The sequence below is a fragment of the Triticum aestivum genome, chromosome 3A, assembly GCF_018294505.1.
Source record: "Triticum aestivum cultivar Chinese Spring chromosome 3A, IWGSC CS RefSeq v2.1, whole genome shotgun sequence".
In the NCBI taxonomy this organism is placed as follows: Eukaryota; Viridiplantae; Streptophyta; class Magnoliopsida; order Poales; family Poaceae; genus Triticum; species Triticum aestivum.
The window spans coordinates 384,442,386-384,514,474 of NC_057800.1; the positions used below are offsets into that span (position 1 = coordinate 384,442,386).

Consider the following 72,089-nt stretch of genomic DNA (forward strand, 5'->3'; position numbering starts at 1 on the left):
CTGCCCCAAGTATTTGGCGGATAAGAAGGATGGCAAAGTGAACAAAGGTATATGTGATATACATGTTATTGATGTGTACCTTACTAATGCTCGCAGTAGCACCTGGGTATTTGATACTGGTTCTGTTGCTAACATTTGCAACTCGAAACAGGGGCTACGGATCAGGCGAAGATTGGCTAAGGACGAGGTGACGATGCGCGTGGGAAATGGTTCCAAAGTCGATGTGATCGCGGTCGGCACGCTACCTCTACATCTACCTTCGGGATTAGTATTAGACCTAAATAATTGTTATTTGGTGCCAGCGTTGAGCATGAACATTATATCTGGATCTTGTTTGATGCGAGACGGTTATTCATTTAAATCAGAGAATAATGGTTGTTCTATTTATATGAGTAATATCTTTTATGGTCATGCACCCTTGAAGAGTGGTCTATTTTTGATGAATCTCGATAGTAGTGATACACATATTCATAATGTTGAAATCAAAAGATGCAGAGTTGATAATGATAGTGCAACTTATTTGTGGCACTGCCGTTTAGGTCATATCGGTATAAAGCGCATGAAGAAACTCCATACTGATGGACTTTTGGAACCACTTGATTATGAATCACTTGGTACTTGCGAACCGTGCCTCATGGGTAAGATGACTAAAACGCCGTTCTCCGGTACTATGGAGAGAGCAACGGATTTGTTGGAAATCATACATACAGATGTATGTGGTCCAATGAATGTTGAGGCTCGTGGCGGATATCGTTATTTTCTCACCTTCACAGATAATTTAAGCAGATATGGGTATATCTACTTAATGAAACATAAGTCTGAAACATTTGAAAAGTTCAAAGAATTTCAGAGTGAAGTTGAAAATCATCGTAACAAGAAAATAAAGTTTCTACGATCTGATCGTGGAGGAGAATATTTGAGTTACGAGTTTGGTCTACATTTGAAACAATGCGGAATAGTTTCGCAACTCACGCCACCCGGAACACCACAGCGTAATGGTGTGTCCGAACGTCGTAATCGTACTTTACTTTATATGGTGCGATCTATGATGTCTCTTACAGATTTACCGCTATCATTTTGGGGTTATGCTTTAGAGACGGTTGCATTCACGTTAAATAGGACACCATCGAAATCCGTTGAGACGACGCCTTATGAACTATGGTTTGGCAAGAAACCAAGTTGTCGTTTCTGAAAGTTTGGAGCTGCGATGATTATGTGAAAAATCTTCAACCTGGTAAGCTCGAACCCAAATCGGAGAAATGTGTCTTCATAGGATACCCAAAGGAGACTGTTGGGTACACCTTCTATCACAGATCTGAAGGCAAGACTTTTGTTGCTAAATTCGGAGTTTTTATAGAGAAGGAGTTTCGCTCGAAAGAAGTGAGTGGGAGAAAAGTAGAACTTGATGAGGTAACTGTACCTACTCCCTTATTGGAAAGTAGTACATCACAGAAACCGGTTTCTGTGACACCTACACCAATTAGTGAGGAAGCCAATGATACTGATCATGAAACTTCAGATCAAGTTACTACCGAACCTCGTAGATCAACCAGAGTAAGATACACACCAGAGTGGTACGATAATCCTGTTCTGGAAGTCATGCTACTAGATCATGATGAACCTACGAACTATGAAGAAGCGATGGTGAGCCCAGATTCCGCAAAATGGCTAGAAGCCATGAAATCTGAGATGGGATCCATGTATGAGAACAAAGTGTGGACTTTGGTTGACTTTCCCGTTGATCGACAAGCAATTGAGAATAAATGGATCTTCAAGAAGAAGACTGACGCTGATGGTAATGTTACTGTCTATAAAGCTCGACTTGTTGCAAAAGGTTTTCGACAAGTTCAAGGGATTGACTACGATGAGACCTTCTCACCCGTAGCGATGCTTAAGTCTGTCCGAATCATGTTAGCAATTGCCGCATTTTATGATTATGAAATTTGGCAAATGGATGTCAAAACTGCATTCCTGAATGGATTTCTGGAAGAAGAGTTGTATATGATGCAACCAGAAGGTTTTGTCGATCCAAAGGGAGCTAACAAAGTGTGCAAGCTCCAGCGATCCATTTATGGACTGGTGCAAGCCTCTCGGAGTTGGAATAAACGCTTTGATAGTGTGATCAAAGCATTTGGTTTTGTACAGACTTTTGGAGAAGCCTGTATTTACAAGAAAGTGAGTGGGAGCTCTGTAGCATTTCTGATATTATATGTGGATGACATATTATTGATTGGAAATAATATAGAATTTCTAGATAGCATAAAGGGATACTTGAATAAGAGTTTTTCAATGAAAGACCTCGGTGAAGCTGCTTACATATTGGGCATTAAGATCTATAGAGATAGATCAAGACGCTTAATTGGACTTTCACAAAGCACATACCTTGACAAGGTTTTGAAGAAGTTCAAAATGGATCAAGCAAAGAAAGGGTTCTTGCCTGTGTTACAAGGTGTGAAGTTGAGTAAGACTCAATGTCCGACCACCGCAGAAGATAGAGAGAAAATGAAAGATGTTCCCTATGCTTCAGCCATAGGCTCTATCATGTATGCAATGCTGTGTACCAGACCTGATGTGTGCCTTGCTATAAGTCTAGCAGGGAGGTACCAAAGTAATCCAGGAGTGGATCACTGGACATCGGTCAAGAACATCCTGAAATACCTGAAAAGGACTAAGGATATGTTTCTCATATATGGAGGTGACAAAGAGCTCATCGTAAATGGTTACGTTGATGCAAGCTTTGACACTGATCCGGACGATTCTAAATCGCAAACCGGATACGTGTTTTTACTGAACGGTGGAGCTGTCAGTTGGTGCAGTTCTAAACAAAGCGTCGTGGCGGGATCTACATGTGAAGCAGAGTACATAGCTGCTTCGGAAGCAGCAAATGAAGGAGTCTGGATGAAGGAGTTCATATCCGATCTAGGTGTCATACCTAGTGCATCGGGTCCAATGAAAATCTTTTGTGACAATACTGGTGCAATTGCCTTGGCAAAGGAATCCAGATTTCACAAGAGAACCAAGCACATCAAGAGACGCTTCAATTCCATTCGGGATTTAGTCCAAGTGGGAGACATAGAAATTTGCAAGATACATACGGATCTGAATGTTGCAGACCCGCTGACTAAGCCTCTTCCACGAGCAAAACATGATCAGCACCAAGGCTCCATGGGTGTTAGAATCATTACTGTGTAATCTAGATTATTGACTCTAGTGCAAGTGGGAGACTGAAGGAAATATGCCCTAGAGGCAATAATAAAGTTATTATTTATTTCCTTATATCATGATAAATGTTTATTATTCATGCTAGAATTGTATTAACCGGAAACATAATACATGTGTGAATACATAGACAAACATAGTGTCACTAGTATGCCTCTACTTGACTAGCTCGTTGATCGAAGATGGTTAGTTTCCTAACCATAGACATGAGTTGTCATTTGATTAACGGGATCACATCATTAGGAGAATGATGTGATTGACTTGACCCATTTCGTTAGCTTAGCACTTGATCGTTTAGTTTGTTGCTATTGCTTTCTTCATGACTTATACATGTTCCTATGACTATGAGATTATGCAACTCCCGTTTACCGGAGGAACACTTTGTGTGCTACCAAACGTCACAACGTAACTGGGTGATTATAAAGGTGCTCTACAGGTGTCTCCGAAGGTACTTGTTGGGTTGGCGTATTTCGAGATTAGGATTTGTCACTCCGATTGTCGGAGAGGTATCTCTGGGCCCTCTCGGTAATGCACATCACATAAGCCTTGCAAGCATTGCAACTAATAAGTTAGTTGCGGGATGATGTATTACGGAACGAGTAAAGAGACTTGCCGGTAACGAGATTGAACTAGGTATTGAGATACCGACGATCAAATCTCGGGCAAGTAACATACCGATGACAAAGGGAACAACGTATGTTGTTATGCGGTCTGACCGATAAAAGATCTTCGTAGAATATGTAGGAGCCAATATGAGCATCCAGGTTCCGCTATTGGTTATTGACCGGAGACGTGTCTCGGTCATGTCTACATTGTTCTCGAACCCGTAGGGTCCGCACGCTTAACGTTACGATGACAGTTTCATTATGAGTTTATATATTTTGATGTACCGAAGGTTGTTCGGAGTCCCGGATATGATCACGGACATGACGAGGAGTCTCGAAATGGTCGAGACATAAAGATCGATATATTGGACGGCTATATTCGGACACCGGAAGTGTTTCGGGTGATTTCGGAGAAAACCGGAGTGCCGGAAGGGTTACCGGAACCCCCCGGGGAAGTATTGGGCCTTAGTGGGCCTTAGGGGAGAGAGAGGGCAGCAGCCCAGGCGGTGGCGCGCCCCCTCCCATGGGGAGTCCGAATTGGACTAGGGGAGGGGGCGCGGCCCCTCTTTCCCTCTCCCTCTCCCTCTCTTTCCTTCCCCCTTCCCTCTTCCTAGTTGGACTAAGAAAGGGGAGTCCTACTCCTACTAGGAGGAGGACTCCCCCCTCCTTGGCGCGCCTCAAGGGCCGGCCAGCCTCCCCCCTTGCTCCTTTATATACAGGGGCAGGGGGCACCTCTAGACACACAAGTTGATCTTCGTGATCGTTTTCTTAGCCGTGTGCGGTGCCCCCCTCCACCATAATCCTCGATAATATTGTAGCGGTGCTTAGGCGAAGCCCTGCGACGGTAGAACATCAAGATCGTCACCACGCCGTCATGCTGACGGAACTCTTCCCCGACACTTTGCTGGATCGGAGTCTGGGGATCATCATCGAGTTGAACGTGTGCTAGAACTCGGAGGTGTCGTAGTTTCGGTGCTTGATCGGTCGGGCCGTGAAGACGTACGACTACATCAACCGTGTTGTGCTAACGCTTCCGCTTCCGGTCTACGAGGGTACATAGACAACACTCTCCCCTCTCGTTGCTATGCATCACCATGATCTTGCATGTGCATAGGAAATTTTTTGAAATTACTACGTTCCCCAGTAGTATGTAATATTGAGAAGAAATGGAAGGGTACGAGTACCTCTTCGAAATTGTGGCACCGTCATTAAGCCACATTTCGAGGGGGAGAATTGAAAGACTTATTAAAAATGACGTACTCCTTCCATTAGACTTCTCTGATGCAGACAAATGCATTGACTGTATAAAAGGCAAATATGCAAAAACGATTAAGAAAGGAGCGGTAAGAGCCACGGGAGTCCTTGAACTCATACACACTGACATATGTGGACCCCTTAATGTTAAGTCTATGGATGGTTTTGATTCGTTCATTACCTTCACAGACAACTTTTCTCGATGCGGATATATTTGTCCTATATGTGATCGATCGGAAGCTTTGGACAAATTCAAAGTGTTCAAAGCCGAAGTTGAGAACCAACTAAACGCTAAAATAAAAGTTGTACGATCAGATCACGGGGGAGAGTATTATGGTAGGCATGCCCCTTATGGGCAAATTCCAGGACCTTTTGCTAAGTTTCTCTCTGAGAATGGAATTGTTGCCCAGTATTCAATGCCTGGTGAACCTCAACAAAATGGCGTGGCTGAACGCCGAAACCGCACACTTATGGACATGGTGCGAAGCATGCTCAGTCATGCAGGTTTACCAGTCAGCCTATGGATGGAGGCATTAAAGATGGCCGCACATGTGCTAAATCTTGCTCCTACTAAAGCAGCACCGAACACACCTTACGAGATGTGGACGGGAAAGAAACCGAGCTTGAATTACTTACGTGTATGGGGCTGTCCCGCTGAGGCTAGAATTTTCAATCCACAACTTAAGAAATTAGATCCAAAGACAGTTAGTTGTTTCTTCATTGGATACCCTCATAGGGGAAAAGGGATATCGTTTCTATTGTCCTGGTCACACCATCAAGTATGTGGAGACTCGACAAGCAGTATTTTTTGAGGATAATGAAGCCACCGAAATAAGGGAGATCAATCTTGAGGAGAAATGGGTGTGTGTTCCATCCCCGAATATCCAAGAGATTGTTTTTCCACTACAAAGTGTAGTGACGTCTCATGTTAATCCTCAATCTAGTACTTCAGGTCCTGAGGCTGATGGTGATCCTGAAACTAATGTCAATCTAGAAGGTGAAGAGGATCACCAGTCGGGTAATGAAGATGACCCTCAGAACAATGATGCTCCTCCACCACCTCCTCCTGTGGGCAGGCCACGCCGTGAGAGAAAGAAAGCCATATCAGATGATTATATCACATACTTGCTTGAGGATATGAATAATCTGGGAAAGGTGGAGGATCCAACCTCTTATAAGGAAGCCATTAAAAGCGAAAATTCGTCCAAGTGGTTGGTTGCCATGGAAGATGAGTTGAAGTCTATGGGCTCAAACGATGTTTGGGACTTAGTAGAAGTTCCCAATGGAGCTAAGAAAGTAGGCTGCAAGTGGGTCTACAAAACCAAGTATGATTCCAAAGGGAATGACGAACGGTTCAAGGCAAGGCTAGTGGCAAAAGGGTATACACAGAGATAAGGCATTGATTATAAGCAAACCTTCTCTCCTGTGTCAACCAAGGATTCTTTTAGAATCATAATGGCATTAGTATCTCATTACGACCTAGAACTACACCAAATGGATGTTAAAACGGCATTTATGAATGGAGACTTAAAAGAAAACGTTTACATGGCTCAGCCAGAAGGCTTTGTTGTGGAAGGAAAGGAACATTTAGCATGTTGTCTGAAGAAATCAATTTATGGCTTGAAGCAAGCTTCAAGAGAGTGGTACCTCAAGTTTGATAAAATTATCAAAACTTTTGGTTTCACCGAAAACGTTGTGGACAACTGCATATACGTTAAGTTTAAAGGCAGTAGGTTCACTTTTTTAGTCCTATGCGTTGATGACATATTGTTGGCATGTAGCAATAAGGATACGCTGCATGAGACCAAGAATTTTCTGTCATCCAGTTTTGATATGAAAGATCTTGGTGAAGCCTCGTATGTCCTCGGCATCGAGATTCACCGAGATAGGTCCAGAGGAACGTTAGGACTATCTCAAAAGGCATACTTTGAGAGAGTACTAAAAAAATTCAATATGCATAAGTGCTCACCCTCACCTGCTCCTATAGTTAAGGGCGATAAGTTTGGGACATTTCAATGTCCGAGGAACCAGTGTGAAACTGATCAGATGAAGTCGGTTCCTTATGCTTTAGCTGTCGGAAGTATCATGTATGCTCAAGTGTGTACACGCCCAGATTTATGTTTTATAACCGGGATGCTTGGCAGATAACAATCTAATCCAAGACCGGACCACTGGAAGGCCGCAAAGAAAATCTTGTGTTATATGCAAGGAACTAAGGATTTCATGCTTACATATAAAAGAACTGATAACCTAGAAATTATTGGTTATTCAGACTCTGATTTTGCCGGTGTGTGGATAGTAAGAGATCCATGTCGGGTTATATATTCACACTCGCGGGAGGAGCTATATCATGGAAAAGCTCCAACAAACGTTAACTGCTGGATCTACGATGCAAGCAGAATTTGTAGCATGTTATGAGGCCACCGGGCAGGCTGTATGGCTAAAGAATTTTATTCCCGGACTTAAAGTGGTTGACAGCATATCTAAACCAATTTTATTGTACTGCGATAATGAACCCGCAGTTTTCTATACGAGTAACAACAGGTCAAGTAGTGTTGCTAGACACATTGACATAAAGTATTGTGTTGTGAAAGATAGAATCCAGGATCAGACAATTGATGTTAAACATATAAGAACGAAGCATATGCTTGCAGATCCGCTAACGAAAGGCTTACCACCCAGTATTTTTCGTGAGCATGTTGCCGGCATGGGATTACTGGAAGCCTTATGATTCTGGAATAAGAGGACCATTACAATAAACCACTCCCCAATTACCAAAACTTTTTCCATTTCGAAATAGGCGGGTGTGCTATAAGTGTTGAGGTTCTAAGGTGTTTCGAGTTGTTGTAACACCTCACTTTGGTACATCATTCCTATGTAGAATGGGCAAATGAAGTTAAGCCTAACGATCAAGGGGGAGAATGTTGGTTTTGATCTGACGGCTTAACAGGCAGTTAGATCTATTAGTCTAACAGAAAAAAAATTAAGGGGATAACGATAAGTGAAGGGGTCCACGTACCAACATACGTGAGCCTTGATCAGAACTAACGCGTCCTGGTCGGGGGCGCCCAAAAACCAACTTAGGTTTTGGGTCCCCTGTCGCCAGCGCCATATAAAAGGATACGGGAGAGAGCTGGCCACCTGCAAGATCATAATTCACGTAAAGTTTACTCTCCTCCCGATATTCTCACCCCATCCGATCAGGGGAAGCGTTGCGGCGACGGGAAGACCCAAGCCAGCCGCCGCTACTGTCCCCGGCAAGTGCCGGTGGCGTCCTGAAGGAAATAGGACGTCAAGGAGAACCTTTGCTTTGACTACATCACGCCTGCATCGAGCAGGCGATCATGTCCACTCCCGTGACATGTAAAGGATCCCTAAACCCTTCTCTGTTCATATCAATCAGGTGTTCTAGTTGCAATCAATTCCTACTAATGACATCCTATAGATGCATAATTAATCCAACAGCGAGGAGTAGAAATGATTTATACAAGATCGCATGGTGTGACGGAGCCATGGGAGTTGGGAGGGCACACGGGGCGAACCACTCCCATCCGCCATCCGGGCCGGCAATCGACTCCGCCACTGGGGCACGCTGCCCTCGCCACATCCACGTGACCCCACGATGACGGACAGCAACCCAGCCCAGTGCTGCTACTACCTATCTTTGGATGGTTGCATGGAGCACAGTAATTACCAAAAGCTGTAGGGATGGCAGTTTTGCCCATGAGTATGGGTACCCGCGGGTACCCTACCCGAAAACAGTGGGTATGGTTAACACTTGGAGATATTTTGTACCCATGGGTAATGGGTACCTATACCCGCAAAATATATGGGTAGGGCATGGGTAAAAAACTGTGCCCATGGGTAACCCAATGGATACCCAGAAAAAAAATTAATAAATGAAAATAACTCCTATAACATGTGGGGTTAACATCCAACTCATATGGTCCTACCCTAAATCTCCTATTCCTTAAACAAGTCATAGCTCAAAGGCTCATAATCATCTACTCTCCACTCCTCCTACGTCCTATGTGACTCCTCAAGAAGATAAAATATTGACTCTTCACTGCCAGACTCTTGTCGAACTCTCGATCCAGCGATCCCCAATTCACACCACCGCATTCCACCGCATAGGTCTTCCACCAACCGTTGCGCATACTCCTCTGATGCCTCCAAGAGGCCACCCATCGAAGGAGGCCGCAACCGTACTATACTACTCTACCATGATCACTTTAATTTTGAACTCATTTCTCTGCCTCTTAAAAATTTGAATGCTACATATTGTACTCAATGGATACCCATTGGGTATAAGATACCCGATGGGTATGGGCATGGGTCTCAGTTTATATCCATGGGTACTGAAGTGGGTGGGTATAGAAAGTTTCTGCGGGTATGGGTTTGGGTAGAAAGAGGTTGTATCCACCCATATCCTACCCATTGTCATCCCTAAAAAGCTGCGCGTACTATGACATGGCTAAGCTGAAGCTGAAGATGGTAGTACGATGGAGCAGGTGTCGCTATTCTTCATCTGCATCACTGTTACATCGCTGTTACAGGTCATGCTCTAGTCTCCTCTGATTAACCCAATGAGTGCTTGCTCGTTTCCTGTTATCATGATCACTTATCTTTTTTCCTTTTCTTTTTTGGGGGATTATGATCACTTATCTATGCGCTGGCTGGTTCTACATCGATCACATTGTCAGGGTTACGAAGCAATGGTCCTCTCGCAGGCATCAGCCTCAAGTGACGGATGCTCAACGGTGAGGTGTCACAGCACACGTGGCAATGTATACATATGCAGCAGGGTATGCATGGCTTGCAAGCATCAACCTCCTCAGCGACCATCAAAACCCCAAATTCCTTTCCTCGTTTCCTGGATGTATAGTTACATACGGCTCACTTTTGTACAAGTCGGCGCACGCAAACCTAACCAATCACTCCAAACCCAAACACGAGGGGAAAGAAAACCAATTTTCATGTGCCCCAAAATCTCGAGTCAAAACTGTGGTATGTATGTATGTATCATGCGCTATGTACAACACCACAACAATAAAAAGGCGTGTTGATCATCAGTTCTATTTCTCCCAGTCAGGCTTCAAACGAGGAGTAATTGTCTCCTTGCTCAGTGGCGGCGGATCCATATCTGCTATGTCAACGTGCACCATCAACCTGACAATGTGATCCACGGAGAACGGTATGCTACACCAAGAAATAAACGGCGATTTCTGAAGGAATAAGGAGAACAAATTTTAGCATTCCAAACGGAGCTGCTGGAAAAAAAAGCGTGGGAGGGTGATGCTTGAAACTTGAAATCGTCGTCTAGGATCGACAGGGTAGGCCGAAATTTTCCAATAGCCTTTATATTATGCTCCTTCCTTCCTAAATATTTGTCTTTTTAAAGATTTTAACAAATAAGTACGTACGGAGCAAAATGAATGAATCTACACCCTAAAATATGTCTATATACATCTGTATATGGTAATCCATTTGAAATCTCTAAAAAGACAAATATTTAGAAACGAAGGGAGTAGAAAAATGTGTTTTAAATTAAAAATTAATAAATGTATATGAACATTTTTATGGTTGGCTCACCCTGACCTGTTGAGCTAAGACATACCGGGCAGAAATCTCAGTGATCTCTTTGAGAGACTTGATGTGTTTCTCTTCAAGTATTAAAAGTGTGACGGCCTATAGAATATGCTTCGGCTCAATCTTCTTTCAAGAAGTCTTTGAGCCTGTTTAGATGCTTGAGACTTCTTAAAACATGAATACTATGAATCCAAATTACAATGATTATTCAAGTCACCGAATAAAACTAATAATTCAATACAACAATTATTTTAAATACAACAATGATATTGATCACACATGAATTAAATGAAATGAATGTAAAAATTGGCCGGTGCCTTTGCCAATGGTGCCCAATGCCTTTGGCCATGCCTCTACCAATGGTGCTCAATGGTCAAACCTCGCCGTCTCTTGCGCTTTCGATTCTCCACCTTCTTCACAGCTAGGACCGCCACGACCATCTGCTGACGATGGCGCTCGAGCTGTGACGCCCGGATGATTAGCTACAGTAAATTCCATGTTAATGATGCCACGTCACCTCGGTTATTGTTGTTAATCTCGCGTTAGTTTGAAACCGATTTAAATTCAAGTTTGAATTGAAGTCAAACGATAAAAGTTCGCAAACATACCAAACTAAAATGTTCCAAGTGTGGCACATATTCCATAATTAAATATGGTGGTGAACCAACTTTTTTGTATAATGTTTTAGTGCCCTATTATAATTAAAACAGTGAATAAAAACAATTATTAAATGCTTTAATTACTAAGCAAACACTAAACTATTAAATTAAAGTGCCAAATTAAGTGTGGCAGAAGCCTAATTATAAATAATAATTTAGGGGTAGCATTATATTTTAAAAATCTAAAAATTAAAATGAAACTAAAAGAAAATAGTAAAGGTTAAAACAAACAAACAAAAACAAACAAAAAGACCCCCCTTGGCCAACCGACCCAACAGGCCGGCCCAGACAGCCACCCGGCCAGCCCACTACCCCCAGGCCTATATCCCCGCCCCCCCTGAAACCCTAACTTCCCCCACCCTCACGATCCCACTCCCCCTCTGCTCCCCCCGAATCTGGATCGGGGATGGGGCACCCGACGCCGATGCCCCGGCTCGTCCCCGCCGTCTCGCCGTTCACCGGGCCACCCACCGGACCCCCCTGTCCTCCTGTCCTCTCTGTCTTCCACTCATCACCGAGCTGCACCCGCTCATCGTCGTCGTGTGCCACCACCGCCGCCTGGAGGCCCCGCCGCCGCCGACCATCGTCGCCGCTCGGATCACCCGCCGCCTCACCGTCCTCCTCCTCGTCTCCTCCTCGCTGGACCACCCCGCGCACGCTGCCCGAACCCTACGGCCCTAGTGAGCGCCTCCCCCCTCTCCTCCTCCTTCCCCTGTCCCCGTGTGCGACGCGCCCACGTGTCTGTCGTCGCGACCGTCCAGCCGCCTGATCCATGCTGCTGTCACCGCAGACCGCCGCCCCATGTGCTTCCCGAAGCCGCGCCCGTCGCGGACCTCTGGCCGCGAACGGCTACGCCCAGCCACGCCTCCACGCGCGCCCTGACTGCCCTGTGCGCGCCTTGGCCGCGCGCCTCGCCCGCCTGTGCTTCCCCGGCTCTACACGCACCCGCAGTCGTCAGCGTGCACGCCACCGAACCTCCTCGTCGCTCGCCGCTTCCCTCGCGGTGCCGTTCGGGTCCGTCCCGCTCGGCCTCCGCCTTCCTGCCGCCGGCCCCGCCTCAGGCTGCCGTGCCCGCTGCCGCCCAGGCTCGGCCTTCGCTCGGGCGCCCGCATGCCCCAGCCACCGAGCGGGCTGGTGCCCGCACCCGTTTGCCAACGCCCGTTTGGCCCCTTTGGGCCATTGACAACGGGGCCCCACCCCCAGAATGGTTTTATAAAAAAAAGGGTTTAAAAAATAATAAATAAATAAAATTAATAATTAATTAAAGAATTAACTAACTAATTAATCCTGATTAGATTAACCTAATCAATTAACTAAACCCTAATTAACCTAACAGAGTATGACAGGTGGGTCCCACTGGACCCACACGTCAGGTTGACCAGGTCAACTGCTGATGTCATGCTGACGTCAGCAAACACTTCTGGATAATGTTGATTTAATTAATTAAATAAATCCTAAAAATGATTTAAATCTTTTAAAATTAATATAAAATAAACCGTAGCTCAGATGGAAAAACTTTGTACATGAAAGTTGCTCAGAACGGCGAGACGAATCTGGATACGCAGCTTTCCCCCTCTGGTTCATCTGTCCGAAAACAAGAATACTTTTCCGGATGTTTTCCCCCTTCACCGGTACCACCTCGTACCGCGTTAGGGCACACCTAGCATCACGTTTTGTCATGTCATTCATCGTCATGCATTTATTTGCATTATATTTATTGTTTCTTCCCCCTTTACTCTCGTTAGACACTGAGACCGACACCGTTGCTACCCAGTACGACTACGGTGTTGACGACCCCTCTCTCTTACCAGAGCAACCAGGCAAGCCCCCCCCCTTTGATCACCAGATATCGCCTACTCTTCTCTATACTGCTTGCATTAGAGTAGTGTAGCATGTTACTGCTTTCCGTTATTCCTATCCTGATCCATAGCCTATCCTTGCTACTACTGTTGTTACCATTACCTGCTATCCTACTGCTTAGTATAGGATGCTAGTGTTCCATCAGTGGCCCTACACTCTTGTCCGTCTACCATGCTATACTACTGGGCCGTGATCACTTCGGAAGGTGATCATGGGCATATACTATATACTTTACACAGTTACATTACCTGTGGTACTGTTCAGAGTTGGGGGCTGAAGGGGCAGGTGGCTCCATCCAAGTAGTGGTGGGCCTGGGTTCCCGACGGCCCCCGACTGTTACTTGAGGCGGAGCGACAGGGCAGGTTTAGACCACCTAGGAGAGAGGTGGGCCTGGCCCTGGTCGGCGTTCGTGGATACATAACACGCTTAACGAGATCTTGGTATTTGATCTGAGTCTGGCCACTGGCTTATACGCACTAACCATCTACGCGGGGACAGTTATGGGCACTCGACGTCGTGGTATCAGCTGAAGCCTTCGTGACGTCAGCGACTGAGTGGCGCGCGCCGGATTGGACCGTAAGCCTGCTCTTGTATTAAGGGGGCTAGTTCTGCTTCCGGCCGCGTACGTAACGTGCAGGTGTGCAATGGGCGATGGGCCCAGACCCCTGCGCCATAGGATTTAGACCGGCGTGATGACCTCTCTGTTGTGCCTAGTTAGGGCTGCGACGTGTTGATCTTCCGAGGCCGGGCATGACCCAGGAAAGTGTGTCCGGCCAAATGGGATCGAGCGTGTTGGGATATGTGGTGCACCCCTGCAGGGAAGTTAATCTATTCGAATAGCCGTGATCTTCGGTAACAGGACGACTTGGGGTTGTACCTTGACCTTATGACAACTAGAACCGGATACTTAATAAAACACACCCTTCCAAGTGCCAGATACAACCGGTGATCGCTCTCTCACAGGGCAACGAGGGGAGGATCATCGGTTAGGATTATGCTATGTGATGATACTTAGAGGACTTCAGTCTACTCTCTTCTACATGCTGCAAGACGGAGGCTGCCAGAAGCGTAGGCTTCGAAAGGACTAGCTATCCCCCCCTTATCCCGGCTTTCTGCAGTTCAGTCCACGTATAATAGCCTTATTCCAATTGATACCAATGCATACATATATAGTATAGCTCATTGCTTGCGAGTACTTTGGATGAGTACTCACGGTTGCTTTCTCCCTCTTTTCCCCTTATCCCTTCTATCTGGTTGTCGCAACCAGATATTGGAGCCCAGGAGCCAGACGCCACCTTCGACGAAGACTCCTACTACACCGGAGGTGCGTACTACTACGTGCTTCCCGCTGACGACGACCAGGAGTAGTTTAGGAGGATCCCAGGCTGGAGGCATGCGCCTCTTTCGATCTGTATCCCAGTTTGTGCTAGCCTTCTTAAGGCAAACTTGTTTAACTTATGTCTGTACTCAGATATTGTTTGCTTCCGCTGACTCGTCTATGATCGAGCTCTTGTATTCGAGCCCTCGAGGCCTCTGGCTTGTAATATGATGATTCTATGACTTATTTTATTTGTAGAGTTGTGTTGTGATATCTTCTCGTGAGTCCCTGATCTTGATCGTACACGTTTGTGTGTATGATTAGTGTACGATTGAATCGGGGGCGTCACACGAGCATTGGTTCCACGTCCGAGTGGTCGGACATGGACGAATCCTCGAGCAAAAATTGCTCAAATCCATCTAGAAAACCGCATCAAAGCTCGCATCAATGAAATTTCTGCGGCCGAGCTACAAGGGGAAGGAAAGGGGCTCACCGGGGCGGCGGCGACCGGTGGCGGCTCGGCGAATCCAGTGCGGGGGCCGACCGGTGGCGACTCGGCAAATCCGGGGCGGGCACGGCTTGAGGCAGTCAATTCGGGGCGGCGGCGACTTCGCAGTGGCTCGGCTCGTCGGATCGGGGGCGGGCGACGCAATTCCGCTGGCAAGAATGGTCGGAATGGCAGGCGGCGGGCGGCCGCGGAAGGGGATGTGGGGAGCGTGCGCTGAAATGTCCCTCCCGCCAAACCGCTTTCGTGGGATACAGGGCACCGACGGGGTGAGGAGGGGGGCTGTGTTTTCACAGGTCGGAGGGGGGATTTTAACACGCTGCTCAAAAAAAATTACAGGTCGGACGCTTTTAAGATTTCTGTTCGGGTCACTTTTTTCACCAAAAACCATAAACTGGCGGTTATTTTGCGGGTCAAAGGTGATATAAGGGGTCTGTTAGGGATGCTCTTAGAGCATCTCCAGCCGTTGGCCCCCCGGGAAGCTTAAAAATCGCAGGGCGAGCCGGCGCTAAAATCGGGTCTGGGGGCGATTGGGTTCCAGCCGCCCCCCACAGGTCGCCCCCAGGCGCCGATATCGGCCCATTTTTGACGCAAATGTGTCCGCTTTTCGGCCCACTTTCGGCGAAAAATCGGCCCGATATCGAGGCAAATCGACCCATATTTGCCGTGGTTCGCGCAAATTCAGCAAAAGTATTTTTTATCACATAGTTCATCACAGAAAATCAATAGAAATTAAATAGAAGACAAATCACCGAACACCTGGCGGGCGCAGTGGGCGCAGAGCTGCCGGTATACCGCCCTACGCAGCCGAAGCGCCAGAAAACTCGCCCGGAAGGTGGTGGAGAGGTTGCCGCGACGAAACTTTCTCTTTTTTCCGGCAAGGAATGGCCTATCTAGCGGTGCTGGGCGGTGGGCGGCACCGGGATCGACGGGGTGGTGTCCGAGCGTGCGGGGGTGGGGGGGAATCTAGACGATCGCCTTGACTTTTCACCTGACAGTGTGGCCTAGGCGTGTTTTCCCCTTCCGCCGAAGCCCCCGAGCGCCCCTCCCCCCCCCCCTAGTGTGCTGGGTTCGGCCTGAGATCGTTGGGCCCAAAAACGAACCGAGCCGGCGGATTTCGATGTCTTGGGGGCACGACTGGGGTATTTTTTTTCAATGCCGGCACGAAAAAAGTCCCCAAAACGGGCCGAACCGGCGGATTTCGACGTCTTGGGGCACGACTGGGGTTTTTTTCTGACGTCGGCACGAAAAAAATCGCCTTGGGGGGCTGTTGGGGGCACGGCGGGAGATGCTCTTACTTTCCTGCTATGATGTGTGTTGTTCTGCCATTGGCATACTTCATGTCGGGTACCTCCTGGTGGTGGGGTTGTTTGCCGGTTCTATCCGGGCTCATTACTTTTCGGGTCCAATGTGCCGGCCACATTTGGTGTGTAGTTCGTCCATGTGTCTGGCGAGTTACTTTTTACCTGAATTCTTAATCGCGCAGCTGCGCCGGATGGACGTTGTGAGCGCACACGCGAGCTGTCCGATGTTTGCCCACCTGCTACGCGACAAAACTGCTAAGAAAACGGCCTCCTTCCTCCTCGCTATGTACCTGGCGTTGTCAGGTGGTGGATGTTCACTAAAGATTACCTGCATGCATGTGCTGATGTCATCCCACTTTATTTCGTCTCAATTTTTTTAAACTATAAGGCCTCTTTTGGTTCATAGGATAGGATTATCATAGGAATAGGAAATTTGTAGAAAATGAGATGGCATGTATCTCAAATCCTATGAGTAGGAATAGGAAACGAGATGTCATTTGGTTGACACCAAAGAAATTTTTTCATTGAGTCTAGGCTCATTTTTATTTTCCTATGAAGTGTGGAGGATAGGAACCAATCCTATGTAGGAATATGAATCTATTCTTATGAACCAAAGGGCTTTAAAGGAAAAAAAATCCTATAAGAATCCTATCCTCTAAAATTCCTATAAAATTCCTCCAAACCAAAGGAGGCCTAACTTTTGATCCGAGTGTCAAAATGAAAATTCGTTTTCACCATTAGGTTTCTCGCGACGAGATTTTCAAAACTAGATCCCATATGTATATGTTTCGATGAAAATTTTTTAAAGCAACTTTGTTCTAGTCGAGGCAATTTTAGCACTAAACAGAAGCAACTTCCTTGCATCATGTGTACTAGTGAATTTACCTATCAAGTATATCATAGACAACATAAAAATCATGTGGGGCAAATTTTCATCGTATGTAGGCAACTGAGCATCATTCGTAGGCAACTTTAAAATTACATGGAGGCAACCTTCAATACTAAAGAAGCAACTTGCGTTCAACATATATTATGCATATTTTGCATTCAACCTTCAGCATGTGTGTGTTGGCTAGCCAGTTCGCCGGTGTTGGCTAGTTGAGAAAGTGGGGATGGATGAGAAGTTGCATACGGGGTGATGAGAATTTCATGAAGGACGGATCAGACAATTGCCCACAAAATTACACAAGTTGTTCATAATTTTGGCATGAGTTGCCAGCAAAAACAATTTGAATCTCTGAATATAATAATGAAAAACACACATGAGTTGCTTGTTGAATATACTGGAGTTGCACAAAAACATTCTAAAAGTTGCTAACTTTTTTGTGTGATACTCGAGTGCATAACGATCTTAAAGTTATTGTTCTTGTTTGCCTCCAATAGCCCACCAATGGTGAACTTAGACTTTTCCACATGTGGTTGCTTTTTTCTAGATACCAACTCAGAGTACACATGAGTTGTTTGATGAGTGCACTGTAGTTGTATAAATACACCCCAAAAGTTGCTAACTTTTTTTGTGTACCGCTCGAGTGCATAACAATCTCAAAGTTTTCTACCACAACCAGCAAGTATTCTATCATAACTAGCTTCATCTCCATATTGATAGTGCTATAGGAAACTTACTTTCTGAGGTAGCCTGTCCTAAGTTGCCTATCATGATTAGTGAGTAGTCTAACCTTATCCTATGTTGCATAGAATACCTGTTCGATATGGTAAACAACTTAGTTTCATATATAGGCAACTTAATAACATTGACATGTAACTTTTTAATATATTTTAGGCAACTGAAATAGTAATGACGGTCAACTGAGCATCTCTGATAGGCAACTTCATAGTGTTTCTAAGCAACTTAGAAAAAAAAACAATGATAAGCAACTTCATAATATTATAGTGAACTAATTACAAAGTTAGACAACTGAGAAGCAATGGAAGGTAACTAATTACCAATAGCAGGTAACTAGACATCAATGGTAGGCCAATTTCATAGTATTGTAGGCAACTGGACATCAATGATAGCCAACTAAACATTCAGGATAGGCAACTGAGCAGCTATGGTAGCCAAGTTGTGATAATGTTAGCAAAATTCATTGATACACGTAGTGCAATGAAGTTGCTTATATGTAACACTAAAGGTGTCTCATATTTTGTGTGATTTTCTCTTTTTTTTTACACTAACCAACCTAATAGATAGTCCTACTAGGAAAAAAATGAAGTTGCCTTCCTATAACACTAAAGTTGTCTCCATCGGACCCAAAGTTGCCTCGAAAAAAAGTTCAACGAAACCTATCGATATGAGATCTAGTTTTGAAGAACTCGCCGCGAAAAACTCGGATGTGAAAACGAAACTGAATTTGAACGCTTCAATCAAAAGTTACAGTTTTTTAATTTTTTTTAACACCCAAATAAATGAACATGCAGACAAGATTCTTTTTTTTTTATGGATCACATCAGGCGCGTCGGCTGCTCTTTCCATATTTGAAAGAGCGCTCGTTCCCACCAGCGGGCACTCGGGCGCCCGCTAGCCACGTCCTACTTTTTATGTTTTCCAGCATTGGTTCTTTTGGTTTGCTTCTTTGCAATCTACGGTAGGAATGACCTATGTCGCTCGTCGTCCTATAGCGACATCTTTCGAATAAATATTTTTGCTCCGCTATCTTATCTAGGAAGATTCTCAGATTCTCTTGTTATGTGAAACTTGGCATCACACAACAGGCCTTTAGGCGTTCTCCCAGTGACAGATTCTGATGTACTCCCTCGGTCCAGAAATACTTGTCATTGAAATGAATGCGACAAGTAATTCCGGACGAAGGGAGTAAAAACAGACGATAAACATCTAGATTCAGGGTACACCAAAAATATCAGTCATCAATGTGCAATTCCTTGTAACTATGATCTTTGTTGCAATTTACAACATGTCGAAGATTGAAATGAACGACACAAATGACTGACTAGTAGCCGTGGAAAACCTTTCCAGACGCTAAAAGGACGACGAGCTTTTCCAATAGCAGCTCGGAATCCTGACCAAGGGCATCCGACCCCTGGCATTGCAATATAAACTTGACCTCCCAACAAAAAAGGGGAGCCAAACTGAAGAAATAACCAATCGATCAAACCGAGGACCTAACAATAAATATCAAACAGATCTACCAAATAACCTGACCAGACTAGATTTGATTTGGTAGAAAGAAAAGCCACTGAGTATATACATGATTTGTGCACAGATCGAGTGGGGAAAGGAATGTGGAGGTCGCTAGCGGAAGGACCACATCCGCTTAGTCCTTTCTTTGGTGTAGGAAAGTAAATCCAGAATTCTCCCGGATCAAAGGTGGCATATCAACGTCCGTTACCTCGATTTCTGTCATTGACTTTGAGATGTCATCCACCGAGAATGGAATGCTGTGGTTTGAAGTATCATGAGCAATGTTAGACCAGGGACATTTCTGCCGTAAACTAATTATTGAACTTGGAACACGAAATAACCTTGAATCGTCATCCAACAAGAAAGAACTGCTCACTGCATTGTTCGAGTCTTCTGTCATCATTATTCTCATACTTGAGATGACCTACAACCAATTTGGTTCACTGTCAGAAACGAGAACTAGTAATGGGACATAGATAGCACCACTTGCTGACACAGTAACATATGAAACTTGAATAAACCAGTAATTACCCCCTTCTTCCCATAATATAAGAGCGTTTTTGACACATCAAGTATAACAAGCTTACCTCTGACGAAACAGTGTGGGTGCCATATTTGTCATCCCAATACATTGTACTGATTCGATATAGCTGTTGTATGCTAAGGACCTGAAAGTTTTTGAAGTATGTGTTAAGTCACAAGTCACAACTAATATATGCTTTAATGATTGCCGAAACTTAAGTGAATTCAAAGTCACTTACAGGGCACAAATCGTTGGTGATTTCTTTCAATGTTTTCTTTGGCTTTTGATGAATTACCTGATAATACAAGTACACGTCTCATTAGGTTACATACCTTTTTTACTCACAAGGTTGCAAATAGACATCTAATCAGTATAGAACACATACAAGGAATCCAACGGCCTGCCTAATATGCTTCAACTCTTCCCAGGAAGAACCTGCATACTGTACACCACATAAAATTAGCACACAAATTAAATATCACCAAGGGAAAAAATCATCAGTACCCACCTCTTCAGTGGCATAAATGCACCACTGCTCTAACTCAGCCAATCCAGCTTTGACATATTCTCCGTTGCTAAATGAACAGCACTCACGTCGGAGGAGAAGACTGCAAGATACAGGATATCTTAAAATCCTAACGGGAAGAAGTAAAATGTACCGCCAGTAGAGCAAGAGCCATCTCTTACCTATTGAACAGCTGGACATTAATAAACGAAAATATCTGAGTGAACACCTTGCTGATTAAGAATGAAGGGACCTGGCGTATCAATAAAATACATGTTAATGCATACTCAAAAATAGTGTGTCCATTTAGGGGTTTTAGCTTGCATACATAATTGGCTTTCAAAACATTCAGGTAGTTTGTTAATATTTTCACAATACTCTGCCAATGTGCGATCAGAGTTTGTTGGGCCAAGGCATTTGCTTGAGAACGAGATCCTTTTATCAAACTTGCACGAGATGTTCTTGGTGCCTGCACAATAAGTAAAAGTAAAAAATAAACCCTGAAGTTCACTGTTTTTCTGCGAAATAAGAGAAATTATAGTGCCAATAAATCATACCTGGATGCAAAGACCAAGCAATGGAGATATCTCTTTCTTCAGATTGTCTCTAATCATTCCATATATCTTCTCGAGGAAAGCTGTAAGTTGTTGCTTGAAAAGCAGAGCAGGATACTTGGCTTCAACTTGACGAAGATCACCTAGTCCTCCAATCAAGCGGCTACCAAGAAAAGGTCGCGCAGCACTTTGTGGTGAAGCTCGAATTCCCTTGTGTATTCAGAAACAACAAAATTAAGATTTGTTCAGACTATAAAATCAGCGAGGGCAGGATAAAGATGTTTTACCGAAAAAACCCTCCCAAACGATGCAGCAGTTGACCTTCGCCTCTGAGGAGTGAGTCCAGCTGCTCCAGTCGTTTTCAGTGTCCGTTGCAGAAGTAGGAGTAATGTGGATGAATTGGAGAGCCAATACGCTAACTTGTCGTCATTGTCCTGGACCTTTGGAAAGGAACAATTCGAACATGACTACATAGCAGTACACATAGAGAATAAATGAAAAAGGAATATATAAACCTATGTTGTTGCAGCATTTTAGATTTTAATTTTTATTATTGCCCCTTCTATTTATATGTGTTATTCAAGGTCTATCATGAAGGCCTAAGATATCAGTTCATTAAATCAAACTAAACAAAATGTGAGTATTTCTCCCAGAAAGAAGGGTTCTTAAAGAAACACGAGATAGGTATGACCTACCTCTATAGCAGAGCCTATTGTTTGAATAATACGGTCAAAAACACCAGTTCTTTCAACTTCAAATGATCTCCAGTGCAGAAGACACCTGTATATAACACAAGCTGCAATAGCCCTACCACTGGAGAATCCCAAATCTTGTGATACACACTTGATTAGCAGGTCTTGGTTTTCCTGGAGCATAAAATTCAAATATATATGATGTTAACCAAAAAATATTTATGATGAAAAAGAAATCTCATTAGAAACATAAATGATACAATTTCAGGATCAAAGAAGAAAAAAAGGTACATAACTCGGGAAGATTAAACAAAGAAAGGAGTGGTCAACAAGTAGCACACCTGTTGCTTCTCGTTAAGTGATTTTTGAGGCTTCTCCTCAGCCTCAAGCTCTTTGAGATTCAGTGAGATGGGGGTTACATCCTGCACAAAGATATTAACATAGGAAAGTTATTTATTATAGCAGTTACTTTTTGAAGTATAAGTCATCTATATGGTTATGTTCTTTCCACTTACTGGTGAAGATTTTACCTCCCCATTCGGAGCATTCACAATCTCCGGAGTTCTCAGCTGACAAAGTCAGTTAATTTGAAATATTATGTCATTTTGATGAAAATAAGAGTATATTTGTACAGAATGCAAGTGCCAGGGATATGACATACTTGGAAAGGAGACTTGGGATAGGCAGCTAATGCTTTCGCAGTAGGAGAAATTGCAACAGCCTGTTGACGAAGCACCTTGTTCTCTGACTCCATGTTAGTTGCTTTCTCTTCCAGCCTGATTACGTTTTCAAGACAATACTATTAAATAGTTATGCAGAATAAAACAAACACTACTGAACCACTAAACAGAGATCATCCTTAACAAGCAAAACATCAAAATACAGCCAAATGAATCAACAATAACTGGTAGTTCTATTTCGATTGTACCTCTGGGCAGTGTCCTGAAGTTGCTCAATCTTTTTCTCTGCGCCTTCGAATTTCTTCATTAGTTCTTCATTTCTCCGTTCAGCTTCAGCATGTTCTTTCTTTGCAGTCTCTGTGGCTTGCCTTTCAGTTTGCAGCAAAGCCTGTAAAATCAAGATACAGCGTAACTTTGACTTTGTCATACAATAACATGATTTCCGATTCCAAGCCTGCGTCGCCCTTTAGTGCAGAGGCCACGGGGTAATAAAAGCTTCCATTAACTTCAAAATGAACTCACATGTCAATGTTGTCAATGAAAAATGTCGTAACATATGATGACCATGTTTCCAAAACATTAGGGTAAACATACGCGGTATGTTTTACATGGACTGATTCTCCATAATCGTTCAAGACCAACAAGACCAAGTACCCGATAAAATAAAACAACCGCATGAGAAGTGTAGAAATAATTCAGCTGACACCATACCTTCAGTTGATCAACTTCAGCTGTTAGCGAGTTAACTTTTTCAGTGTCTTCGACCAATACAGGAGTCTCTTTGATTACTGGAGGTGCTTCTTCAATTGCCTTTCTCGCTGCTTCTCTTTCCTTAGTGGCCATGGTCTTTGCTTCTTCAACTTGAAGCTGTAGGTCATGCAATGTTTCTTGCAGCTTAGCAATTTCCTGAGCTTTTGCTTCCTCAAGGTCAGTCTGCATAAAGGAACATTAAACATAAATCACATGTTATCAATGCTCAAATAGGGTCATTGGTACTATGACCGAAATGAACAAATCACAGGTACCCTTAATCGCTTCTCCAGTCCTAAGCGCCATGTTAACTCTTCAACGCGCTTCTCAAGCTTATCTTTGGCCTCTTTGAGGGCTCCAGTTTCTCTTGCGGCCTGCAGATGATTCATGGATAACATAAAAATGACATATGGGCCATGGTAAAAGCATTGAAAGAATGCAAAGCGTAAGGGGCATTACCATCTTGAGATTTCTGAGCTCTCTTCTTGCAAGCCTTTGTCTCCACGCACACTGGTAAGTAAGAACTGCTCGCTGCATATTCTTGTAATGTGAATAGTCTCTGTGGCAGCGCCATCGAGCCTGTGTTCAAAATGGAATGTTATAAGCTGCTTTTATATTAACGAGGCAGGGTAGAGAATTGTGAAGTTTTGGAAACTTGATGAACGTCAAGCCATGAAATGCTTCGTAAAAAATGAAGAATATAACTAATAGCAATTTGATCAAAACAGAGCGTACTTGGATATGGACAGCTGCTTTAGTTTCCTTTCTGAATCTGAATTCTTTGCGAGCAGACATTGCCCTTAAGCCAGTTTGCAGCGTGACTGTAGCTGCTTGCAGTAGTAAATAAGATTCGCGTGCTTTGTGACGACGCACATTTTTTTGTATTTTGACTGCTGCTGCTTCTCGCCTCATGCATTCGTACAAATTACGAACCAAGGTCCCTGAGTTACAACAGGGAAAATGAAGAGCACATGAAATCTGTAGAGTGCTACAGCAACTCCATTACAGGATATGGCACCAGCATCACTCTGCTCTACATAACCATCGGCGCCCGCGCACACACACACACACACATATTATATATATAGAGAGAGAGAGAAGGGTGGTACCTCTAACAAAAGATTGTAGATGCGTTGCTGATCTTCTAACCAAAACAAACTGTTTCCGTGCAATATATGTACGCATTAGTCTCTGTATAATTCTTGCTGCTTTCCCTAACACTTCTGCCCTCCGTGCATCCAAATCAGCCATTTGTCCAGCTCTCAGGAATACCTTTGTTTTTCCTATCTGTAAGTCAACCAAATGGACCATGTAAGAATTAAGAACGGCTTGAGTATACGTACAACTTATTTTACATGACAAAGTTTCTGAAATTGAAGTAGATAATACAATCAAATCTACAGCAACAGTGTTTAGCTAAACGATGAAATGACTAGTAATGTTGAGAAAAGTGAGTTCATTCAACATGCCAACACCCATGTGCTGCAATCCACATCTGGAAGATGGATCCTTTTTCATTGATGTCAAGATGTTGCCACAGATAGGACAGTAAATAAGGATCACACATAAGAAACATCTCAGATATTGTTCTTGGAGTTCAATTTCAAAATTTTATGTAAATGAAAGAACATCGAGTCATATAAAGGGAAATTATATTTCAGTTCACCAACATCATCGTGTCGTGCTAAAATGTCCCCTGATTGAAATCCTACGATAAATGGTAGTACTAAATATCACAAAAAGTCAGATGAAATGGGTGATGGATCCTAGTAGTAGTTCGGGTTCCATGTCCTACCTGGTAGTTCTCCAACTTCATTTTTTCCAGAATCTTTTGGCATGCAATCTTATCGTCGTTACTGGACATAAGAATGTACAAGCAAAAAACATATACTAATCAATAACTTGAAAATAGAATTAAATGACAAATAAATGAGTAGAAGGCTCTATTGTGATTTCTGTGTGAATTGCTTACCTTCCTTCTAGAAGTTCAGGGCCAAGAACACCAAAGCGATTAACAAATTCATAGAATGTTTTTCTTGTGGGGTATCCAGCACAGCTTATCCTGATAGCTTCAAGAACACCCTGCAAAGTAGGTATTAGTTCAACATATGGCAACGATAAGAATAATAAAAGAGTATACGACTCTTACTCCACATCGTAGTTGTTGTATAACATTTGTGTTCTCAAAAATGGCTGGCTTGAGGAGATTGTTTGGCTTCACACATCTAATATAATGGGGTTCAGTAGAGCTCAAGGTCTCCATGAGAGACTGAAGTTGCAGCTGAGAATCAAACAGAAAGAATGTCAACGGAAAGGAAGTCAAGAGCACTATAAGGACTAAGGAGAATCAAGATATTTACAATCTCTATTTAAAGGACTGGATCATGAGAAATTGTTACTATTTTCGAAGAGTTAACAGTTAATAAAGACTTAGGCACTCGTCATAGTCGCATAGACACTTTGAACTTTCTAATTGGCGCTACTAAATACATGCAAACCAACATTTCTGTCACTAACTCATGAAGGGAGGAACTATGTAGGGGCGTCATCATACGCTGCAATCAAGGCAACCAAAGGATCAAGTACAACAAATGTATGAAGGGCATCTGAGCAACAATGGACATACAAGATCGTATACAATACACCAAACTTTCCGATAAACAGCACCAATGTAGTGGTACAGATATACAAATTTTAAACACACCCACATGCATTAAGTTCTAAGTGTTGTGCAGGTATAGTACTCGATTTATTAAATTACAATATTTTGATGCGCATTCCAGATTCAATATTCACAAGCTTACAAATTTTCATGCACTTAATATTTCAATATAGACCAAATTCATGACATGTACCCATAGGAGTACAGCACATACAGTTAACAGTTTCATAGTCATATGTGCTCAGCTGCTCACAGTAGACCTGAGAAAAAGTGAACCAGCCCTTCAGGCTTGGCCCAGCCCCAGCCCAGCCCAGGCCCAGGTTTAGACCGAGCATGGGCAAAAAAATGTTGGGGACAACATCTCTATTAGCCCATCTTGGTACAGTTTTATTCATTTTTGGGTACAAGCCTGTGGGTTACCTATCCAACTGCCTTAACAGGACAGCCTGGCAGCTCAAGTGCCCCAAATCAAATCAGGCCTAAACCCAGCCAGATCAAAAATTTGACCAGCTCTAGTTCAAAGTAACATATCAAATCGCAAAAAAGTCCATCTTGCATGAAAAGGCTGTCAAATCTGCCCAAAACAACTTCATACTGCCAAGTATGACAGCTGCAAGAAATTCAGCAGGGACATGTCCAAGGTTAATACAGATGAGAGTGCAACGTGGATATCATCTTTAACAGTGACAAAGTGACAGTGGCATCCATAGGTTCTTCAGAGTCTAAGATAATCTACCGGCAACTGGTGCTTAATGAATTATACCCTAAATAGCTTCTCAAAGAAACGAGGATTTCATTTAATGCAACAAAGTGATATACACCAATAAAAATTAAATCAAGTAGAACTTCACCTTAAAACGTGACCCAATAGATGAAAATTTTGAAGACTTTGATGATTCTTCAGGGAGTGAAGGGAATAAACTAGCTACAAAAGGACATGAAGAAGCATTCAGCAAATCCTGATGTTCCGCCACTACATAATCTTTGTTCTTGTCTAAGAAATGATCAGCCTGGTATGTCACCTGTGGATGATAAAAAAAAGTGCCTAATTAGTATGGTATTATATTCTATATGAGCAATCGAGCATGCTTATCGTTTGATGAAGAAAGCTCACATCGCCAGCATAATGGACAACTGTAAAGTCTGTACGTGAAAGCTTTGGTTTGACGAATCGCTTGTTATTCTTAAATGTTGTATACAGCTTCTGTGCAAATGTCTCATGTGTTGATCTGGGAAACATACTGCACATGATATTGGAAAACATTGTTAAGACACAAGATGTCACACATCAGTTACGACAACACACAATCATACTAGACATCATGGCAATTGAAGCAATCCATGTTTCAAAAAAAAAAAATTGAAGCAATCCATGTTGCTTGCAAGTGGGCTGGAATGGCAACTGGAAGTTCCAAAACATACCATGCTTCATCCAGAAGCGCAATCAATCCACCTTTCTGAAAATAGCAGAAAACATGTTACTGTTATTGTATATAACAAAATATACAGAATACTTGTAATACCAATATGTCCATTCTAGTGTTCATGATCAATACTAATGGTTGTTTAGCCACCCCTTAGCTCATCATAGAATTACAAGCGTCACAACTTGTTCAAAGCTCCCAGGGCCAGTGCCAGGAATGCTGGAGATACTAGGACCATCATGCAAAAAGCTCAACAATTCAAAGAAACCCAAGATGCAGCAGCAAGAAAGGAGCAAGGTACATGTCCCACTCCTTTCTCTCTCTTCAATAACCCCTATTTCCTAACAGTGGCATCTAAAATAGGAATTGATGTGGATCCTAAAGAGATTAATGTAGTTAGTTTACCTATTCCCAACAATCTGAATCCTGACAGGAATGTTGGTCCTGACTCAGGATTCACCCCCCCCCCCCCCAAAGAGTAGTGTGGATAGTGGGGTGGACCATAATAGTAGTTTAGACTCTGATAATCTGTGGAACTTGGTCTGTAACCACAAACGGGGCAAGCACCGTCATGAATGCCATCTTCTGGAATGTGAGGGGCATCACTGCTCCAGGGAGGAAAACTCTTATTGTAGAAACTATTAGGAAGAATCAAGCCTCTATCCTGGGTTTCCAGGAAACCAAAAAAGAGGACTTCTCTGATTCCTACCTTAAATCCTTAGTGGGCAGTAGAAATTTCTCTTGGCACCACCTCCCATCAAAAGGCTCTGCTGGAGGCATTCTGATGGGAGTGGATGCAGACATTTTTGAGATCATCTCTTGGTCTCACCTTGATTTCTCTGTTAGTTGTGTCCTTAAGCTAAGAAGTAATGATACTACTTTTAGAATCATCACTGTATATGGGCCACCCTATGAAGAGGGAAAAGAGCCCTTTATTTCTGAGCTCCATTCCCTGTTCATAGAGTGCCCCTACCCTACTCTGATTGGGGGTGATTTTAATTTGGTTAGGTTTGCTACAGAGACAAGCAATGGTGTGGTCAACCACAGATGGTGTGACAACTTTAATGCTTGGATAGAAATCTGGAGTCTCCTGGAAATTAAATTGCCTAGTAGAAAATTCACCTGGGCCAACAACCAGGTGGACTTGATCATGTCCACAATAGATAGACTGTTCTGTAATACTGAGATGGACAAAATCTTTCCATTAGCCTCCTGTAATGCTTTACCCAGATGTGGCAGTGATCATGCCCCCATTATTTGGGAATCAGGGGTGGAGCAAACACCAAAAAGTAGTAGCTATAAGATGGAAAAATGGTGGTTAATTAGGGAGGACTTCTCCAATCTAATCACCAAGATTTGGAATGAGCCTACCTCTAGAACCAACCCTATGGACAATTGGCAGGATAAGATTAGGAAGCTAAGAGTGACCAAGGGTTGGAGTTCCAATGAGGAGGCTCAACTTAGGAGATACAAGAAAATCCTTCTTGAAGAATATGATAAGCTAGATATAAAATCTAAGACCACAGTTCTGTCTGATGCTGAGTTTTCTAGGCTCAAATTTACCCATAGTGAGCTCCAGAAAATCTGGCTTCAGGAAGAAATTAAGGCAAAACAGAGATCTAGAGATAGGGACATCAAGGAAGGTGATAGGAATACTGAGTACTTCCATGCAGTGGCAAACCAAAGGAGGAGGAAAACTACCATCCACTCCTTGGATGGCCCACAGGGGCCAGTCACTGATACAAAGGGGATGCTGGACATTGCCTGTAGCTTCTATAAAGATTTATTCAAACTGGAAGAAAGAGATGGATATCATTTAAACCCATCTTTCTTCTCTGATGAGGAAAAAGTTAATACTGTTGAGAATGAAAACCTAGAAGCCCCTTTCTCTAAAGAGGAAATTAAAAGAGCTGTCTCTGAATCATACTCAGATGGGGCCCCTGGCCCAGATGGTATTCCCTTTTTCTTTTATCAGCACTTCTAGGAGCTAATAAAAAAGACCTGGTAGCCATGTTTGAAGTTTTCCATAGAGGAGAGCTGGCTATCCACAGGCTTAATTTTGCTATGCTGACCCTGGTTCCAAAAGAAGCTGATGCTTCCGGTATAAAGAAATTTAGACCTATCCGTTTGCTCAACTGTAGCTTTAAGACTTTCACTAAAGTCCTCACTAATAGACTGGCTATGATACTGCAAAGGCTCATAGCCAGCAACCAATCTGCCTTGTTGAAAGGTAAGATATATCTTAGAAAGTGTGGTCACAGCACATGAAGTGCTGCACTCCATCCACTCTAGTAAGAGGCGGGGCCTAGTCCTTAAGTTAGATTATGAAAAAGCTTATAATAAGGTGAATTTAGAATTCCTTTGAAGAATTACTTAGAAAAAGAGGCTTTGGAGATAAATGGATCTACTGGATTCTGCAGGTCACTAGAGGGGGCTCAGTGGGGGTCAAACTGAACAACACTGAGAGTGATTTCTTCCTTACTGGAAAAGGTTTGAGGCAGGGGGGCCCCATTTCCCCCCTGCTATTCAACCTGGTAGTTGATGCACTCACTAGGATGTTAATGAAAGCAGCAGATCATAGATTGATAGAAGGACTGTGTCCTGAGATCTGTCCTCGAGGGATTATATGTCTTCAGTATGCTGATGACACCATCCTGTTCTTGGATAAGAACCTGGAGCACACTAGGAATCTAAAGATGGTTATGTCTTGTTTTGAGAAGATCTCTGGCATGAGAATCAACTGTAGCAAGAGTGAGCTCATCCCTATTAATATGGAGGGGTCTGAGGTAGGGGGGTTCCTTGATACACTAGAATGTGCTGAGGGTTCTTTCCCAATTAAGTACCTTGGTATACCTCTACACTATGATAAACTTAGGAAAGAAGACATCCAACCACTGATTGATAAGATCATGAAAAGGATTGCTGGATGGAGAGGAAAACTACTTTCTTACAAAGGAAGAATTGTCCTCATCCAAGCTTGTCTAGCTAGCATACCTATATACTTGTTGTCTTTCTTTAAATTCCCTAAATGGGCCATAGATCTTATAAATACTCAAATGGCAAACTGTCTGTGGAATGATTTTGAAGGCCGCAGGAAGTTGCACTTGGCTAACTGGAAAATGGCCTGCATGAAAAAAGAATTTGGGGGGCTTGGAATCCCAAATCTCCAAGATATTAACCTTGCCTTCTAGGACCTTGGGTCAAAAGATATTATGAAGGGGAAGGGAAGCCTTGGAAAATGATGGTAGACCAGAAATATATGAGGGCAAAACTAACCTCTTTGCTCCTAACACCTCCACTAATCTCTAGGTTTTGGAAGGGAGTCAAATCCATCATCCAAACTTTGAAGTTTGGGTATAGATGGAAAGTAGGAGTAGGGGATAAAATCAGGTTCTGGGAGGACACTTGGTTTGGCACATCCCCCCTAGCAGTTCAATTCTGGCACATCTACATGATTTGCAACGAGCAAACCAAAAGTGTCAAGGAGATCTGGGATGGTGAAACCCTGAAACTAACTTTTAGGAGGAACTTTGACAACAAGATGATGGAACAATGGTATCAGCTGGTAGAGATTGCTAAAGAGATTAACTTCAGCAATGACCCTGATGCTCTCATTTGGCAGCTTGAGAGCAAAGGAATCTATTCTTCTAGTTCTTTGTACCATGTGATCAACTTTAGGGGGGTGCAGCCTCTGTTCCTGCCGGCGGTTTGGAAACTAGCAATGCCACCTAAGATCCATGTTTTCCTTTGGTTATTCTCTCAAAATAAGTTTATGACTAGAGACAACCTTAGGAAAAGGCACATAATCAAACCTCTAGAATGTGTGTTCTGTGCTAAACATGAGACAAATCATCACTTATTTTTTGACTGTGTTGTAGCCAAGAATATTTGGTCTTTTATCAGTCAATTTTTCCAAAAGGATTTGGGCACGAATTTTTGAGTCTGTGGCCCGCTTCTGGATTTCTAACAAAAAGCATTTAGCTTTGAATGTAGTTAGCTCTGCTGTCTTGTGGTGTTTATGGAAGTATAGGAACTCTATGATTTTCAATAACACCATTCGGACATCTATTACTCAGGTATGGGGACTGATTCACAGAATGCTCAAATTCTGGGTGATTCTGACCCCAGAAGCGAACAAAACCTAGGTGGAAACGTTTTTGGGAGCACTGATGAAGCTGCTCCAACTGTTAAACACAATATGCACTATGTCACGTATGGAGTGCATTGTCACGCATGGAGGAGTCCAAGACTTGGCGCAGGATCTAGGATAGATAGTTGGTTCGGTTTACATGTAATTCTATCTCCTTATCTCCTGTAACTACTTCTATCTCTTGTTCTCCAAGTTGTACACCTCCTGTAAAATCTCCAACAATGTATGCGCTTCCAGGGAGGTGCGCCCCTGTATATAACACGTAGCACGTCGCCTCAGGTCGAGGTAAGACGTTTCCGCCTGTCGCACATGGTAATCAGAGCCTCCTCTTCCAAACCCTAGCTTTCGATCTCCACCAGTGCCAGCCATGTCTTCCTCCAGTGCCACCCAATCCAATCTGAGCGGTCAGGTCACGGAGAAGCTCTCCCGGACGAACTACGTCCTGTGGCGTACCCAAATCACGCCGCAGTTGAGGGGAGCCGGCCTCTATGGCTACGTCGACGGCACCCAGCCGGGGCCGTCCCGCCTTCTCGTCACCAAGGACAAGGAAGGGAAGGAGTCGTCCGAGCTCAATCCTCTCCATCCCATCAGGGTAAGGGAGGACCAGCAGGTTTTAGGCTACCTGCTCAACAACCTCACCAAAGAGGTGCTCATCGCGGTCACCGCGGTCACCACCGCGCACGCACTCTGGACAGCACTCGCAGGTATGTTCTCGTCGCAGTCCTTGAGCCGCGTCAACAACATCCGCACTGCCTTGATCAATGCGCAGAAAGGGAACCAATCGGTGGCCGCCTACTTCGCCGCCATGCGTGGCCTTGCTGATGAGCTCGCCGCGGCCGGCAAGCCCATCCAGGACGATGAGCTGATCTCGTATCTGCTTCACGAACTGGACATGGACTACCAGCCGCTCATGTCTGCCCTGGATGCCCGCGTCACGCCGGTGTCCCTCGATGAGCTCTACGCCATGCTGAGCAACTTTGACCAACGCGTCGCCCAGTACCACAGTGCTGGCGGCGGGTTCAAGTCTTCGGCGAACGCAGCAACCCGCGGGCATGGTGGGTACTCCTCCCGTCACCGCGGTCCTCCTCGCACCAAGGGCAAGCACAGCAGCGGCAACACCAACAACTCCGGCTCCCGCGGCGGTCGCCCCAACTCCACCAACAACAGGGGTTGCCGCGGCGGCTCCAGCCGTTCGCGGCCCGACGCCGTTCGCTGCCAAATTTGTGGCAAACCAGGTCACACTGCCAAAGATTGTTGGTATCGTTTTGACGAAGATGATGCCTCCTCTGAAGATGATGAAAAAGTTGCTGCCGCCGCTGAAGGATCCTATGGTGTTGACACTAACTGGTACCTTGATAGTGGCGCAACCAATCACCTCACGGGGGAGCTGGAGAAGGTGACTCTCCGTGAAAAATATCATGGGAAGGACCAGATTCATACGGCCAGTGGTGCAGGTATGAACATACGTCACATTGGTCACTCGGTTATACGTACCCCTTCTCGTAAAATTCATCTTCGCAAAATTTTGCATGTTCCTAGTGCCAACAAAAATCTCCTATCCGTTCATCGCATTACCATCGACAATCATGTCTTTATTGAATTCCATCCTTTTTTCTTTTTGATAAAGGATCAGGCCACGAAGAAGGTACTATATCGAGGTAGATGCGTTCGAGGGCTTTACCCATTGATTCCGGAGCTTAGGAGATTCAATAAACAAGCCCATGGTGTTGTCAAACTTTCTTCAACACGTTGGCACGGTCGTTTAGGGCATGCTTCTTTTTCTCTTGTTGAACGTTTGCTTAGGAAAAATAAGCTCCCGTTTGTTGGTGAGCGGAATGTTGAAACTATTTGTGATTCTTGCCAAAGAGCAAAATGTCATCAATTACCTTATCCTATTTCTACAAGTGTCTCTACTCAACCATTGCAATTAATTTTCTCCGATGTTTGGGGCCCTGCCCCTAGCTCTGCTGGTAGACATACGTACTATGTAAGTTTCATTGATGACTATAGCAAATTTTCTTGGATCTATCTTCTTAAGAAACGATCCGACGTTTTTCAAGTGTTCAAAAACTTTCAAGCACTTGTTGAACGCAAGTTTGATAGCAAGATCATTGCTGTCCAATCCGACTGGGGAGGGGAATACGAGAAATTAAATTCCTTCTTCCAAACACTTGGCATTTCACATCATGTGTCATGCCCTCATGCTCACCAACAAAACGGTTCTGCCGAACGCAAGCATAGGCATATAGTTGAAGTTGGTCTAGCTCTTTTAGCCGGTGCTTCCATGCCTCTCAAGTTTTGGGATGAAGCATTTCTCACCGCTGTTCATATCATTAATATGCTCCCAAGTCGTGTCATAAACAATGAAACCCCCATAGAACGGCTTCTTCATGTCAAGCCCAACTACACATCTCTACGTGTCTTCGGTTGTGCATGTTGGCCCAACCTCCGTCCTTACAACTCCCGCAAACTCATGTTCCGATCTAAACAATGTGTTTTCCTTGGCTATAGTGCCCAACACAAAGGGGTTAAGTGTCTAGATGTTTCCACCGGGCGCGTTTATATTTCCCGTGATGTTGTGTTTGATGAGAATAAATTTCCCTTTGCTGATCTTCATCCCAACGCCGGTGCTTTACTCCGTAAAGAAATCCTCCTTCTACCATCTTCTCTCACCGGTCTTGATGAAGGGGAACAAAACCATGATGATCACATGTTGACTAACTCTCAAACCACTGTGCATGAGTTGTGTGATGCTGCAGTAGAAAACGGAATGCAAAATGATGAAGAAAATGACGAGCATGGGCCATATTTCATGTGCCCCGAACCAGGAAACAAATCCTCCTCGGGATCAGTTCCCGTGGCAGAGGCAGAACTGCCCAGCAGATCGCCCTCGGGATCCGCCGCTGGCAGGGGGGCAAAATCTCCTCAGGAATCCGCGCCAGCAGCTGCGCGTGGAGCCACCGACAGCACGCGCGCGGCGAGCGAGCCAGCGTCTGCCACGCGGCCATCAGCGATTCACGGCGGTGCCTCCATCAACCCGAGCGAATCACGCGGCGCCGCCTGTCCGCCTCAGATTGGGTCTTCGGGGGCCCGGTTCTTGGTCCAACCCCTGTGCTACAAAAGGCGCGACCCGCGCCGGCCGACAAGTGCGGGGCCCGCCTTTGGCGCAGCGGACGCTGCCTCTCCATCACGGCGTCATGATGAGCCCCGTCCGCTGGGATCCTCTGCGGAGCCGCGCCGTTGCACATCGTCGTCTACCACCACAGAAAATCCAATGGCGGGATCTGCTACCGAATCTGCTGCTGCTTCGTCGGGATCTGCCTCGGGATCGATTCCTGCTGCACCTGCAGGTTGCGTGGGATCTTCTGTGCCACCTGTGACAGCTACTTCAACGCCAAAACGTACACGATTGCAACAGGGAGTAATTCAACCAATTAATTATAAGCATATTACAAAATATGGTATGGTGTGCTCCACAGGTGAACCAGGTGAACCCTACACACTTGATGAAGCCCTAGCTGATGAAAATTGGAAGAAGGCCATGCATGAAGAGTACATGGCATTGAAGAGAAACAAAACATGGCATTTGGTCCCTCCACAGCAAGGTAAAAACCTCATTGATTGAAAGTGGGTGTTTAGGATCAAGAGAAAATCTGATGGCACCATTGATCGCTACAAGGCAAGACTTGTGGCAAAAGGCTTCAAGCAACGCTATGGTATTGACTATGAGGACACGTTTACTCCAGTGATAAAAGCTGCAACCATTCGTCTTGTTTTGTCCATTGTTGTGTCCAGGGGCTTGAGTCTTAGACAGCTAGACGTTCAGAACGCGTTTCTTCATGGTGTTCTGGAAGAGGAAGTGTACATGAAGCAACCTCCTGGGTTTGAAAACAAACGTGCACCATTGCACGTGTGCAGACTTGACAAAGCGTTGTATTGGTTGAAGCAGGCTCCAAGGGCGTGGTATTCACGTCTCAGTCAAAAGATGCAAACTCTTGGCTTTGTTCCTTCCAAGTCTGACACTTCATTGTTCATTTATAACAAGTGCAACACTCATATCTTTGTTCTCATCTATGTTGATGATATTATTGTTACAAGCTCATCTGATGAAGCTATAACAGGATTGTTGAAGGATCTCAGTGCAGAGTTTGCTCTTAAGGATCTTGGAGACTTGCATTATTTCTTAGGGATAGAAGTGAAGAAACATGATGGTGGACTTCACTTGTCTCAAGAAAAATATGCAACTGATCTGGTAAGAAAGGCTGGTCTGCAAGGCTGTAAACCTTCACCCACTCCATTATCAAGTTCAGAAAAATTATCTCTCACAGAAGGACAAGCCTTGAGTCAGGAAGACAGCACTAAGTACAGAAGTCTTGTAGATGCACTTCAATACCTTACTCTTACAAGACCTGATATATCATTTGCTGTTAACAAAGTCTGCCAATTTCTTCATGCACCCACTACTGTTCATTTGACTGCTGCCAAAAGAATAGTTAGATATGTCAAGAACACCCTTAATATTGGTCTCAACTTCAGCAAGTCATCATCTACACTTCTTAGTGCCTTCTCAGATTCTGACTGGGCAGGTTGTTTGGATGATAGACGTTCTACTGGAGGATTTGCAGTGTTCTTTGGCCCTAACTTAATTTCATGGTGTGCAAGGAAGCAGGCCACTGTCTCTAGGTCCAGTACTGAGGCAGAATACAAAGCATTAGCAAATGCTACAGCTGAGATCATATGGGTGCAGTCTTTATTGAGAGAGCTTGGTGTGAAAAGTAAACAAGTTCCATGCTTATGGTGTGACAATTTGGGTGCAACTTATTTGTCTGCTAATCCTGTTTTTCATGCCAGAATGAAACACATTGAAATTGATTTTCACTTTGTCAGAGAACGAGTGGCTCAAAAACAGCTTGATATTCGCTTTGTGCATTCCAAGGATCAGATTGCAGATGGATTCACCAAGGCTCTACCCACTAGAAGTTTTGAGAACTTCAAGCATAATCTCAACTTGATGAAGTTGTGATTAAGGGAGGGTGTTAAACACAATATGCACTATGTCACGTATGGAGTGCATTGTCACGCATGGAGGAGTCCAAGACTTGGCGCAGGATCTAGGATAGATAGTTGGTTCGGTTTACATGTAATTCTATCTCCTTATCTCCTGTAACTACTTCTATCTCTTGTTCTCCAAGTTGAACACCTCCTGTAAAATCTCCAACGATGTATGCGCTTCCAGGGAGCGGCCCCTGTATATAACAGGTAGCACGTCGCCTCAGGTCGAGGTAAGACGTTTCCGCCTGTCGCACACCAACAACCCTTGATGATCTTGAGTCTTGAGTGGCTGAAATTGAAGAACACAAGGTTTGATGGTGGCGCAAGCTGGAGTAGCCTTAAGGTCTCAGAAGACGGAGACTTCCACTCCCCCGCCAAAAAGAGAGACACCAACGACAAGACCATGGTGCACAGCCCCATGTCCACCCTCGCAATCTGCTGGTCACCCCAAGCTGCTCTGGCGCCTCCGCTCAAGTTCAGGAGGGGCGGCGGTGCGATCGCAATGTGATTCGTCTACCACACTGGGCGCGGTTGGAAAACCTGGGCGCTAGGAGCCTGGTCTCCTCCGGCTAGTTTACTTCTTTGCTTTTCTTTTAGTCATTCGGCTTCGCTGATGTGCGGGGTCTGTAATAAATTTAAACCCTCTGAACGTTAGCTGGGATGTAAGAGAACAGACTCTGTATGGTTTCATTCTTGTTAATGGAACCGGGGAGAGGCCTCCCTGTTCATCCAAAAACAACTTGTTAGTTTGTAAAGGCCAATATGGCTACTTTATCTATTTATTTATATCAACGTAAGCTCCTTCACTCCACTACGTTAGAAAGTTATGAGCATCACAGAACAAGTCAATTTAGCACTAAGCCTCTTCAAAATTTTAAGCACAAACTCTCACCAATCCATTATATAACCCTTAGCTCTTTTCACAGTAAGTTTCACTCCTTGACTTTAAAACCAGACAAAACACTCTAAACTCCTAGTAACGTTACCCATTTTGCCCATTTAGCAGATGTGACATCTATGATAGCATCCATGTCAGAATATGTTACAACATCACAAGGCAAATCGCTTCCTTGATGCTTCATTCCCCTGGCCTCCCACCCAAATTTCACTCTCTCTACCTCCCCCTTCCAACATAGCCAGCCACTGCTGTCCTCTCCTACCCGCACTCCTCCTGCCTCACCCTCCTCCAACCCTCTTTCCCTCCCTCTACATGCCCAAGTACCTATGCCTACAGTTGCCCCCTCCTGTGCCCCTACATCGAAGGCTATTGCACTGGCAGCTAAACCATCTGTGGAACCAGCCAATGGGTGGAACGTAAACGGTATTAAGGGGTAAGAGTGTTGTTCAAAATCCAAGGCGCTTATCGATCTTCTGAGAATCAAACAATCACACAAGCACAACGACACCAACATTTGTTAACGCGGTACGCCTAACATCAGCTACATCCCCGGGGCATGACTACCGGCGCTCCTTCCAATTGATACCGCATATCGGTCACCCAGACACCAGCACATGCCGCCGACTCCCCCGCATACTCGTGTTATTATGTTGGCATAGGTTACATTACATTATATAGGAGCCTAGGATATAAGTGTCCTGCTCGAACATGACTCCATAACCCTATCCACACACCATATGACTCAAAGTCCAGCTGTAACATAACTCACACTAAATTCGACACATATTTAACAGGTGTACTTTGTCCAGTTTTAGAATCAAGGGGTGAAACTTAGACTTTGCAAAGAGTTGAGTGTAGAACAAACTAGCCAACTCCCAGATGGAGGAGCCCAAAGGGGTTCCAAATGACAGAACAAAAGTTCCTCTTTTAGTCTAAATTAAGCTATTTTAAGTCATGTTTGTGAAAAGACACATAGAGCAGAAGCAAAACGTCAAGTGCTATCTGTTTATCGTTTACCGAAGCACAATAAATTAGGTCATTCTCCTAAGGACTTCTCATTATTTACAGTGATGAACCGATGATGACAGGATCAGAAACAATATAACCCCAAAGGGTAGGGATGTAAACTGGGTCCTGTTTAAGCCCACTTATTGGTCTAACAGTTCAATAAAGTATTTTTCGGTGAAAATGAACTATCAGGCTAACTAGAAGCTAACTAAACGGGCCTTGTGGCGCCGTTATTGCGCCATTTAAATCCCTACCCAGGGGAACAAACCATCACCTCCCCAACCACCAATTACAGAATGAGAAGGGCTTCTGAAGAATTTCATCCTTTCTTTAATTGACACTCGATCCACCAACTTCACAGGGGAAAACATAAACAACCTAGACAGTTCAATTTTCAGTCTCTATTTGGCTTTCAAAGTCACATCATAACTACCTTGCATTTTATGTAACCTGTCATAGTACGAAAAATATGAAGAAATAAGCACCTTCTCAATCAAGTCTAGCACATCTTGATTATCAACAAACTCTATGTAACTCCAGTTTATCTCCTCCCTAGTATATTCCTCTTGCTCCATTTTGAACACATGCTGCAAGACAGCATCACATGTTAAATCATGGACAGGAAATATCTATAGAGTAACAACTATGGTCAAAACCAAATTCATGAAGTACCTGATTAAAATGTTGCTGCAGCTTTTCATTTGTATAATTGATGCATAACTGTTCAAAACTGTTCAGATGACCATTTGTTTTAGCACATTCTGTGAATTGGATCGTTCATAAAGTTCAAAAGTTGGAAAAACACTAACCTGTTAATTTTGAAACTCTCGAATCCATAGATATCAAGAACACCAATCAGTTGTTTAGAGTTTGGGTCTTGTCCAATGGAGACATTAATTTTTTCCACGATCCTGTACATACAGGATCACAGTTAAAATGTAAAATGTCAAGATTGAGAAGTAAAAAGGCAAATCTAATTAGAGTTTTCTGCCAGAGGATCATTACCAATCAAACAATCGGGAGTATATTGTTTTGGCTAATGCATCTCTGCTAGCAAGTGCCGACTCAGGATCAAGTGTTCTAGTAATTATTTCTTCAGGAGTAACTATTTCTCGTGTTATCAGTGCCTTCTCCAAATTATTGCAATCACACCTGCAAGAAACTTAGCAGTCAGCATTTTGGTTTATGGTCACAATGAACATATAGAAAATAGAAGGTACAAAACAGTATTTGAAGGGAGATAATTTACTCACTCCAATAGCTCTGATGCAGTGTTAAGGTGAAACCTCGAGTTATCATCCTGAATCACAGATGAATCAACTTCTTTTCCCTTGGCGAAATTTATATTTCCAATATGAAGTACAGCTGCTACAACCCGGAATATAGCTTCCTGTAAAATAAATTAACAATGATGTCGGTCCTTATTCCTAAAACTAGCATTTTAATAGCTTTAGTATAACACGAAACAAACCTGTTCTTCCTCATTGATTCCAACTATGTCCATGGCCCTCCGTGTTGCTAAATACTCTTCCGCGTCATTAATTCCTTCAACCTCAATACAGCTTGACTGATTGAGGTAGTGAAAAGATCTAGCATCAGCCAACTTATACCTTTGGGTATCCTGCAAATTACAGAAAGCCGTATTAAGAAGTGGACCTTTTGTACTACATTAAATTCCATATCCAAAAGGCAAATAATCAGATAGTAACAGTGAGTCAATGTGAAAACCTACCTCAGGTGGTGCCGCACAAAGAAAATAGAAGCAATGATAATTTCTTTCCGGAGTATTTATTTGGCATACGCGGGATCTTTCCAGCAAGTAAGTTCTTATAGCAGCTCCCGAGATTCGTCCAGTCTTGTCAAATTGGATCTCCACAAACTTGCCAAAGCGACTTCACCATGAATTACAAACAAATGAGAATGCCAAACAATCAGCTGGTGATATTCAAATAAAGGGAAGAAACAAATCTACCGAAGGAAAATAAAAGAAAAAGAATCATGCAAACCATTACCTCGAGTTATTGTTCCTCACAGTTTTTGCGTTACCAAAAGCTTCAAGGACTGGATTTGACTGAAATATTATTGGATATAAGACAATCAACCAATGCATATGTTTTCCATTTGAAAGCTACAATTTGTAAGCAAATAAGGAGAAGAGTTGAACGCCCTTGCCTCTAGAACTTGTTGCTCTACAGTTCGCCCTTCTACTCCAGATCGTCCACCTAAGTGTGCTAGATATCTCATAAGCATCTTTGTTGTTTCAGTCTTGCCAGCACCACTTTCACCACTGACTAAAATAGAGTTGTTTTTCCCTTCATTTATCATTTCCCTGGTTTCCCACATTAATAAATCACATAAGGGTAATGCAGGGGTATTGATACTGGATCATGCATGGTTATCTATATGAATACTATACAGCAGGAATTCACCTATAAGCAACGTCAGCAATTGCAAAGACGTGTGGACTCAGCTCCCCAAAATCTGCACCCTTGTATTGTTCCATCATGTGGGTATCATAAAGATGCGGTAATCTTTGAAACGGATTTACCGCAATCAAAATGCTACCAGTGTAAGTCTGTGAATGCAAAAGAATGGTTATTATTTGCATTGCAAGTTATGCAATTGATTAAACGCATGACATTTACCCAAGAGATAATGAACTCACATATATTTCATTCAGTTCATAACGCGTAGCAAGATTCTGTAGAACCCCAGGCTCGTGTAAGTATGATAATCTTGTCATATCATCCACTCCTCCTGGTGGAGCTTCCATATCCTTGGGAAAAACTTTTGATCTGTCTGTAGTAACCTGTGCAAAAGCATTGTAATGTAATTCACAATCCATTTCCTGTCAAAAAGATAAAACCGAAAGCCCTAGCCATAACATGTGTAAAATAGTGAACAGTCAACAGCACCGTGAAGTTCTTTTTGCAGCCTAATACCCCTTTTCTAGATTAAAACAGAGCAGGATAATACCATTCAGGGAGGTTATGAATAATATACTAAGAAAACTATGTCTTCATAATATGAATTCACATTCATAACAAGATAAAGATCTACAGAATGCATAAGAAATTGAAAAGACTACCTTTTTCCCATTTGATGTCTGCACATGAACTTCATTGTTTTTTATGCTGACAACCTCGCCATCTATCCATGCTAGAGTTGGATCCTCCACCCAAACATGAGAACCAACAATGATGTTAGCTGGAGTTCCCTGCAAAACGAAATGATGCAGTAATCAGAGTGATGTCAATGCATAGCAGAATTATGAGTATCCTGAGATTTAATGGGTAATCTACTCTGCCTTCCGCACTCGTGCCAGTGAATTGTGGCATATCTTGTTGAATTGACATACATGTTTGGTGAGAGATGGATAAGAAAATAATATGTTGTACTCCTCGCTATTTCTCTCACGGGGGTGGGTAGCTACAAATTACCCGCCTATTTTGAACATGCAGGGTGGGGAGTATTAGATTCATGCACCAACCAGTACACTCACTTTTAAGCTGTTAAGGGAAGGTGAGCAATATATTCATACTTAAACACTCTCTATAGTGTCTAGGCTCCTCCAAATTTATGTAGTCATCCAAGCTGAGGATACAATTATATTTCCCTAGAATTCATGGTTCTAACGTGGACTCAAACTGGGACACTGCTATTTTCTCATACAATTGTGCCAGCGGGACCTCAAACTCAGGACCTCGATATTGAGTTTCATGCACCGAACATTTTACCTACAAGCTTAGCTGCTATGGGAAGGTGGCAATATTCATACTTCAACAGGTTATTTCGTTGGGGACAGATTCTAACTATGTAGATTAATTATATTTTGATATCAAGGGTATTACGTGTAAAACAAATACAAACACACATTAATTGGTTGAGACACTTCAAATGTAGGAATTCCTAAACAACTTTAGTTTGAGCTTCGCTAATGGATATCAGTTCAAAGCTCGACCGTCCATTTTACGGAGACAATAGAACCTAAAAGCACATAACCCCCCAAAATGCGCATTGACATATGAAAAGTATGGCTCCATTTCCAGCACCAACATCAATTGCACACATAGAGAAGTGCCATATAAGGTAAAACATTAGAACTTGTTTCGCACTAACGTATCATAAGAGGGGTGGGGGTACTTTATTCCGCATCCATCACATTACTGCTGAAGAAACTTTGCTGCAAATGAGAGCTAGGGTAATAACTGATGGCATCTGTGTCGTTCGTGGGAGATGGCCTTTTGGCTATGAAGTGAACTAAGAATAGCAAGGCCCTGACTAATTGCAGCAAATAATTCACCACCCAAAAATACTAGCTAGCTACACAGATTTTAGTGAAAACAAGCTCCTTCGGAAGTGGCTCACTAAGCAAGTTAGCAAAGACTAAAAATAGGGCCAGGGTAAGCTCAATACTTGTAAGTCTACTGTGGGCAATGGCACATCATGTTACCCAAAAAAAAAGGAAAAAGCACTAGGCTAGTAAACCTATCAATTTGGATGCCCGAATCCTCCAGAACTCATCCAAGGCTTTGGGACAAATCTAAAACTTGGAACCCTGGTAAAATATGATTCGATCCGCAGGCACTTGAAGCAAAGCACACGGCACCTAAGCTAGTAATTGGGAAAGCAAAATTAGTCCAAACAAGTATACGATCCGGAACAGTACCATGCGCAGATCAGGCTAGGATCGGAGGGGACCACGAATTCCTCAGCTCCGGTAGAGGGATCCCGCCGCCCGAGTGGTCGGCGGCCGTCAGGTCTGCCAATTGGACTGGCTCCGCCCGGCCGCCTCCCCGCTTCGTCACCTACCCCTTTGCTAGCTGGTGGCTGTAACTTGTCGGCTTCCTCCGCCCCTTATCCCTTCTCTTGTATGCGATTCACGCAGTTGGCTTCGTGATTGCTAGGACCGCGAGTGGCTTCGCCCTCGGCGATGACGGCGCGACGGCTTCGTGCGTCGCCGTCGCGACGGCGAGTTGGGGAGGGAGAGGGAGGGCAGAAATGGTAATTACGCGCTGTTCTAGTTTTCTTCCGTTTGAAACAACCGAGGAATTCTGCTCTTGGTCCTGAAATCCGCTGTTTCCGGACGGCTAGGCAGTTAAATGTTTGCATTTCATTGCTTCAAGGGCCTGTAGTTTAGTCAATTTTCTTCAAGGCCCTTGTAGCATTTACATTTTCATCCTCTAGAAAACTGAGTGTTACCATACTCCCTCCGTCGAGTGAAAAGTGTACATATAGAAATTTTAGGACAGATTATGGGAGGAAGTAAATAATGCATTGGAAACATGCAAGCCACCATCTCTCTCCTCTTTAATTACCCAACCCCCAATGAACTAAACGAATGTAAAAACTAAGGAGACCATGTATAGAATGTTATTGGTCTTGATTACCGTGTGATGACAGAGAAATGTTTTTTTCTATTTTAAAGTGCATTGGAAAGATAGAAGTACATTCTTTTGTGGACAAATTTTCAAGTCAAATATACACTATTTACCGGATGGAGGGAGTATATTGTTTCTAGCCTCTAAATCTCGTATATTGTTTACGTGTAACACCCTGTAACTCTCTCTTCCAATCTCAATGAAAGCAGTCTTCACTGCCTTAGTCAAAAACTTGTTATATGAACATAATCATTTGATCAGAGGGGTCTGAGTGGGGATACATGCAACTTGCATGTGCCACCTACTGTTTTCTAACGATTCCTTGGTATTCACATTAGTATCGGAAAGGGGGCAAAGAGACTGCAGAAGATACTGAAGATTTATAAAAAGGGTTCATGTCTGCTAGTAAACAAGGAGAAGTGAGTGTATTTTATAGTGACAATTACACATCTGATATGAAGGAAAAAAATACTTGGGTCTGCCAACCTCTTTGAGAAGATATACTGATGATCAATTTGAACTCATCGTCGCAAAGATAAAAAAATAAAGATTGGGGTTGCTTGAGATTACTTAGTAGTGCGGGCCGAGAGGTGATGATTAAGTCGGTCTTTCAAGCAATTCCAACGTATTCAATGAGTTGTTTTATGTTGCCCAAAAAACGAGTAAGAAAATAACAGCTCCAAATGGTAAGGTTTCGGTGGGGGGGCGATGAAACTAAACAAAAAATGCTAAACCAAAGGGGGCATGAGTTTCAAAAATTTCTAATTATTCACTCAAGCCATGTTAGCCAAACAAGGATGGAGGTTGATGAAAGAACCCGATTCAGTATGTGCAAGGCTGTTGCGGGGCAAATATTTCCATCAAGGAGACTTCATATCAACTAGAAGCGGGAGGAACATCTCTCTGCATGGAGGTTTATAATCATGATAGGGAAGCCTTCGGGGCGGCTTAATCAATAGGGTGAGAGATGGCTCAACAACTCATTACTGAGAAGACCCATGGATCCTTGACAATTATAGTAAGAAGCCCATTCTCAATCTCACGGATGCTAGCATCATGATGATGAAAGAATTCTTAGATGAAGCATTGAATTGGATCGAGAGAAGATTCTTGTAAACTTCATGAGGCTCGATGTGGATGCCATATGTGAGATTCTAGTAGAGATGTTCGTAATGATTTTGGTCATGGGAGCCAGAAAAAGGAGGGTGGTTTTATGTTCATTTTACGTGCATACTATTGTTTACAGCTAAACAACAAGGGATCAAGCCACCACGCCTACAATTGAACACAGCTACTAAAAGCTCTTATTGTGTATGGGAGTGCCAACAAAATACACGGTTTTTGTTGGAGAGTTATGCATGATGTAATTCCATATCGAGAGATTATACGTGATTGTCGCCATATTGAGAGAAAATTCCCTTATGTGAAATATGTGGTGGTAAAGAAAGGATACTGCTTGTACGGTTTAAATGTACTTGGGAGAAAGTGTCCTGGCATGAGTTAAAGAACATAAACATCCAAGGTTTACATCCTGAGACTTCGCCAATTGATTTAATTGAGGGGGAAGCAAGTAATGGGGGAGGCATGTATGATTTTATGTGGATGTTGGGCAGTGTGGACTGAAAGAAACGTCAGAAGGCATATAGAGATAGGGTGGTCAGTGTCAATAACAGTTAAATCGACTATTGACACAGTCGTTGATCCAATGAAATCCACAACTGAAAGCATAAGGATTAACCAATGCAACTAAAAATGGAAACCTCCTCGTGAGGGTATGGTGAAAATGAAGGTTGATACTAGCTTTAGGGACACATGCGATCATTGGGGGTACGGGTGTGGTTGTTCGAAATAGAGACCTAATGTGGACACAAGCTCACTATAGTATGAGCACATTGCTAATCCAAGGGTGATGGAAGTGTATGCTATTGGTGATGGAATTCGCCTTGCCACATATTTGAGGCTACAACTAGTCATGTTAAAGAGTGATGTGCAAGAGGTCGTCCGAGTGCTAAATGTCAGAAAGTTTCAAAGGACATAGCTAGCACCCATATGCCAAGAGATTCTAGAATTAAGTCAGAGATCTGATCATTTTGAGCTGGTCCATGTCGGATGCCAAGCTAATTTTTTTATAAAGGACGCTTTTATTATTTCAAAATGTAGCATCAAGTTGATACAAAAAAATTATGAGTAACACCCGGCCTCTGCATAATTAGGATGCACATAGCCAAATATCAAAAGTCTGACAATAGGAAATGTAACAAAATCAACAAATCAGCAACAGCAGTCCTATAAACCGACATTATGCCTATGTCAAAAGTGTTGGTGGATCGTTCCGGAGGTTATGCTGTCACCCTTGGGAAAAACCCTATGTAGTCGCATTCTTCAAGTTGCTACACATCGTCTTAAACACCGATTGGTGCTATGATCGTTGTAGCGTAGACTACGTATAAAGCGAGTGTCGGACATCTTTGTGCCGAACATCCAGATGAGAATAGGTGAAGATGCCTTTGGATTAATATATTCCAACTTCCCCATCTAAATGTATCTCGAATGATGTATTGTCCATAAGTAATAAGGAATGAAAGGTTTGTGATTTTCAAAAAAGGTGAAAAAGGACACATTACGTGACACAATGACTTTTCGACTATCTACTAAAAGGTGTGCCCGTCTCTGATGAGGGAAGGATGACGGCGGTGGCGCGCCTTCGGCTCGCTTCAGCGCTTGTAGCTATCGTCAAGTGGTCTATGAATCTGGATGCATTTTTTATTATTTCTAATATTCGTTGTACTGTCATGATTGAATATGAATAGATTGAAAGATTCTCATAAAAAGAAAAGAAAAAGGCAACATATTATTAGATGCAAATTCTATTTTTCTACCGATAAATTGTCTTGTCCGTTACGGCCCCTCTACAGTATTTTCAATTTCACGTAACAATGCTTTTGAACGTAATACATTTGTGTACACATTTAGTGTTTTTTTGCGAGAAACTTCAAATCTATTCATCTTCAATCAAAGCATACAAAAAACAATATAGGTAATAAAAATTACAACCATATTCGTAGACCACCTAACGACGACTACAAACACTGTAGCAATTCGAAGGCGCGTTGTCGTCATCGCCCCTCCCTCACTGGAGCCAGGCAAACCTTATTGCAGTAGATAGTCGGGAAGTTGTCGTGCTAAGGCTCCATAGGACCAACACACTAGAGCAGCAACCATCACCGATGAAGAAAGTTGTAGATCAGAAGGATCAAACATGTAAACACTCAAACAAAGAAGAATGAAGACCGGATCCAAACAGACCCACCGAAGACCAGCACCGACCGAATCCCACGAAATTCGATGGAGACACACCTCACGCGCCCTCCGACGATGCTAGACGCACCATCGGGGTGTGGGTAGAGCATGTGAGACATTATTCCTAATAACGGACGTCGACGCCGCCACATAGTCCCAACCAAGACACTGAATCTAACAAGAACGAGAAGAGGGTCCCTCCCGCCGGCGGAGGGGGGGACGAGATCCTCCCCACCTCCATGGCTCAGAGGCCATCGGAGATGGGACGGACCGTCCGGCGATGCCGAAGGGAGGAGAAGGGGCTTTTCTTGTGGATGAGGAAAGAGATATGCTTTTGAGGTTTCAGGTCCTATTTTTATTTTTCCACAACTAGTGTTTCAACCACTAATACTTATCATGATAAGGAAATTATTTTCTTCTCGAGGATGACATACAAAAAGCGATATATAATATAATTCTCATTGGAAGAAAAAAAAGTAGTTCCACCATGTGGTTCGATCTTTGGCACTAATATCCAAAGGTGGCAAAGCAAAAGAATAAAACGAAACAAAGGTTGGGTGACAATAGTTGCAATTTTGTGATCAGCTTCCCAAAGGCAATGGGTGCTATATTTTGCTATCGGCGGCTGCGTGCTGCATTGCTTTCCCCATCACAAGATTTCCTACCCGCATATCATGTGGCACAGGTTGCCCGTGCGGCAGGAAAGAAAAAAGACAGCGCCGGTTTGGATGGTGGAGCCGGAGCTAGTTTTGAGGTTAGAGCATCTACACCTGGGCCGCTTAAATCCGCCTCAAACGCCCGGGCGGACGATCCGATCAGTGACCGTGTAGAATAGTATTATGCAACTCTCGATATTCATTGGGTTCATATGCACATGTATATATAGTAAAGGGGTAGCCATATCCTCAACTATACACAGGGAGGAAGGCTTGTGGTACAAGTAATACACATGCAAAACACATATACTCAACACCACCCTGCAGTCGAAGCGGCGCCATTGGTGAAACTCCTCGAAAGACGTCGTAGGGAAGCCCTTAATCATGATATCTGCAAGTTGTCGGGAGGTGGACACACGTAAGACACGTATATGACCAAGAGCCACCTGTTCCCGAACAAAAATGAATATCAAGCTCAATGTTCTTAGTACGACGATGATGGACCGGGTTGGCGGAGAGGTAGATGGTGGGGATGTTGTCACAGTAGACCACCATGGCCCTGTCGTCAGGACACGAGAGCTCAAGAAGGCGTCGGTGAAGCCAGGAGCACTCGGCGACGACATTAGCCACCGCGCGATACTCAGCCTCAACACTGGAGCGAGAGACCATATGATGCCGCTTGGATGATCACGAAATAAGTGATGGACCAAGAAAGACACAATATCCCAAAGTGGAATGTTGTGTATCAGGGCAGCCGGCCCAGTCGGCGTCGGAGTAGGCAGTGATGTCGGTAGGAGTGGAGGCGGACATCGTGATGCCAAGATCCATAGTGTCGTGGATATACCAAAGAACCCGCTTCTTCGAAGTCCAGTGAGCCACGCTCTTTTTTCAACACATCTCGTAGACCAAGTTGTTCGATCCTCGCGTATGTTTTCTACATACCAACCTGAGTCTCGGGGGCTAGTGGGATCAGCAGTTTTTTCATACTATGAATGAGGAGAAAATCGATCCTCAAGTTGGTTTTTTTGTACACGACGGTTTTTGTCACTCTGACCAGCAGTCTATCATCTTCCTCTAAAAACTACACCTCGGAACTGACTATCAGAAAATTCAAATGCTAGTCCATGGAGCGCCTCAGGCTTGGAGGGCGAGGGGCACCTCGAGGGCTATTGGCTATCCTATCATACTAAAATACATAAAGAGTATGATGACATACCTCCATGCCTCCAACAAAGCCGATGAGCATGTCCAGAACTCCATCCTCGAGGAAATTGAATCTGTCCCGAACGGTATGGAGACATGTTCGCTGGTCGAGCATTAGTGTCGCACTGTTCAAATCTGCCTCTGCATCTCAGTACCACATCATCGACTAGGCTTCGGAGGCCGTCATTGGTACATCGGTGGCCTGCTTTGGTATGATGACCACGTGGGGATTGGTTGTAGTCACCAAGGAGGGAGGAGGGGTGGTGCCCTAGGTGCTCAACCCGATGGCCGTCATCTCAAGAGCGCCGGATTGGAGGAGGTAGGTGCGATGTCCTACTCCTCCTCACGACTAACTGGAGAGTGTGATTCTCTCTGGATATTCTCTTTGTCACCTACCGCAGAGGTATCTACCTCAGCAATGAGAGTGTGGCTCCCACCGCCCACGTCGGAAGCGAGCGGTGAAAGTATTGTGTTGTCCCCCGTGAATCTGAGTTGTCGCGAGTGAAGGAGATTGCGCCACGGGCGTGGCGATAAGGACCCCCTTATGGGTACAATGGTGGAGTCCAACTATAGGCTGGCCACATCGGCCTCAAAGGGCTGAGGCGCTATGCTAATGGCAAAAGGTCGTATACAAACCTGAAAAAGGGTCGAACCTTTCAAACAACCAGGGCGACTTATAGTTCCGGCTCAGGCCTTGGTAGAGAAGGGCCGTCCTCGGGCTAGGTGGTGGCCACAGGCTCCTGTGTCTAGGCAAGGGACGGAACGACAATCACCTTGGCTGGGCTCGTTGTCTGGTGCTATTGCCTCTTCGGTGTTTCTCCAACTAATGGAGTCAAATCTAGGAGATCTAGGGTAGGGGTACCGAGCTAGTGCCTTGGCACGATGGTAACAGGGACACGGGTTTTACCCAAGTTTGGGCTCTCTCGAAGAGATAATACCCTACGTCATGCTTTGATTGTATTGATTTGGACGGACTACAAGTTACAAGTCGGTCTATCGCGAGATCGTCGTGTGTGTATGGGAATTGGCGTCTATGGTCCTAACCCCTCGACTTATATAGATATCGAGGGTGCCTAGGGTTACACATAGGTCGGTTACATCCAAGTATAAATGTGCCAAACATAGCCTCTAAGTCTTGGAGTATGTGCCAAGTCTTCGAAAGATTCCATCTTGGTACTCCTAGGCATGATGAATGTGGCCCATTGGTTGACAGTCTTTGGTGGTCCTCGACCCGGGCATGATGAATGTGGCCCACTGGTTGACAGTCTTTGGTGGTCCTCGGCCCGACCTGTATGTCTGGGAGCCAACATGGTTAGCACCCCCTATTCTAGGACACCATCAGTAGCCCGTGAACCGGTCTTCAAGTCGAGGATTCTTATCAGTCGTCGGCCTTGCAAGCTGGTTCAATAAGTATTTATCTGTTGCCGAGGAGTTTCTCATACCACAAGTTTGCGAGGATCCGCTTAACATCTCCTTGCTTGCCTACCGTCAAAAGATTCTGATTATATTCGATGAGAGCCTTAGATCCAAGGGTTCTTTCCTGCACAGAGCAACCTTAACGGTGAAGCTTTCCCACGCCTGGACAAGTAGGATGATTCAGTCATACTCTAACAGCCTTGACCAATCTGAACCTCCACCGCGCATCGTAGAGTCATGCAGTCTTTTCAGACGTCATCATAGCATGCTGGTGCAGCTCGAGGCCACTGCCATTGGCACATGTAATCAATAAAGAGATCGTGCTTTAGATTTGCAGCAGCATTATCAATAGACTCATCGATTTGCGCACACTTAATGCATGTTGCATGGGGAACTTGTGAAATTACTACCACGCGGTACGCCCATTCCACATTTTCACTCGCCCTAAAAGGCTAAAGTAGAAGGTGAAAGTGCTAGTTATCGACTAGAGGGAGGGTGAATAGGCAATTTTTATGGAAGTCTTCAAGACATGAAATGTCTTCGAAGACAAGCAAGCAAAAAACACCTACACAGTATGCGGCAGAAGATAAACTACACTAGAAAGGCTATAGTCAAGGGAACATTGCAAGGTAAGCACGAGGACAAACAACTGCTAGGTAGACAAGATCAGAATAGGAAGACAGTGTGAAGCCAAATAAGCAATCAGGGAGATTATCTTCACACACTGAAGTCAAACAGGGTAAGCAAGCAAGGACTTCACAAAGCTAAACAAAAGTTAAAGGGTGAAGGGATAGAACCAGTAGCTTGTCGAAGACAAGAATTTGGTAGACCAGTTCCGGTTGCTGTCACAACTGTACGTCTGGTTAGGGAGGCTGAGATTGAACTCAGAAGACCGCATCTTCACCTTATTCCCCTTGAGCTAAGGACACTTAGTCCTTGCCCAATCACTCTGGCAAGTCTTCAAGGTAAACTTCCAAACCTTCACAGACTTCGTTCACCGGCGATCCGCAATGACTCTTGGATCTTCAGAACGCGACGCCTAACCGACTGGAAGATACGCAGTCTTCAAGTGTAATAAGTCTTCAGATCACACGGACAGAAATCCTTCAGTGATGCCTAACACTCTTTGGCTCTGGGTGTTTTGTGCTTTGTCCTCGCAAGGTTTCTCTCTCAAAGGCTTTGGAGGTGGGTTGCACTCAAACGACAAAGCCGTGCACTAACTCTGAGCAGCCACCAATTTATGGTGTAGGGGGTGGGCTATTTATAGCCAGGAGGCAACCCGACATGATATGTCCGAAATGACCCTGGGTCACTAAGGAACTGACACGTGTCCAATGGTCAGATTTCAAACACATGCGGCAGCCTGGCTTGGGCTACAAGCAAAGCTGACTCATCCAACTCTGGATAAGATTTTCTCTCATAGTCTTCACTCGAAGACATAGGATTTGGGTTGAGCATCACATCAGTTTTCTGACTTTGTTCACTTGGACCCCACTTAATAGTTCGGTGGTTCCTATGACTCAAGAAATAAGAAAATGAAACTACGAAAGAAACTATGTCTTCGCACTCCATTGTCTTCAAGTGAATGTCTTCACACACTAGTACATAGAGGTGCTATACAAACGGTTTTTAACCCCTTTCCGCGATGGTGTTTCAATCCGTCGCCAAGTGAGTGACTGCGATAGGGGGGTCAAAAAATACAATTATACAGGCCAAACCGTTTCAGTCAATCCAAGTAATACGTTTCTGTTAGTATGTACATCCCACACAGTTAATCCAAGAAATATGTTTCCGTTCGTATATACATCCCACACAGTCACTCCAAGGAAAACATTTTCGTTTGCAGGTACATCACACACAATTTTCCCCATTAAATCGTTTGTGATAGTGTTGCCATTGCACATGATATTAACAATTTTATCGTTTGCGTTTTGAATGCATCACACACGGTGCATAGAAGAAACTGTGTGGCAAATGTTGTCCATCACACAAACTTTTTGTGTGGTAACGTTTGCACAAGGTGGCCTAACACAAACAGTTTTCAAGAGGATGTCGTGTGTGATTGTTCATTGATCCAACACGATTTATTTCTAGAAACTGTGTGCGTTGCCTGAGGTCATCATCCATGGTGTTTTCTCAATAACCGTTTGCAATACAAAAAGCAGGCTAATTGTTCTATTATTAATAATTCATTTATTAATCTAATTGACATTTCATATTAAGCACACAATATATTTCATTTTCATATTAAGGAAGCAGGATTTCGTAATTGAAATACATCAGCATACAACATCATATAGCTTCAGCACTCAGCTACCACATTACACAACTGCACCAGCACCAAGTTTCACATGCAACATCTATAACCTTTCGAAATTAGCATCATAGATGGTACATAGACAGATGAATCTCATCTGGAAAACTGCTGAAGTGGAAGGCGAACATTGAGCCTTCATTGACGTTGAAGGTCTTTGCAACTTTAGGCCACTGCATGTGGATGATTGACCGTCCATCCTTCATCCTCTTCGGGAACACTTCAATATTGAACCGTGGGTGTTGTATGAATACCTTCCTCGCCTCCTAACCATACAGGTGGTTTGAGAGGTAATCATTAGTGAACTGCTTTGGAAAGGCCTGAAAACAAGGATGTGCATAAATATCTTCTCTATATTGGAAATGGGGCAAAAGAATAAAAAAGGCAAGGTATAATAGTTAGTACCATCCTGTAGTGAACCGATGTCTTCTTCATTGTGCAGACAAAGATCTTGTTGTTTTTTGTCACTAATTTCTTTATCCTAACAATCTTTCTGAGTTTCTTGACTTGACTGATACTCATGGACAACTCATTTCCCCATATGCAAAAGGGGTCGAACAGTGGGTCAAAACCTCTGACAGCAGGACCTACATGTGCATGACCAAATTATTAAAAACCTCAATATTAGAATGGTTCCTGCAATTGCACAATAATGTGCTACTAGACAAAGGACCATGCATGCGCAAACCTCGATTGTAAACCTTAGTGCTTCCCGTTGTTTCCCTACAACACATATAAGGTAGTTAGTGATCACATTAAGTGAGGGTTCGCATGCTATCAGTAAAATATATTGATGAAAAATAAGCACATTGCAGATTCATCAGATTAATTCAAGTCACACGGAAAACTCATTTACCAAACCAAGCATGATTAAGAACTAGGAACCATAGCAATTGTATATGTTTCTCATGTATTAAGTGCAACCAAATTCGATTTATTCCTCACATGCACAACAATACAAAATTCTACCCACGATAATTGGACATCGCATTGTAGAATTGAACCAAGCAGTTAACTAAACACCACAACAAATGAACCAAAAATTAATTGAACACCACATTGCACAATATAACATACTCCTAATAGAAGATCAGACAGTTAAGTAAACCAAGCATGATTAACATCTTGGAAATATAGCATTTGTATTTGTTTCTCATGTACTTAGTACAGCCAAATTTGATTTATTTCTCACATTATATACAATAATAGAATGCACCCACAACAATTGAATATCGCATTGCAGAATTGAACCAAACAATTAACTAAAGACCACAACAAATGAACCAAACGTTAACTGAGCACCACATTGCACAATGTATAACATACTAGAAGATCATATGGTTAACCAAACCAATCATGTTTGACAACTTGGAAATATAGCAATTGTATTTGTTTCTCATGTATTTTGTAAAGATAAATCCAATTTATTTCCCACATGGAACACAATATAAAATTGCACCCTGAAGAATTGAACATCACATTTGCAGAACTGAACCAAACAGTTAACTAAACATGACAACTAATTAACCAAACAATTAATAAGTGAGCACCACATTGCACGACATATATAACATATACACTAGAGCAACATATTGTATGGTAAAGTATATAGGACAATTCACTAGAATTTTTTAAGGGAAGGCAGGAGCAGCACATGTGATGGGTAAACCGAGCATGCTTAACCGGCGTAGCTAGAAAACTGAACATAGGTCCTTATAGTGAGCTAATAAGACAAGCCACTCCTCATCGTCAGAGATATCGATGATGATTGGCTCCTTGGACATGGAAGAGGGCAAAGCCTCCACATCGTGGGTGCCCTCGTCGTAGTGGTGAGTTGCCTGAGCCGCTCCGGGCACCAACCTGCTGGCTCTCGAGTTGAGGTAAGCACATGCTCGCTAAGAAAACACCTCATAGTCTTCGTCGAATGCATCGACGATGACCTCGAGAAAACGCCACGAACTATCATTTAAAGCAGCCAACCACGTCGCGGCGTTGGCCCGCGAGGTGTGGATGGTGGCCTCGACAGCGAGGTGCTCCTCCAAGATCTGGGGTAGGCATGGATGGTAGCCATTGCGACCTCATATGTGCATGCGCCCGCGATTTGCTTCTCCGCTGCCAAATTCTCCTTGAGCTCCTGGCTATACTGCGTGCACGATGGCTTAGGGCGGCACTTATTTGGGGGAGGGGTCGGTGATTTGGGTGGAAGGTGTCTCGTCGACGGTCGGGGAATGTGGGATGTGGAAGGAGGAAGAGGAGGAGGAGGATGGGGGTCGGATGTGGATTACCTGCTTGGATCGATGAGGCCGAGCAGCACGAAGGAGGGTCGCCGGCGAGGAGACGGCGTTGCAAGCAAGGAGTGAAGATTTCAACTTGGAAAGGAAGGTGGAAACAGGAGAAATGTGGCTTTTGGTAAGGGGAGGGGCGAGGAGGTAGATATTTCTGTGGAGGCCAAAAATTTTGAATCGGTTCAGCGAAAAAAGTGGCGTGCAAAGTGTCATCAGACACGGTCCCTTATTCAGCACTATGTACGATATGTGAACATCACAAATGATTCATATAGCTTAACCTATGTGTGATGAGTTTAACGTGAAATTTTTTTGGTTCCAATATCCCTGGTTACAGTGGTCATCCACGTCTTTGCTTAATTTGGGTACACAAAGGAGACTACAACACACCCACACTTCTTAATCGAGCAAGTTCAGTAATTAAACATAGCTAGCAGACCTAAACATTACTCTAACAAATTAAAGACCAATCCTCTTAATTAAACAAACAAAGAGTACTACCACGGCTGGTGCTCTTCGATCTCCGTCACCTCCTCCATGTCTAGCTCGCGCCCGACGATCTCCTGGGGAAGGGGCTCCATGGCATCCATTGCACCATACTCGGCAAGCATCTCGCCATCCGCGTCCGACATCTCTTTGGAAAAGGCCGCCATAAGCTAGGTGTAGGCGGCCGCGATCTGGGCTTGGACGGGCTCTATCGTGGCAAGGTATGCCGCAGAGGAACGGACAGCTGCTCGAACGCTCTCGGCGATTGCCAACTCTTCGGTCGTGGGTTGCCGACGGTTGTCGGGGAAGCTTCGTTCGATTTGTGCTATGACTGCTGAGGGAGTCCTGACACGTCTCCAACGTATCTACTTTTCCAAACACTTTTGCCCTTGTTTTGGACTCTAACTTGCATGATTTGAATGGAACTAACCCGGACTGACGATGTATTCAGCAGAATTGCCATGGTGTTATTTTTGTGCAGAAATAAAAGTCTTGGAATGACCTGAAACTTCACGGAGAATATTTTTGGAATTTATAAAAAATACTGGCGAAAGAATCAACACCAGGGGGCCCACACCCTGTCCACGAGGGTGGAGGGCGCGCCCCTACCTTGTGGGCCCCTTGAGGCTCCACCGACGTGAACTCCAACTCTATATATTCATGTTTGGGGATAAAAAAATCAGAGAGAAGGATGCATCACATTTTACGATATGGAGCCGCCGCCAAGCCCTAATCTCTCTCGGGATGGCTAATTTGGAGTCCATTCGGGGCTCCAGAGAGGGGAATCCGTCGTCGTTGTCATCATCAACCTTCCTCAACCACCAATTTCATGATGTTCACCGCCGCGCATGAGTAATTCCATCGTAGGCTTGCTGGACGGTGATGGGTTGGATGAGATTTATCATGTAATCGAGTTAGTTTTGTTAGGGTTTGATCCCTAGTATCCACTATGTTTTGAGATTGATGTTGCTATGACTTTGCTATGCTTAATGCTTGTCACTAGGGCCCGAGTGCCATGATTTCATATCTGAACCTATTATGTTTTCATGAATATATGTGAGTTCTTGATCCTATTTTGCAAGTCAATAGTCACCTACTATGTGTTATGATCCGGTAACCCCGAAGTGACAATAATCGGGACCACTCTGGTGATGACCGTAGTTTAAGGAGTTCATGTATTCACTAAGTGTTAATGCTTTGGTCCGGTACTCTATTAAAAGGAGGCCTTAATATCCCTTAGTTTCCAATAGGACCCCACTGCCACGGGTGGGTAGGAAAAAACATGTCATGCAAGTTCTTTTCCATAAGCACCTATGACTATATTCGGAATACATGCCTACATTACATTGATGAACTGGAGCTAGGTCTGTGTCACCCTATGTTATAACTGTTGCATGAGGAAGCGCATCCGACATAATTATCCATCACTGATCCAATGCCTATGAGCTTTTCACATATTGATCTTTGCTTAGTTACTTTTTCGTTGCCACTACTACAATCACTACAAAACTATTACTGTTACTTTTGCCACCGTTACCGCTACTTCCATATTACTTTGCTACTAAATACTTTGCTGCAGATATTAAGTCTTTCAGGTGCGGTTGAATTGACAACTCAACTGTTAATACTTGAGAATATTCTTTGGCTCCCCTTGTGTCGAATCAACAAATTTGGGTTGAATACTCTACCCTCGAAAACTGTTGCGATCCCCTATACTTGTGGGTTATCAAGACTATTTTCTGGCGCCGTTGCCGGGGAGCATAGCTATATTCTTTGAGTCACTTGGGATTTATATCTGCTGATCACTATGAGGAACTTGAAAGACGAAAAAACCAAGATTTATCCCTCAACTATGAGGGGAGGCAAGGAACTGCCATCTAGCTCTGCATTTGATTCACCTTCTGTTTTGAGTAAACTTGCAACACCTACACCCTATTATTGATTCTGATATGTCGCATGTTATTGATGATGCCACTTCTGCTATGCATGATGCTTATGATGAAAACTACTTCTATGCTTGATAATACTGTGCCATTAGGTGAATTTGTTGATGAACAACTTGCTAGGGTTAGAGAGAATGAAATTATTGAAACTGATAATATTGATGAAAGTGATGATGAAGATTCTCCCCTAGATATGAATTGCCTGATGTGCCTGAGGGTTATTGTCGGTGTCAAAACCGGCGGATCTCGGGCAGGGGGTCCCGAACTATGCATCTAGGCAGGATGGTAACAGGAGGCAGGGGACACAATGTTTTACCCAGGTTCGGGCCATCTTGATGGAGGTAAAATCCTACGTCCTGCTTGATGAATATTGATGATATGGGTAGTACAAGAGTAGATCTACCATGAGATCAGAGAGGCTAAACCCTAGAAGCTAACCTATGGTATGATTGTATGTTGTTGTTGTTGTGTCATACAGACTAAAACTCTCCGGTTTATATAGACACCGGAGAGGGTTAGGGTTACACAAGGTCGGTTACAAAGGAGGAGATATCCATATCCACATTGCCTAGCTTGCCTTCCACGCCAAGTAGAGTCCCATCCGGACACGAGACGAAGTCTTCAATCTTGTATCTTCATAGTCTAACAGTCCGGCCAAAGGATATAGTCCGGCTGTCCGGAGACCCCCTAATCCAGGACTCCCTCAGTATCCCCTGAAGTAGGCTTCAATGACGATGAGTCCGGCGTGCAGTATTGTCTTCGGCATTGCAAGGCGGGTTCCTCCTCCGAATACACCACGGAAGAATTTGAATACAAGGATAGTGTCCGACCCTGCAAAATAAGTTCCACATACCACCGTAGAGAGAATAATATTTTCGCAAATCTATTTTGCTGACTTGTTTTGGCAGCATGACGTTATGTCATGGCCCGGTGATTATTTGAACCGTTTCCTTAAACTAGCCACGCACATAACGCGAGGCAGTTTTTTGACACGTCTTGTCAAAGCAGAGATCGTGTCCCCTTATTACGGGATTCTCATCAATACGGGCGTGGGTAACCCAACCGCACCATCGATTACGGCGCTTGGGGGATAAGCGAGTCTTACCAGACTAGTGGGGGGCGCATAGTTTCGTCCGCCCATATAAAGGGATAAGGATTCACCTTTTCATCCACGCCTTCCTCCTCCTTTGCTCATCCATTTTCGCACACTCGAGCTCTAGCGCCCAAGTCCGCACTTCCCACCTCAACCTTCCCCCACCATGTCTGGAGCGGGAGGCAGGTGGATGGTCTCCTCCGTCACGGAGGGAGACATCAAGAAGCCGAGGAGAGCCGGATACCTGCCCGACGACATCGCGCACCGGCTCCCAGATGAGGGGCAACTCATCCCCACCCCCGGGCCCCATGAGAGGGTAGTGTTCCTTACCCATTTCCTCCGTGGACTGGGATTCCTCTCCATCCATTCGTCCGAGGGCTCATGTTCTACTACGGCCTGGATTTCCACGATCTGGCCCTGAATTTCATTCTCAATATCTCGGCGTTTATCGTCGTGTGCGAGGCCTTCCTCCGCATCAAGCCCCACTTCGGTTTATGGCTGAAGACCTTCAATGTCAAGCCGAAGGTTGTGGGCGGCCGCCAGGCGGAGTGCGGAGGCACCATGGTGGGCAAGATGCCCAACGTTACATGGCTCGAGGGCTCCTTTGTGGAAACCATAAAGGGGTGGCAATCGGGGTGGTTCTACATCACCGAGCCGCGTGACCCTGCATGGGCAGCAGCCCCCAAGTTCCGATCTGGCATCCCCACGCGGCTCACCTCCTGGAAAGAGAAGGGCCTATCCTGGGGTAGTTCGGGAGAGCTGACCGGACTCCAAACATGTATTCAAAACATGGTGAACAAGAAGCTCAAACTCGTCAACGTGGTCCAGGTCATGCTCCACCGTCGGATCCTCCCGTGCCAACAACGGGACTTCAACTTGTGGGAGTTCGACCCGGCACAGCACCGAACTCTGAACAGGCTCTTCGACACAACTCACGAAGATGCCTGGAGGGTGCTGTTCAAAAGTGCCGAGGTCCCCCCTCCCATTACTGAGGATCGCGGATTCAGTGCGAAGCGCCAAGCCAGTGCGGTAAGCTGTTTTACCTTTCACAGGATACTTATCTTTTATAGATTGACTCCATGCGGGATCTAAACTCCCGTACCTTTGACAGGACTGGCAAGAGACGGCCGGACAGATCGATTGTCCGGCTCCTTTGCCCGAAGGCCCAGCGGACGCTCTTCTGGCGAAGATGCTGACTCCGGCTCCTTATACGGTGCCGGAGAAGACCAAGAAGGCCAAGGGAACCCGAAAGAGTTCCCAACGCCAGGCGTCATCGGACTCACCGTCCGATGACTGCGGCGCACTCCTCCCCCGAAGACGAGGAAGAAGAAGAAGATGATCCCCCTCCAGCTGGGGGAGATAAGAAAAGGAAGGCCGCCCCAACTGGGGGGGCCGAAGGGTCCAAGAAGGGAAGGACTCTCCTTCCGGACAGTTCTACCGCGCCGACGAAGGCGAAGACGAGTGGTTGCCCAGGGCCAAGCCCCTGGGGAGATCATAAGTATTCGGATACTAAAGTAACTCATAGCATTCCTTTGTCGCACTACTTTCCCTAACGCCGAACATAATTATGCAGGCCGCCACGAGCCAGTATCGATGTATCATCGGACGACTCCCTGGGCTCGTCGGACATGGATAGCGATCCAGTCCCAACCGCCACCTCCCCTCATCCTGCTGACGATGCCGAGGTGCTGTCTCAAGAGGCACTGGGTCGAGGCGAGACGGTCCTGAAGGCGCCTCAAGGCGACCTTTCGGACTTTGGGAGCCGAGGGGACGGGGCCCCTTAGAGCTCCGAGTTTGGCCCTCAGCCGAACACCGCACCGGAACCTCCAGTGGTTCCGGGCTCGGGCAGGCGGCCTCCTTCCAAGAGGGGCAAGACGCCTGTGCCGGTGACCTCTGTCCATCCAAAGGCGCCGGACAATCTGCTGGAAGTGCTTCGCAGCGCTTCCATCGACGAGGAGCACCATAATCCCTACTCATAGGGTCCCCGAGTAGCCGATTACCCGATAAATCGTCCGATTAATTGATTAAATGGCCGATTAACTTGCCGATTAGCCTATTAATCCCCTACTCACGAGCCGACCGAGCAGCTACGAGTTAACGATTTCCTCAACAATGCTATTATGAGTGCGGTGGTCCAGAAGGTTCAGTCCGCCAAGAGCGGATTGACTGAAGCCTGTGCGAGCCTTCTAACAGGCTTTGAGGTAAGTGTTTTTAGAATATAGGAAAAATATTACCGCATAGACAGTAGCCCCTGATGCTTTGTTCGGTGTTCACAAAGAAAAGCCGAACAGAGGATCAAATAATATCGCAGGAGTCTAATATAAGTATGTCAATACGCATATGCAGGCTTCGCTGCTGGCGTCCGCCGCACTGACTGCGGAGGTTGCCATACTGAAGCAGGACCTCGAGGGGTCCAGGAAAGAGCTCGGCCTTGCCTGAGGCAGCTCGAGGAGAACAAGGGTAAGTAATACCATGTCTATAGATATGTATATATAAAAAAAGACGTGATTGCAAAATGACAGGATCATCGTATATTTACGAGAGGCCACGACCGAGGTGGCGACCCTGAAGCAAGCGCTAACCAAGGCCGAAGATAAAGCGGCCAAGGAGCGCACCGAGCGGGAAAAACAAGAGGCTCGGATGGGCGAGGTGCAGCAAGAGCTCCAGGCTCTCGTGACGAAGCACGAGGCGTTGGAGCTTGACTCGAAGACGCGAGAGTCTGAGCTTGCCGCGGCCCTCGAGGGCGTAAAAAGTGCCAAGGCCGAAGCCCAAAAGGCCCTCCAGGAGATCGACGCAATGAAGAAGATAACGGCGGGTAAGGCATTCTATATGCAGAGCAAGCATGTAAAAGTAAATTACCGATTACTTACCCGGATTCGGAGCTCTCCAGGAGCATTCACAGATTTGCCCCGCAGCATGTCGGATGCCGCATAATTTTACCAGACCGAGGAGGGAAGCTCAACGGAGAAGCTGTTCTGGTCTCAGTATACTGGGACCGAACACCCGATGCCTTTGAGCGACCAGCTAAAGCAGCTGGTCGAGCTGCACAAGGCGGCCGAACAGGCCATGAAGGGCCTTATAGTCCGGCTGTGGCCTGGCGACGCCCTTCCGAACAGCTACTTCGGCTTGGTGAGGCGGCTTGTAGATGCCTGCCCACGGCTGGAGGTCGTCAAGCGGTCCGTCTGCATCGAAGGTGCACGCCGGGCTTTCGCCCGTGTGAAGGTGTAGTGGGCCAAGCTAGACGCCATGAAGTTGATCAAGGAAGGGCCGCCGCAGGGCAAGGAGCATCGCACCCCCGAAATTTATTATGAGGGTGTCCTGAAGGGTGCCCGTCTTGTGGCGGACGAATGTTCAAAGGATGTAATATTTGAGTAAACTTGCTCGTGTGATCCTATATGATGAAAACTTGTTTCATATGCGCTATGCAACGCTTGTGTGAATTTAAAATATTACCTTCTGTTTGGCTGTTTATCCAATCTGAGAGATGGCTAGTCCTCGGTTTCTGCCCCCATGCCACGAGTGCTGGGGTGTTCGGGATAAACCTGAGCACTCTTGTTCCCATGTTTGGGTCCTTCGAGGGAGGTGCTCAGCACAACGAACAAGGCAACCGGACTAATAATGCTTTATCACTCTCACTTAGCCATAGAATTCTATAATTTTAAATTTCGGCGAAGCCCCTGGTATTCGAAAGGCCGAATTCAGGGCGCGATACACGCCTTTAAGCCGGACAGGGCCGGCCCCTCGCCCTAAGCGGCATAAGTCTTTAGGGACTCGAAAACCTCGCCGAACAGCGACCAGTCTCTCGCCTTATCATGACAGTCAGTTTTAGCTTTCTCTACTGAGGTGCTCAGCCCGGCAGAACCGGGGCACAATCGCAGTAGTTCTCCTAGCGCTACCTTAGCCGATAGAGCGGAACATAAGGTACCAAAACATAGGAGTCGGGCAAACCCAACATTTGACCAAAGACATGATTCAGAGCTGATGCATATAATGCTGTAAGTTCGGGGTGCCGCACTTGTGAAAGTGTTCGGACTTTTCACACCATATTGTGGGGTACGTAAGCCCCTGGTGTATTGCCCGTACCAAAGTGTACGGTTGCAAGGCGTCGTTAATGAACACACACATATATATGTATATAACAAGAATGCAATAATAGTCGTGATGGTATGCATTGTTTATTCAAAAAGGTGCGTTAAAGCAGAATGATACAGATAGTGCGATAAGCAAATAGTGGGACTATGTCCCTTCCAAGGGCAAGCTGAGGAATAGTATTAAATCAAATATTTCGCTCGTTATTGTAATCCACCTGGGAATTCCGTGGTGTGATGTTGCTTTCTGCCTCCTTGGTTGCTGCATCATGTGTTCGGCAATAGTGCTGTCGGACAGGGTTTCCAGAGATTAAGGTCCTGAAAAAAGAGAAAAATAATCAAACGGGAAGCTCCTAGTGTGGTTTAAGCCGCGTCTTGGGGCGTGCCGCAGTGTGCCCCCCTCTCCACCTGTGCCCATGGTATTTTTAATGCGTAATTATGTACGCGTGGCCTGAGCTTCGCCGTTTGGCTGGGACTGGGGTGGGGGGCGCATTGCTACGCGAGCTCAGATCACGCCAGGCGGTCTATCTGCCGATTGCTCCGAGCGCGCTTGAAGGTGTCCGGGTTTTGAACCGCCGAACTGGTGGATTGCCTTGAGAGGTTGTTTTGCGCTTCTGCTGCGAGGGCCGCAGTGTGCTCCTTTGTTCGGAGAGAGCGCTCTGTGTTTCCATTGACTGTAATAACCCCGCGAGGTCCTGGCATCTTAAGCTTGAGGTATGCATAATGCGGTATCGCATTGAATTTCGCAAATGCGGTTCGCTCGAGCAGTGCATGATAACCACTGCGGAACGGGACTATATCGAAGATTAACTCTTCGCTTCGGAAGTTATCCAGGGATCTGAAGACCACCTCCAGTGTAATTGAGCCTGTGCAATGGGCCTCTACGCCTGGAATGACGCCCTTGAAGGTCGTTTTTGTGGGTTTGATCCTTGAGGGGTCTATACCCATTTTGCACATGGTGTCCTGATAAAGTAGGTTCAGGCTGCTGCCGCCATCCATAAGGACTCGAGTGAGGTGAAATCCGTCAATGATTGGGTCCAGAACCAGTGCGACGAATCCACCATGACGGATACTAGTGGGATGGTCCCTGCGATCGAAAGTGATCGGATAGGAGGACCACGGGTTGAACTTTGGGGCGACTGGCTCCAACGCATATACGTCCCTGAGCGCATGCTTCCACTCTCTCTTGGGGATGTGGGTTGCGTATATCATGTTCACCGTCCGCACTTGTGGGGGAAACCTCTTCTGTCCTCTGGTGTGTGGCTGCCGGGGCTCCTCCTCGTCATCGCTATGTGGCCCCTTGTCCTTGTTTTCGACAATTAACTTGCCGGCCTGCTTGAACACCCAACAATCCCTGTTGGTGTGATTGGCTGGCTTTTCTGGGGTGCCGTGTATTTGGCACGAGCGATCGAGTATACGGTCCAAGCTGGACGGTCCCGGCGTACTTTGTTTGAATGGCTTTTTACGCTGACCGAAGCCTTTGAATCCGGCATTGACTCCCGTATCCTCGTTATTATCGCTGTTAATGCGGCGCTTATGTTTGTTGCGATGTGACCTGCTATTGCCGTCCTTGGTATCCGAAGTACCATGTTTCTTTGATATGTTATTACTACGAGCCAGCCAGCTGTCTTCTCCCGCATAAAACTGGGTCATGAGTGTCGTGAGGGCTGCCATAGATTTCGGCTTTTCCTGACCAAGGTGTCGGGCTAGCCATTCGTCGTGGATGTTGTGTTTGAAAGCCGCTAGAGCCTCTGCATCTGGACAGTCGACAATTTGATTTTTCTTTGTTAGGAATCGAGTCCAGAATTGCCTGGCCGATTCTTCTGGCTGTTGAATTATGTGGCTCAAGTCATCGGCATCTGGTGGCTGCACATAAGTGCCCTGAAAGTTGTCGAGGAATGCGGCTTCCAGATCTTCCCAATAGCTGATGGACTCGGCTGGCAAGCTGTTAAGCCAATGCCGCGCTGGTCCCTTGAGCTTTAGTGGGAGGTATTTGATGGCGTGTAAGTCGTCACCGTGGGCCATGTGGTGTTAAACAAGAAAACTTCAATGCTTATGTTGGTAGACAATTGAAACATAATGCTTATATGATTGAACACTTGAGTAATTATATGTCTAGAGTTAAAGGTGAACTTAAACTTATTAGTAAACATGCTTCTATGGTTACCACTCAAGTAGAACAAGTGCTTAAAGCACAAGATGATTTGCTCAATGAATTAAATAATAAGAAAAATTATAATGCTATTAGAGTTGTGATTAGAGGGGGTAAAATGACTCAGGAACCTTTATATCCTGAGGGCCACCCTAAGAGAGTTGATCAAGATTCTTAGAGAACTAATATTGATACACCTAGTACTTCTAAAAAGAAGAAAAAGAAAATGATAGGACTTTGCATGCTTCTAGTGGAACCTATTGTTGACACGCCTGAGAATCCCAATGATATTTCTATTTCTGATGCTGAAACACAATCTGGTAATGAACATGAACCTAGTGATAATGTTAATGATGATGTTCATGTTGATGCTCAACCTAGCAATAACAATGATGTAGAGATTGAACCTGCTGTTGATCTTGATAACCCACAATCAAAGAAACAACGTTATGATAAGACATACTTTGTTGCTAGGAAGCACGGTAAAGAAAGAGAACCATGGGTTCAGAAACCCATGCCTTTTCCTCCTAAACCATCCAAGAAAAAGGATGATGAGGATTTTGAGCGCTTTGTTGAAATGATTAGACCTATCTTTTTGCGTATGCCTTTGACTGATATGCTTAAATGAACCCTTATGCTAAGTATATGAAAGATATTGTTACAAGTAAAAGAAATATACCGGAAGCTGAATTTTCCACCATGCTTGCTAATTATACTTTTAAAGGTGGAATACCTAAGAAACTAGGAGATCCAGGAGTACCAACTATACCATGCTCCATTAAAAGAAACTATGTTAAAACTGCTTTATGTGATCTTGGAGCCCGTGTTAGTGTTATGCCTCTTTCTTTATATCATAGACTTGATTTGAATAAGTTGACACCTACTGAAATATCTCTGCAAATGGAGGATAAATCAACTGCTATACCTGTCGGTATTTGTGAGGATGTGCCCGTTGTGGTTGCAAACGTTACTATTTTAACAGAATTTGTTATTCTTGACATTCCCGAGGACGATAGTATGTCGATTATCCTTGGTAGACCCTTTTTGAATACTGCAGGGGCTGTTATTGATTGCAACAAAGGCAATGCCACTTTTCATGTTAATGGTAATGAGCATACGACACACTTTCCGAGGAAACAACCTCAAGTCAACAGTATCAATTCTATTGGAAAAACTTCAACAATTACTATTGGAGGTTTTGAATTCCCTCTTCCTACTATCAAGAATAAATATGATATTCTTATTGTTGGGGACATGCATATCCTCGTTGAGGTAACTTCGTGTTATTCGAAAATTCTCCGGTTTCATGTTATTCGGAAAGAGTTTGTTTACAAGACTTGATCAACCTTGTTAGTGGATTCCTTTTGATGAGCATGAGATGGATGAAGTTATAGAGCACAATCCTCTGTACCCTCCTTTTACTTTCTGTTATTTAGATTAAATAAAGCAAAAATAGTTTTCTCTGTCTGTTTTCTGAATTATCCTTGCAATAAAAAATACCCTGAAACTAAAAATTCTCCAGATGTCCTGAAAATAATATATGTTTTTTGTAGAATATTTAAGAATATCTGGCACTAAGAACACACCAGGGGGCCACACCACCTGGCCACGAGGGTCCAGGGTGCGCCCCCTGCCTCATGGACCCCACATGGCCCCCTCCACTTATTCCAGCACCCACACACTTCGTCTTCCTCCATAAAAAATCCTCCCATAGCTCGAACTCGTGTTCTACCTCATCTTGTTGCCATTTTCGATCTCCTTGCTCAAAGCTCCATTCACAAAACTGCTTTGGGGGATCGTTCTTCGGTATTTGACTCCTCCAATGGTCCAAATAGTTTTTGTTCTAGTGCTTTATTTGTTGCAAATTTTTGCTGCTTAGGTGACCCTGTTCTTGAGCTTGCATGTCAAATTTATATGGGCCAAAGTAGTTCTAATGCATAATATAGCCTCTAGGCACTCGTGGGAGTAGTTGCTATCAATCTTGTTGAGTTTGGTTCAATTTTATTTTGAGTCACTAAAAATTTCAGAAAATTTTCAGAGAAAGAAAATGATGAAGAGATTGTTGAGGGGCTCTTCGAGCCGAAGCTCAAAGGATAAGCAAAGTGAAGAGAATAAGAAGCCCAAATATAATCTCCCTTGCACTGCGGAGGTTCGGCCGTGCGAATGGCCTTGTGATGAGTTCTTGAGAGTAGTTGGGATTTATGAGGACTTTTATTATTTGGCTAAGAATGCAGACCTCATCGATTTCCTCCGCGACCAGCGTGAATAGTATCTCCTACTCACTAATATTTTCGTGCAAATTTTTTACTTTCATGCTAAGAAATCACCACCTTCAGTGGAATTTCACTTATATGATGAGGTTGAGGAGATGTCACTATATGATTTTTGTTGGGTCTGTAAGATACCCTTTGCGGGCAGCATAGAGGAACCACATCGTAATGATGTAGAGGGGTTTATTGACACGATTGATGTAGGGGAAATGAGGAAAGTTTCTGATGCAAGAATTACTAGCATACATTTTCATGTTCTACGTTACTTTGCAATATTTGCTAGTAGATTCTTAATTGGTCGCGGGAACAGTGGAAATCTCAGTGCTCCTGTCGGTGTCCTGGGAACGGGGGTCGCCAGACTTGCCTGCCTACGGCTCACGTGTAGGATCGAAGTATGTCTAGAGGGGGGGGGGGTGATTAGACTACTTGACCAAATAAAAACTTGACCTTTTCCCAATTTTAGTTCTTGGCAGATTTTAGTTATTTTAGGACAAGTCAAGCAATCATCACACAATTCAAGCAAGCATGCAAAGAGTATATTGGTAGCGGAAAGTAAAGCATGCAACTTGCAAGAATGAAAAGGGAAGGGTTTGGAGAATTCAAACGCAATTGGAGACACAGATGTTTTTCCCGTGGTTCGGATAGGTGGTGCTATCCTACATCCACGTTGATGGAGACTTCAACCCACAAAGGGTAACGGTTGCGAGAGTCCATGGAGGGCTCCACCCACAAAGAGTAACGGTTGCGCGAGTCCACACAAGGCTCCACCCACGAAGGGTCCACGAAGAAGCAACCACCCACAAAGGGTCCACGAAGAAGCAACCTTGTCTATCCCACCATGGCCATCGCCCACACAGGACTTGCCTCACTAGCGGTAGATCTTCACGAAGTAGGCGATCTCCTTGGCCTTACAAACTTCTTGGTTCAACTCCACAATCTTGTCGGAGGCTCCCAAGTGACACCTAGCCAATCTAGGAGACACCACTCTCCAAGAAGTAACAAATGGTGTGTAGGTAATGAACTCCTTGCTCTTGTGCTTCAAATGATAGTCTCCCCAACACTCAACTCTCTCTCATAGGATTTGGATTTGGTGGAAAGAAGATTTGAGTGGAAAGCAACTTGGAGAGCCTAGAGATCAAGATTCATATGGTAGGAATGGAATTTCTTGGTCTCAACACATGAGTAGGTGGTTCTCTCTCAGAACATGTGAGTTGGAATGGTGTATGTGTTCTGATGGCTCTCTCCTCGAATGAAGAGGGGGTGGAGGGGTATATATAGCCTCCACACAAAATCCAACCGTTACACAGTTTTCCAATCCCGGTGGGACCGAATCACAAACTCGGTCGGACCGAAAGTGTAAACCTAGTGACCGTTAGAGATTTTCGGTGGGACTGACATGCAACTCGGTAGTACCGATATGGTTAGGGTTTGGGCATAACGTAATCTCGGTGAGACCGATTACACAAACTCGGTGAGACCGAATTTGGTAATTAGCTAACCAGAGAGTTGGCCAGGCAAACTCGGTGGGACCGATTTGCTCTTTCGGTGAGACCGAAAAGTTACAAAGGGGAAACACTGAATTTACATTGCAATCTCGGTGGGACCGATTCGCTCTTTCGGTGAGACCGAAAAGTTACGAAAGGGAAACAGAGAGTTTGCAATCCCATCTCGGTGAGACCGAGATCCCTATCGGTAGAACCGAATTGCTAGGGTTTGGCAGTGGCTAATGACAAGTGAAACTCGGTGGCGCCGGATAGGAAGAATCGGTAGGACCAAGTTTGGCTTAGGGTTTAGGTCAAATGTGGATATGGGAAAGTAGTTGAGGGTTTTTGGAGCATATCACTAAGCACGTGAAGCAAGAGGCTCATTAAGCAACACCTCATCCCTCCTTGATAGTATTGGCTTTTCCTAAAGACTCAATGTGATCTTGGATCACCAAAATATAAAATGAAGAGTCTTGAGCTTTTGAGCTTGAGCCAATCCTTTTTCCTTAGCATTTTGAGGGTTCCAATTTCACATCCATGCCATGCCAATCATTGAGCTTTCCTGAAATAATCAACTTGGAATAGCATTAGCTCAGTGAGCTATATGTTGTTATGAATTACCAAAACCACCTAGGGATAGTTGCACTTTCAATCTCCCCCTTTTTGGTAATTGATGACAACATATAGATCAAAGCTTCGACAAATGATAATAAGCATGAAATATATCGTCGCTTTGAGAAGTATGTGATAAGTAAGAGCTCCCCCTAAATTTGTGCATATTTAAAATTTGCTTTGGACTGAAATGCACAAGGAGTTAGAGTCATGGGTTACTCTTCCATGTCACATACATCTTGGTGGAGCGCTTAAAATGATAAGAATGAAATACATGCACTCATCACCAAGAATAGTGAAAGATCACATAAGATAGATAAGATAATAGCATTAAGCAAGCATTAAGTGTAGCTTATGATCAAACACATGATCATCAATGTCTCACAAATAATGACGTAGTATCTCAAGCACTCAAAATCAAACAAGTTCAAAAAACCACCAAATAAAGCAAGAAAGAAAAGCACACACTCTCTCTCTCGAAGCCTATGATCTATACATTTTTCTCCCCCTTTGGCAACAAGTTACCAAAAAGTTCCTAGAAAATGCATAGTGCTAGATCGACGCTCAGGCTTGATCTTCTGGTGGTGGTGGAGTCTGGATCACTCCAAGGACGAAGGCTTCTGTAGACACTGAAGTAGACGCTTGAGTTGGAGCTGAAGTAGATGCTGGAGCTGGTGGAACTGAGGCTGTAGCTGGTGCTGGGTGGTGGCTCTTGTGTCAGCAACTGGCGCGGCAGACGACCTCAAACCTCGTGGCACTCTGGCAAAGGCATGAGTGGTAGTCCTGCCTCTCCTCTCCTGCATATCATCTTGGAGCTGCTCCACTGCAGACTGAATCTCCGTTACCTTGACATCCAAGTCATAGAACTTTTGTTCCATGATTCTCTCTAGGCTTGCCTGGTTTTGAGTTAGGGTGGCTAGTCCTTGCTCAATCCGCAGGGTGGATGCAATCAGGTAACCAAGCTGCTTTTGTTTGGTCTTCAAGAAATACTCAGATGCCTCCTCTTGAGTTGGCATCTTGGCAGCTTTCTCCTTCCTTGCCTTCTCCTTCTTTGCGTATGCTTGGGCAGATGATGGCTCGTTCTCAGTCATGACAACTTGATTGTCCTCAAAATCTGGACGGATGGGCAGGTGTTCCTTGTCCAATAAATATATGCCCGTGCCCGTCTTGGAGTTAATGAGCTCCTGGATCTGAGGGGCATATCCGCAACTCCTCTTCTGATCTGCTGCAGTCCTTTTGATAGTTTCCACTATGAGGCTCATCACCTTGAACTTCTGAGGCACATCAAATACATGTAGCAAGGTGATAGCATGGCCTCTGATCATCTTGTGATCTCCAGACTTGGGCAATAAGGTGTGCCTCAAGATCCAATTGATAGTTGGCAGCCCTGACAGAAGGTAATGCACAGACCCAAATTTGAACGTGTCAAGTGCTTCATTTGGAATTTCCTTGTACATATTGGACATAGAGTTATGGTCCATCTTCTTCTTGGCATATATGTCCAAATCATCATCATGCTCCTCTGGGGCATTAATGATCTGTGCCCACTCAGCAACTGTGGATTGGTACCTTGTACCCTCAGACATCCATGTGATCCTCTCATCTGAATAAAAATGTGCTGTGGAGTAGAACTGCATTATAAGCTCCTCATTCCACTTTGTGAGCTTCTGCCCAACAAAGTCAGCTACTCCACAAGCTATGAAGCTGTCTTGCACTCCAGGATAGTGCTCCTCATTGTCCTTGATGTACTGCCAGTCAACCCATCTCATATCACAGACTATTGGCTTCTTATCAAGCAGTACTGTCTCATAGAAGTCCTGCTGTTCCTTAGTGTGGAACCTGTAGTCAACAGCAGTCCTCCTCCTTGAAGCATACGGGTCTGCTTCTCTCCACTTCCTCAGCCCTGAATCTCTCCTGAGCTTCATGTCCTCAGCCACAGGATGCGCATCGTTGTGGTCTGGGATCTTGGGCTTGAGCTTTCTCAGAACTTGCTCTTCATCCTCTTCTTCAGCAACAGTCTTAGGCACTGGGGCCTTGTTCTTCTCAGCTGTAGGAATGCTCCTTGTATTCCTCTTTGGTTTTGGCTTGGAGGCAGCTTTGGGCTTAGATGCAGTAGCCCCTGATCTTATGGCATCACCCATCAGCTTGGGTGCCTTGGGTGCTGGTGCAGCTACCTCTTCTTCCTCTTCCTCTTCCATGATGGAAGCCTTTCCTAGCACTCTGGCTACGGTCTTCTTGACCCTTTCCTTTCTTTTCTTTCCCTCAGCAGCAACTGGCTCTTTGGGTGCAGGCTTCTCAGTTGAAGCTCTTGCCTTTGACATAGGCTGCCTGCCTGCTGGCCTTTTGATCTTTAGACCTGGCTTTGTGCCTTGAGCTGGCTCAACTCTCTTTGATGTGGCCTCTTCCTCTGCCACATAATCTTCATCTTCGGAGTCTGAAGTTCTCTTCTTCTTCTGTCTGGTGGCAGCTTTTGGCAGATTGCTTGGGGTACTTTTGCTGCCCTCATCTGAAGAGCTGGAGGGACTAGTGCCCTCACTCATGTGCACCTGCTGCTCTGACATGTTCTCGCTGTCACTTTGATCAGACATGCTGCAAGCTCTGACTTCTGACCCTGTGAATAGTTTATAGATGAGGTAGAATAGATGAGCATCACAAAATGCAGAGATTTTTGCAAAAAGAATGATCCAAAAACTTAGTTTTAGTTTCCCACTGAAATCATCTCGGATCTACCGATTTTAAAACTCGGTGATACCGAAGCAGTTTTGAAATCTAAACTAGTGAACTCGGTAGGACCGAGTCACAGTTCGGTGGCACCGAGACTGCTAGGGTTTCACAGAGTTCCAAAATCGGTCACACCGATAAGTAATTCTCGGTCAGACCGAGTCTCACTTGTGCAATGGCATAAGCCAAATCGGTGGGACCGAGTTTTTCAACTCGGTGGGTCCGAGATGGTTTCGGCGGAAACCTAACCCTAAAATTTTTGAATCAAAGCTAATCTACAGGCGTATTGACTGGATAGGAGTGTTTCAATCGTGGAAAGAATCATGAAGAACACA

At 44.6% G+C, this 72,089-nt stretch overlaps 1 protein-coding gene across 3 annotated transcripts; it reads right to left on the bottom strand.

Moving 5' to 3' along the window:
- Window positions 1-19,151: 19,151 nt before the first annotated feature.
- On the bottom strand, window positions 19,152-43,413 carry LOC123061358 (myosin-17). Of its 3 annotated transcripts, XM_044484437.1 has the most exons (39): window positions 43,020-43,413; window positions 41,439-41,567; window positions 41,016-41,159; window positions 40,780-40,925; window positions 40,523-40,679; window positions 40,363-40,421; window positions 40,083-40,242; window positions 39,822-39,971; window positions 39,604-39,740; window positions 39,356-39,502; window positions 39,160-39,261; window positions 39,023-39,080; window positions 38,836-38,937; window positions 27,241-27,275; window positions 26,933-27,059; window positions 26,670-26,840; window positions 25,306-25,437; window positions 25,129-25,238; window positions 24,952-25,012; window positions 24,266-24,443; window positions 23,892-24,097; window positions 23,616-23,735; window positions 23,432-23,530; window positions 23,118-23,339; window positions 22,655-22,794; window positions 22,388-22,502; window positions 22,242-22,295; window positions 22,068-22,148; window positions 21,730-21,900; window positions 21,322-21,474; window positions 21,038-21,244; window positions 20,809-20,949; window positions 20,663-20,733; window positions 20,484-20,583; window positions 20,361-20,417; window positions 20,214-20,270; window positions 20,040-20,120; window positions 19,794-19,876; window positions 19,152-19,709 (listed from the first exon to the last, which is right to left on the bottom strand). In XM_044484437.1, the coding sequence occupies exons 1-39, from the start codon at window positions 43,020-43,022 to the stop codon at window positions 19,586-19,588; spliced, it is 4,590 nt and encodes a 1,529-aa protein (XP_044340372.1). In that variant the 5' UTR covers window positions 43,023-43,413; the 3' UTR covers window positions 19,152-19,585. The 3 variants fall into 3 exon arrangements, with proteins under 3 accessions (XP_044340372.1, XP_044340371.1, XP_044340370.1); XM_044484436.1 differs by having other exon boundaries at window positions 19,152-19,876; window positions 22,257-22,295; XM_044484435.1 differs by having other exon boundaries at window positions 19,152-19,876.
- Between the last annotated feature and the right edge of the window lie 28,676 nt (window positions 43,414-72,089).

Coding starts and splice junctions, on each gene's coding strand:
- LOC123061358 (XM_044484435.1), bottom strand. Junction 40,422..40,522: donor TAGAGCAACAAGTTCTAGAG/GCAAGGGCGTTC, acceptor ATAATATTTCAG/TCAAATCCAGTCCTTGAAGC. Junction 38,938..39,022: donor TGCAGCAACATTTTAATCAG/GTACTTCATGAA, acceptor GCTGTCTTGCAG/CATGTGTTCAAAATGGAGCA.